The sequence below is a fragment of the Cryptomeria japonica genome, chromosome 4 (genome assembly GCF_030272615.1).
Source record: "Cryptomeria japonica chromosome 4, Sugi_1.0, whole genome shotgun sequence".
In the NCBI taxonomy this organism is placed as follows: domain Eukaryota; kingdom Viridiplantae; phylum Streptophyta; class Pinopsida; order Cupressales; family Cupressaceae; genus Cryptomeria; species Cryptomeria japonica.
Window position 1 is genome coordinate 219,385,746 of NC_081408.1, and position 72,089 is coordinate 219,457,834.

Here is a 72,089-nt window from a genome sequence, read left to right on the forward strand (position 1 = left end):
CTAAAGTATGGAAATCCCATCAGATGACTAAATAACCTACTGTAGGCCCAAAAAATAGTGCTGGAGTCCAAGATTTGTCATCTCAAACTTCTCCATCAAAGCTCACTGATTATCCTGAATCAAGGAGAATGAGCTACCTATTGTAAAGCAGAAAATTGAACCCTAGGCGTTCTCCCCCACTCCAAGGAGAAAGGGGTTCACTAGGGTTGACTGTTTTCACTTAGGGGAGACTTTACATTCAAAAGAGGGGTTGAAATCCATAAGATCCAATCCCACGCAATGCAAGATTAGATTCTAAATGAGTTTCAAGGGTTAAGATAGCAAGGCTACCCTCTTTTGTAAAGAATGTAGATAGAAGGATTGAGCTAGGAATGCATGTAAAGTGAGAAAGATTCACTTATAAATAGAGATAGGAATATAGGATGAAGCTGTGGACCTAGAATTAGCAGTAAAATGTCGATACGATGCTATCCTACAAATTTGAGCGAAAGTTGACGGGACGATGGCGCCCGGCGTGCACACGGTCCTCCGAAAAATCCGCGAAACGAAGGGGGATCTGTTCATCTCTACACAAGGATTCCAGATCTTCAATTTCAGCTGCGTACCTGCAACCTACACACAAAAAAGAGAGGATGATTGGGGGGTTAGGGATTAGGGGTTTTCCCTTAGGTCAAACCCCAGTTTTGGAATTAACCAAGAAATGAGAATGCTGTAAATGTAAATGTTTGTAATGTAAACAAGTACTGATATCTTGTTGTAAGAATGTTTGTATTCCTACATGCGAAGGTGTAAATGTTGTTGTATGTTGTATGTTGTATGTTGTAAGTGATCTCCTCTTCAATGGTTGAATCCTTGTCTTGAATGCAACACTTAGCCTTGAATGGAGACTTAGAATGTTCAATTGCTTGAAGGAATGCTTGAATGCTTGAATGTTTGAATGTTTGAATATTTGCTTAGTGCTTCCACCTCTTGTACACATATGTCCTTCCTCCTCAAAATGGGAGAGGAAATTTAGTTTATATACTTGTCAATTAGGGTTGATAGACTGATTTTTCTGACCTTAGGCTGACCAGGAAACATTATTTTCCGAATTGCAAACATAAAGACCCGATGCCCAAAAGAGACCAGGCCCAAAAATAGGGCCAGGGACCAGGGCGCTGGGTGCCATGGTTCTGGGGGACCAGGGCGTTGGGCACCATTGTCCCACCTCCCGGGACAGCAGGGTGCAAGGAGGGATCAGGCCAAGGTGCAAGAAAATGCAGTTTTTGGTGTCACAAGCAAGTTTCGGGGTCTCCATTCAGGTTTAGTGTTGCATCACCATCGTGAAGACCCAAATGCAGTCGAAATTGCAAGTGTCACAATTTTAGGACATTACATTTAGCCCCCACTTTAGCGGGAGTATAAGCGTACGCCCATACTTCCAGTAAAGTACAAGGAAACAACATTGAAAGACTTTCACCACATCAAGGAGGCAAGATACACGAAGCCCCCAGTGGACTAAGGATCTTATGGCTTTGATTGACAAAGTAAAAGGGAAGATCATGAGGGAGAACCATGACTATCAGTAGTAAGGTTCCCTCACTATGAGTCATGCAAGAAAAGTACCAAAAATTTTCAAGGCAAAGCTAAGTTCGCCAAGAAATCTTCAAGTATCCTGAAGGGATAGACGGGGTGTATGCCCCCCTATGTTAAAGCGATCGCACATGCCTCAATGGGGGTGATTGCTTTAAGGTAGTGATACACATAAGAAATGAGAAGAGAAAGGAGCACGTTATCACAAAGATTTAGCCCCCAAGTGTGAGATAAACCCAAGGATAATAGACACAAAACACAAAGCACGAGGTGACTTCGCTTTCCTCGGGGTCAGTATGCTATATGATAATTCATGTATATCATATGTATGTATGCATAATTGTTCTTCATTCCCCAATCAAGGAAGGTCACCTAGAAGAAGGGAACACATGTGTCTTTTGAGTCAACATGAGAGAGACCAAAAGAGATCTCAATGCTTTGCATCGTCCTCAAGTAGACAACACTAAGGACAACAAATAGAAGAATGAGAATAACACATAGAAGAAGTAACAAAAGATGGGAGGAGAGAGTCTGCTATGCTAATGAAACTAGTCTAGCACGTCATCTACCCCCCGATCTTGTTGATCAATATTTCGAGAAGGCAGGAAACATGCTAGAGGAGGAACATTCAACACAACAGATGGAGCTATCACAAGATCCAAACAAGGGCTATGTTCATGTTCCAAGCCATGTTGTTCTTGTCTAGGAGCTAGGATAAGTGCTTTAGAAAATTCATTAGATAAATGGTTATCAATATCAACAAATTCATATTCACTATCAGAAGCAAGAGAAGTAGTATTTTCATCATGAATAACATTTTCATGTATATCATCATCAAGATTTATAAAAATAGGATCTTTAACTCGCACAGGATCAAGACCATCATGCATCTTATGTTTAGGAGATTTTGGCTCAATTTTTGACTGAGGAGAAAATGGAATAATACTAGCTGAAGGTGTTTTTGGAGATTGCAAAGTTTGAGAAGCAGTTGCCTGAGCTCTAAGATGACGCTTTCATCGGCGTTCATGCATAGAATGATTTCATCTAGTCTTAGTAGGAAGTTGAGAAGATTGAGGAGGAGGAATTTTCTCATCCTTATCACTTGGGTGTTTAGGTTGTTGTCTCTTAGGTTGGATAATAGGAGAAGAGGAAGATCTCTTCTCTCTATAAAAGGAAGGAGGAGGAACTGCTCCATATAAAGGAGGAATATTTGGTTTAGGAAGGAGACCAAGTCCATCATGATGAGGAGGTATAGGTCTACTTTTAGAAAGTTTATCAGACATAGACATAGTCACATCCATAGGAATGGGTTGGGAATCTTCTTGAGGAAAGACATTAGTTTTATCTTTCAAAGGAAGAATTTCCTTCTCAAGAATGATAGGAATATTAAGTTTGGGTGTTCTAGGTTCACTTAGAGATAGGATCATATCTTTTTTCCACTTTTGATAAGATTTGAAAAGATGATCACTTCGCAGTGGAAGAGATTGGAATTGTTTAGGCCAAAAGTAATCAATAGGAACACTAGAAGTTCTTTCAGCTGGTTTAAAGAGACTATGATTAACAGTAACAACTTCACCATTATGGGGAAATTTCAAACATTTATGAATAGGAGAAGCAATAGCTTTCATCGAAGATAGCCAAGGATAGCCTAGCTTCACACGAAATTGTTCGGATGAAGGAATAATAGCAAAGTTCACATCAAGGGATTTGTTATGGACCTCAATAGGTAATGTAATAGAACCGATTGCAGGAGAAGAAAATGCATCAAATAATTTCACAACCACATTTGTTTTGTTATAGATCACTTGATTCAATTGCAAAGTAAAGAGAAATTCTTCAGTAATAACATTAACCATGCAAGAAGGATCAATAAGCACTCCACAACAAGGTGTATTCTTGACTTTTGCAACTATGTATAAAGGACCATCAGGTGCTCTGATAGTTTCAATAGAATCAAATGTGATGGAAGGTTCTTTAGGGAGTGTCTGTTGCTCTACAAAGTTAATCACATTCGGAGTCATAGACACAAGATCCTCAGGTGAGACAGAGGAATCATTAGTATCAATCGCATTAGAGGTATGAGAAGGTAATGGATTAGTAAAAATCTTAAGATTTTGGTTAGGAGGAGCTATAGATGTGTTGCCTTTATCATTCACACTAGAAACAGAGATAGTATTATTATCAATCAAATCTTGAATTTTACCCTTTAAAGCAAAACATTTTTCAGTATCATGCCCAGGTTGACGATGAAATTGACAAAAAGATTTGTTATCAAAATAGGGTGAATTAATCTTTGCAGGATCTATTTGCCTTATAGGAGGGAGAGTAAGCACATTTTGTTCCAATAACTTATTCATAATACTATGCAATGATTCATTCAAAGGAGTAAACTTTCTTTCTTTCTTGAAAAACTTAGAAATAGGAGGCACACCTGATGCTGCATTCACATTGTTGTTGATGATGTTTTCATTGAACTTAATGGACTCTTTGTTCGGTTTAAACTTTCCAAATGGTTGTTGACTACTATCACCCTTATCACTCGGAGCCATAGGATTTGCTTGTTCCATTTGACTCACAGTCAGTTGATAATTGTGAAGAGTTGCACACAACTGTTGGAAAGAAGTAAACTCAGAAAATAGAAGTTTATCTCTAATATCTTTTTGTAAATTAGAAATAAAGATTCTTTAAATATCATTGTCAGGTACTGGAAAAGAAATTTGAGCATACAAATGCTTATATCTACCAATGAAATCAGTCACTTTTTCTTTAACACCTTGTTTACAATGCATTAAATCAATCAAAGTAACTTTAGGACTTATATTGTTTTGAAATTGTTGAATAAAAGCATTCGCAAGTTGTTCGAAAGAAGTAATAGAATAAGAAGGCAATGAGCAATACCATTGTAGGGCTTTATCTCTTAATGTCCTAGTAAATAGTTTTGCAAGCAACCTTTGGTCATAAGCAAAATCGGTACATATTGTTTGAAAAGTCTTAACATGTGTTAGAGGATCACCTTTACCATTATAAAGCTCCAAATGCGGGATTTCAACATGCTTAGGAGGGATGGCTCAAACAATGTCAAGAGAAAGTGGGCTCACAACATCAAATGTGGGCACACTAAACTTAGATTGATTCATAGAAGCAATTTGTTGCTGTAAAGAAGAGACAGTTTGTGCAAGATTGTTAATGGTCGCTTCAGTCGAAGAGTTCATATTAGACGTGTTAGATTGTGATGGAGGTGTTATGTTATTGAAAGAAGATATTGATTGAGAGTAAGGTGGTGGGACACTATGATAGTTAGTCATAGGAGATGATTGGAAAAGAGTAGCACTACAAGGAGGAATGGAATGATTAAATGAATTGCCCCCTTGCGCCATGTTCATCTGTGAAGATGTAATAGGGACACTCATTGAAGGAATGAATGAAGAAGTCAGATTGAATGAAGGAAGAGGGTTAATTGAAGAGGAAGGATTGCCCCCATGACTGGTGATCATAGGCGGAATGTCTTGTATAGAAGTAGTCATTATGTTTGATGTAAAGGTAGGTATACTAGCAATAGAAGTTGTCAAAGGAATAGAATGATTGACTTGAGTAGGAGGTTGTGTATAACCTAAAATTTAAGCACAACTCTTCATAGGCATCACATTCAAATCCACAATGTGTGCAATACTACGCAAAATATCAATTCCATTCTTATCACTTTGAACCATACGTTTTAGACCCTCAATTAATGAAAGAGCTTGACTATCGGGGTATTCTTGAGACATCCATTTCTGAAAATCATCAAATTGGTTATCCAATTTCGAAAGTTGTTCTACAGAAACCTCATGGAGAGCTTCTTCATCATCAGGAGGATTAGAGGAATTACCTGTGTCCTCGTTAAAAAGGCTATTCAAATTAGGTTCCATCTCGTCGGTAATTAAACCTTGGAAAGACTTAATTCTAAGGCTTCGTCTAATGGGAATAGTGTAAGTAGGGCTTATTGTTGTAAAACTCATGCACTAGAGAGAGAGAGAAGATTTTGAATTTATTTTCGAATTTAGAGGTAGCAAATTTCAATAAAATCAGCCAATCTCCTAGATTTAAGCTGTTAAATGCAATCACGACAATCTCCCAAAAGTTTAGAAAAAATGTCAAGGACCATGGCGAACGGAGTGCACACGGTCCTCGCAACTTTTTTTGAAATTTTCAGGGATGAAAGTTATGATGATTTTAAAGCTAATCTGAAAAAATTGAGTGATTTTACGATCTGTAGATGGGCCAAATTAAAGTTGTAATCTCAAAATTGAACCCTACCAAGATTGTTGAAAAATGCAAAATTTGAATTTTGAAAAAGAGAAGGAAACTGAAATTTTGAATTTTATGATTTTAGAGGGAATAATTAGAGCAATGCAAGCTTTGAAATTTAAAATTTGACTCAATTTCATGCAAAATTCAATTTTGAAAACGGAAATCAAAGTTGGTGTAATTAAACACTTAATTTTAAAAGTCACAAATTGCAAGAATTTGAATAAAGCACTGAAATTTCGAATGAATGCCGACACACTTTTCAGATTTAGGACAGTAGGAATGCAATTTTGACACAAAATTTCAATTTCAACAATTTTTGAATGATTAGAAGCCTTAATCCAAGCAATCACTAGACCATCTTTGACTTTAATTTTGAAAGTGTTATAATTAATAAAATCAGCCAAAATTCTGGATTTTAGTAGAAAAATACAGTAAGATCTAGCTCTCGAAATTTCAGAAAAAATGTCGGGGACGATGGCACTTAGGGTGCACACAGTCCTTGCAACTTTTTTCCAAATTTTCAGGGATGGAAGATATTATGATTTTGTTGCGGAATCCAAAGTTACAGCCGATTTAGAGATGTTTTGATCAGTGAAATTGTCGGTCAAAGGTTGAATCAAGAGGGTTCTAAAAATTAGGGTTTTGACACTTAACCACTTAATTTTCAGAATTAAAGCACAAATATGAATTGATAATTTGCAATAGAAAGGTAGATCTGAAAAAGCATTAACATTTAGACATTTCGCAAGCTCAATTACTAAAAAGAAAATTTAGGGTTTTTATGCAATTAACCTCTAAAATTTGCAAAAGATCAAACATGGAAATGTAATTAAGGAGGCAAAATTTTCAGATCTAACCATGAATAATCAGAAAGGATGTTCACGTTGGGTTCACCAAAATGTAAAGTAGAAAATCAAACCCTAGGCGTTCTCCCCCACTCCAAGGAGAAAGGGGGTCACTAGGGTTGACGGTTTTCACTTAGGGGAGACTTTACATTCAAAAGAGGGGTTGAAACCCACAAGATCCAATCCCACGCAATGCAAGATTGGATTCTAAATGAGTTTCAAGGGTTAAGACAGCAAGGCTACCCTCTTTTGTAAAGAATGTAGATAGAAGGATTGAGCTAGGAATGCATGTAAAGTGAGAAAGATTCACTTATAAATAGAGATAGGAATATAGGATGAAGCTGCGGACCTGGAATTAGTAGTAAAAGGTCGATACAATGCTGTCCTGCAAATTTGAGTGAAATTTGACGGGACGATGGCGCCCGACGTGCACACGGTCCTCCGAAAAATCCGCGAAACGAAGGGGGATCTGTTCGTCTCTGCACAAAGATTCCAGATCTTCAATTTCAGCCACGTACTTGCAACCTACACACAGAAAAGAGAGGATGATTGGGGGGTTAGGGATTAGGGGTTTGCCCTTAGGTCAAACCCCAGTTTTGGAATTAACCAAGAAATGAGAATGCTATAAATGTAAATGTTTGTAATGTAAACAAGTACTGATACCTTGTTGTAAGAATGTTTGTATTCCTACATGTGAAGGTGTAAATGTTGTTGTATGTTGTATGTTGTAAGTGATCTCCTCTTCAATGGTTGAATCCTTGTCTTGAATGCAACACTTAGCCTTGAATGGAGACTTAGAATGCTCAATTGCTTGAAGGAATGCTTGAATGCTTGAATGTTTGAATGTTTGAATATTTTCTTAGCGCTTCCGCCTCTTGTACACATATGTCCTTCCTCCTCAAAATGGGAGAGGAAATGTAGTTTATATACTTGTCAATTAGGGCTGATAGACTGATTTTTCCGACCTTAGGCCGACTAGGAAACATTATTTCCCGAATTGCAAACATAAAGACCCGATGCCCAAAAGAGACCGGGCCCAAAAATAGGGCCAGGGACCAGGGACCAGGGCACTGGGCGCCATGGTCCTGGGGGACCAGGGTGCTGGGCGCCCTAGTCCTGAAGGACCAGAGCACTGGGCGCCATGGTCCCACCTCCCAGGACAGCAGGGTGCAAGGAGGGATCAGGCCAAGGTGCAAGAAAATGCAGTTTTTGGTGTCGCAAGCAAGTTTCGGGGTCTCCATTCAGGTTTAGTGTTGCGTCGCCATCGTGAAGACCCAAATGTAGTCAAAATTGCAAGTGTCGCAATTTTAGGACGTTACACCTATAATGATGAGATCATCAACATATATCACTACAATAACTGTATCATCCCCCTAATGTTGAATATAAACTATGAGATCGGAATGACAATGTGTGAAGAGTGTGGAGAGCAAGAAAGAGTCCATCTTCTCATACCAGGGCCGAGGGGCCTATTTGAGACTATATAATGAACGCCAAAGTCTACAAACCAAAGAAGAATCTTGTACAAATCCCTGAGGCTGCTCCATATAGATCTCCTCATGAAGGTCTCCATGCAAGAAGGCACTCTTCAAATCCATATGAAAAACTATCCATCCCTGTGAAGCTGCAAGCGAAAGTACAAAGGGAATAGAATCCATCTTGGCAACAAGAGAAAAGGTCTTGGAGTAATCAATACCCTCCAATTGAGAAAACCCCTTTGCAATAAGATGAGCCTTATACTTATGAATAGAACCATCTGCAACATACTTGGTATAGTACACCCACTTGCACCAAACCAAATTTCTTCCTTTTAGAAGAGTACAAAGATCCCAAGTATGATTCTTCATCAAAGAAGAATACTCCTCATCCATGGCCCTATCCCACTCTAGGTGATCAGTCACCTCTAAAAAAATATGAGGACCATCTAAAATGGCATGACCTAAAAGACTAGAACCAGATGTCTGTTCATGAGTACGATGAGAATCTAAAGGATTACCTACCATAGAACCAATGACATCAACTATAAACCAGGTCCACCTAGGCAAAGGCTAAGTTGCGGGTGGTGGCGGTAGTGGAGATGGCAGACCATCATCCGCATCACCCTCAAGGAATAAGAAATCCTCAAAAGATGAAGAGAGAGGAGGAGTTAGTGAGGGAGAAGCTTGTAATTGGGAATCCATTTGAGGAAGGCACTCATCAAACTGGACATCTCACCTAAATAGGACCTCTTAGGAATTAGAATCAAACAATTTGTATGCCTTAACATCCTCATAGTAGCCAACAAATATGAGTGGTTGGCTCTTCCTCTACATGGCTTTCCTCTAAGCATTTGGAATAAATGCCTAATCCTCACTACCAAAAAATCAAAATGATGAAACATTAGACATGAAATGGGGCCAACCCTCCTTAGGAGTCATCTAGCATAATGCCTTATGAGGCATCTAATTTTGAATATAAGTGGCACATTTAACTGCCTCAACCCAAAAGGCAGGTTGCATAGAATGTGACTGAAGCATATAATTGGCCATCTCTCATAGTGTTCTATTCTTTCTCTCAGCAATAACATTCTGTTGAGGAGCGTGAGGAACTAATAACTGATGCTACAAACCATGCTCTATGCAGAAATCTATAAAAGACTGATTCACATACACTCTCCCATTATCTGTGTGTATCCTTCAGAAAGAAAGACCATACTACTTCTCTAAAAATATCTTAAATACTCGAAATGAATCAAACACATCAGACTTGTACTTAAAAAAGTGCACCCAAGTACGTTTGGAGAAGTCATCAATGAATGTGAACACATACTTGGTCCTTGAAAAAGATGGAGTCGAAAATGACATAAGATCACTGTGTACCAAATCCAAGGGTGCCCTAGCACATGTGGCTCTACCTGTAGGAAAGGGATCTCGATGATGTTTTCCAAGTGCACAACCTCAAAATACACCATCAGTATAGGATATCTAAGGGAGCCCAACCACAAGTGCTTGTGTACTCATCTATTGTAACTATCTATAATTGGCATGGCCGAAATGCTCATGCCAAAGTCTTCTCACCAAATCTGCATGTGCTACAAGAGAAACACCTGAACCATCAGGACTCTCAAATCCATCAAACCTTTATAACTAAGAATCAAGATCAACACTGCTAGTAGCCACAACCGAATTAGGATCATGGAGCTCTCTAATAACCATACCATGTGGTGAGAACTCAACTGTTTTACCAGAGCTAGAATGACAAATCTGATAAACAGAGAGGAGGTTTGTCAAAATGTTAGGAACTAGAAGAATGTCCTGAATACAACCACATGTCAATGGAACAATACTTGAACCTGAAACTGAAATTTGTGTTGAGTCACAAACTGCAATTTGTAAAGTATCACTATGAGCAAGTGAGGTAACAAGTTGCTGAGAGTGTGTCATGTGGTGAGAAGACCCTGAATCAATAATCCAAGGGGATGCAAAAGTAATAGCTCATGCATAAAGAGCATTTCATTTCCCTGTAGAAGAAGAAGAAGGAGGTTGAGGAGAAGAAATATGATGTTGATGCATGGCTTCCTCCAAAGCCTCTAATGATTTCCAACACCGGGAAACTGGATGTCCTTCTTTTCCATAGAAACTGCAATGTTCTTCTGATTTCTTCTTAGTCTTGGAGGAAGACTCACCAGACTTAGAATATTTATCCTATTTGGGATAGAACTTCGGTTTAGAATCAGACTAAGGTGGTGGCTTGGAGGGACTCTCACTACCAACTGAATCCTTCTTAGGCCTCAGTTTCTAGTTCTTGTTCTCTTTAGATTTTTGTGCAACCAATGCTTTGTTCTTTGATCCCGTGAGAGTGTCCAATTGAGATAGGTAAGCCTACTCATGAGTCAAGCGATCACATAACACATTAAATGTAGGAATGGTGAAGCATGCACCCAATGCATCTATGGTAGAATAAAATGTAGAAGCAACTATCTAATAGGGACCTCGAAGCTTCAAGAGAATCAGATAGATACACTTTGTGTCTGTCTTATTTTTACCACAACTGTGTAGGATAGATCTGGTGGTTTTAAACTTGTTCAAAAAGTCCTCAATGTGAGGAAATGAATCAGGTAACAAAGATGAGAGTTCTACTTCTATCTCTAATGCTCTAAACTTATTGATGGTACCAAAAATATTAGGAAACTTGGACCACATAGCTCGGCGAGTGTGCAAACCATCAAGGTGAAAAAGCAAGTTGTCTAAAATATGTAAGGAGATGACACCCATAGCCTCATCCATCTTATTCATGTGTTGAAGAATCTCAAAAGGACCTTATAATGAGGCTGAACCTCATCCAAACATGATGAGAACCCTCTTGATATGAGAAGCTTCATCATACGAGCTTTCCAAAGGTGATAGTTTGTTAATGTAAGAAGCTCAACTGAACAATTTTCCATGTGTATCTGTACCTGCTCTTATGTTTTTTAATTAAGTGATCTTTCGGACTAAACAAAGGATGCAAAAGGGGGTTTTTTGTTCACTTTGAGGTGTTCTAATTTTCTGAAGTAAATTACAAAAAGTAGAAAAATAACACCCCCCACAAGATGAAAAGCCAAACCCCCATACAATCTGAGAGCTAGAAAGAAAAGCAAGAGGAATTTTTTTTTCTGACAATATCTTGTGTACTTGGTAAATATTTTGGAACAATGAACCCCAAATCTGAATAGGGCTCTCGAAGACCTTATTGATGCCTATTCATTTGCCAAAAAAGGAGTTTGTTAGCCCAAGTTATGGCTCCCAGACTGTAGAAAAGAGCTCCTACTTTGACAGAAGGGACAAAATGGAAAAATCTGCAAACCCCACCTCTAGATCTCAAAAGAGCTTGAAGAGAGCTTTCTAGCACTTATTCGTTTGTCAAAATTTGACTCTGTTTGCCCAAGTTATGTTAAAAAAATGACCCCCCTATCAAAAGACATTCAAAGAAGGGCTAGGCAATGACGGGGCGAAGGTGGCAGGTGGGCTTGGCGAAGGTGGTGCAAGGTGGCCGACTGCAGTTAGCAAACCGTCAGACTACAGGCCGTGACTACCAGCAGTGACAGACCACCAGAGAGAAATCTAGTTGTGGTGATTAGTAAACTGCTTGCAGTTTTTAGTGTTTGCAGTGGCCTAGGCATGCCATTAAACTACCCAAAAAATTTATTTTTATTTATTTGGAATTTCTCGAAATTCATGCCCAAAAGAGGGCAAAAACTCAAAAAATGTTTCAGAGGCAAATTGGACAAATTTTATATGAAAATGGGGGTTTTGGGGCGTCCTAAGATCAACGGTGAGGTCCGTTTGAGCCCAAAATGCTGAGAAATAAAGAAGCACCCCAAATTCAAAAATAAAAACTCTAAAAATCTTGAAACCTTGGCCTCCAAAAAATATTTTGAAAAATCAGGAGCAAGTAGCAATAGATGTAGGCTCTGATACCATGCAGAAGTTGAGAAATACAAATTCAAAGATCCCAAGAACACCTGCAAGAAAAATACCTTTCACAAGAGAAGAATGGAGGCAAAAAAGTAATAATGGCTATAAAGAAAAAGATTATCATTCAGAGAGGGAATAAAAAAGAAATACAATGCAATCCTTATAAAAGGAGATTATGCAACCCTAAAAAAAATCTAAAGGGATAATGTGTATTCAATAATTAGAATAATTATTAAATACCTACAATATTATTAAATGCCTAAGTTTAGCTTAAGTGTAGAGGATAATAGACTAATAATTAAATAACATGATAACTGTAACAAGTATAATATTCCTTCACAACCTCCTATTGATCTGGAAAGAAAAAGAGACTATGAAAACAATACAAAGGCAAATAATGTTATTCTATGTGGTTTGTCTAATACAAAATTTGTAAAAGTAATGACTTGTGCAACAACAAAAGATGTACAAGATAAATTAAATACTTTTTATGAGGGAGATAACAAGGTGAAACAAGTAAATGTATGTAAACCTATAGAGGAAAATTTGAAAATGAAAGAGGAAAAGATTGCAGATTATCTTCTTAGAATTGATGAGATTGTTAATACCACTGAAGGTTTTGGTGAGGAAATAAAAGGCAAGGAGGTTGTTAAAAAGGTAGTAAGGTCCTTACCAACAAGATATGATTCCAAGATTTTTGCAATAGCAGACACCAAAGATCTTTATAAACTTAAATTAGATGATTTATATGGCACACTTACAATATATGAGATGAGAACATGTAATAAATAAAATACACAAAGATAAGAAACATTCTAATAAGTCAAGAAAGGAAAAGAAAGGAAATAAGATTCAGAGGAGTTTGGACAAGAAGAAGTTATCTTTATAAAAACTAAAAAGAGGAAAAGAAATTTACAAAGGTAAACTTCCTTTCATGTGTTTTAAATATGGTAAGATAGGACACTTTGTTGCTAAATGTCCCTATCATTGTGTATATAGTGACTTGATGCAGATAATGATAGGAAGAAAGGTAAGAAACAATACATTTATATGGGGTGGCCAAGGGAAATCCTAGGTCGATAGTTTGTGGGGGAGTGGCGAGGAATCACTTTGGTTTGTTGGTCTCTACAATGGCACTCCCCTTGGGCACCCAGACTAACCTTTATGCAGAGGCCAATGCTACCTACATAGGGATACACATGGTGAGAAAGGAAGGATTTAGATGGGTCTGATTGGAAAGTGACTCGCTCAACATTGTGAAGTGCATTAGGGGTAGTATGGAACCAAGATGGACTATTTCGAACTTGATTAAGGATTGTCTTTAGATGATTGTCGGTCTAGATGAGTTCAACATTTCACACATTTTTCAGGAAGGAAATAAATTGGTGGATCATGAACATTGTCAACCTGGCCATTGAAAACATGGTGGTTAGATGGTGGAAAGGAAGGGAAACTTTCCCAAAAACTCTATGCGACCTTGAAATAAATTATACCAATACCTTCGACCTTACAAATGAATTTAATGATGAGAGATTATGATGGGATGGGTGTCATTTAGAAGGTCTTTCAAATTATGACCACTTGAGAAGCTCTAGAAACTGCAGAGTGTCTTGTTTCTGGTTTACCTTTTTTCTGGTTTTTCACCTAGCTTTCAATTGTCTGGATTGCCTATGCAACTGAATGGGTGGAGACAAGAATAGGCTTGAACCCACAACCTATGATAAGTGGCGAAATATTAAGGAGGTCTGGGAGGAAATCTCTGATGGTGGAATGGTGCCTTATTTGGAGAGATTACATGGTACCTCTCTCCTAGTTACTAAAAGCTTTGTTAAAGGATGGAATAAGGGCGTATTGGTTGTTTATGGGGTAGAATTCCATTTTGACGAAACTTTGGTTGTCACTATTACTAGACTTGCTACTGGGGGCAAGAAATTTTATAAAGAGAGGAAGTCATGTGAGGAGGCCATTGCTTCTTTTTTTGACAAGGAAAAGGAGCAACAGAGGGTGACTAAAATGGAAGATGGTGGTTACAATAGGAAAGAGATGAATTCCCTCTAGGCTAACGTGGCATAATTCATTACGTGGTATATCACTCTTGATGGCAGATTTTCTAGTATTTTCTCGTATCATTTTACAATTTTAAACCATTTTAGGCATGGTAAAACTATCTATGTCCCTTTCTACTTGGTTTTGTCTTTAGAATATAGTTTAGTCAAACATGTTGAGAACTAGGATAATTCGATGCTTCGTGAGGGGCTTATCATGTTAATAATGAAATTTGCTAAAGCTCATGAAGTGAAATCTTCCCCTACAGATAAAAACCACATTTCTTCCTCTAACCCTGAGGTGCAGATTGTTTTTGATACAAAGATGGATGAGGAGGAGAGAGGCACTGGCCATGATTGGTGTGATAAGGATACAAAGGACCCTAAGTATAGACCAGAGAAAGAAGGGAAGCCTATGGTGACCCCTATAACTAACAACAATGGGAAAAACAATCCTTTGAGGTGGGCAAAAAGCAATTTAAATCCAGCAACAACAAAATACAAGACCTGGAGTCACCTATCAGGAAGAAAATGAAATTAACCAAGTCAAGTGGGTCCAAAAACAAGGACCACAAGATTCACTTAGACATCCCCACTAATGTGGATAATGAGGATCAAGGGACCATGAATAAAGGAGATGAATGTGGTCCAAAGGGGAAGAAGGTGTTGGAAGACCTGATTTTGGAGGCTACTAGTGGCGAGGAGAGCTACTAGAAGTGGGTTCATGAGGAGATTGGTACCTTGAAAGATGGGATTAAGGACCTTATTGACACTTTCATGGATTCCCTTGGGCCTAGTAAAGCTGAGAAGATCATGAGTATGATTCAGAAGTTGCCTCATGACGTCAAAACTATGAAAATCAACCACAAGTGCAAAATTGATAAGTTAGAAGAGTATGTGGATGGCATCAAAGATAGCCTAAATAATATAGTGAAAATTAGCAGGGAGGCGATGAGTAACAACACTAAAGGTTTGGAAAAAATCAATGCCATGATTGTAGAATATAGAAACAGACACATAGGCACTCATCCTCCGTTGGGGGGAAAATAGAAAAAGAATTCTTCGAAGGGTGGCGAGATTTTTGTTGGAGGGAAGACTATCTTGGGTCCCTATACTAGGACCAGGAGATGAATCCAAGACCAGGATACCTCCAGATACATCATGGAGGATCTAGATAAAATCAACAAGAAGATTATTCAGAAGAATTATGAGCTGGTGCGCTTTGTCAGTTGAGTGTTTTTTCCTATATTTTTTGGACCTTTTCAGGTTGTTTTTTATTGCATCTGTGTGGGGTTTGTCCCCTATTTTTATTTTGTTTAATGTATTTTTGGATGTTGGCCTTAGTCTATAGAACTTTGTGTTTTGAGTTCCTACAAAACTTGTTTATCTTTATCAAAAATAATACATTTATGAAAGGAAATACTTCAACAAAAAGAAGAAGAGTTTTTTATACTAGGGACGATGAGGCTACTTCAGATGATGATGGCATTTCAGATAGTAGCTCAATTGATGTGGATAGAGATAATGTATTATTTATGATTGTTGAATCTTCTAGAGAAGATTATAAGAATAGGCATAATGATGATCTTGAATAAGATACAAAGGTTGGAGTTAATCTTGAAGGATAACTTATTTGTTCTCTAGAGCAGGTTGATAGAATAAAAAATCTAAATACTAAACAAAAGGAAACTTCTCAAAAGGAGAATGAAGATCTAAAGAAGAAACTAGTTGAATCAAAATAGATAATTATTCATCTGACATTAGAAGTAGAAGTAAAAATAATTATTGATGTGGCAAAGTCTGAGTTAGTTTGGCCAAAGAAGAAGAGTACCAAAATCTCAAAGTAGAGATAGTTTCTCTAAGGAAGGAAATTGAAAAGTCTAAAATTTAGTTTGCGAAATATCATAAATTTGAGAGTGGCACTACAAAATTGGAAGAGATGTTAAACAAGAAAAAATTCTCCAAGGATACCACTGGTATAGGATATGAGAAAGGGTAGAGCTCTTAGGTTAAATAAATACCAAGGAAAAAGAAAAGAAGAAAGAGTTAAATAATAAATCTTTATCGAATTTGAAGATAGATTCACTTAATCATAATGCTTCAAAGGTCACAAACAATTATCAAAACAAGGATATTAATAGAAAGAACAAGAAGAAGATGGATGTCGATGGATTCATCAAGATCAATAATTTGAAAAAGAAACCAAGGAGACCACCACCTACAAGATTTTATGCTCCTACCAAATTCACTTCCTACTTCTATGGTAATTATTTTAATGCAAATTGTAGAGTAGTGTCTATAGGAGAATCTATATTTCTTAGTACAAATTGTTTTTCTATTTTAAACAATCTAAATCTAGCTTTTTACAAATGTAATAATTTTGGGCATATAGAAAAAGAATGTAGAACTAATTTTGAAAGACTGGAAACGAAAGTTGATAATTTTGAAGGACTAGAAATGAAAGTTGATATTATTTTAAAAAGAAATGTAGAGTCTAATATTTCTAGTAACAAGAACAAGGAATCAAATAAAGTGTGGAAGAAGAAAGAAAGTTACAAGAATGCCATGTTTATACAAACTTCTCTACATGCTAAAAATAAAAAACCATGGGCTATAGATAGTGGACGCTCAAATCCATGATAAGTGATAAGAGAAAGTTCACTAAAATTGAAGATTGGAATTTAGGTTTAGTAAAATTTGGGGACAATACTTCCATTTATATCAGAGGAAAATGAACCTTATGTTTGAATAACAAGGTTCCTACACATGATGTTTCTTATGTGAAAGGACTGAAACACAACTTCTTGAGTGTCAGTTAAATGTGTGATAATGGAAATAATGTCACATTTAATACTCATGGTTGTGTAATTATGAAAACAATATCATGAAAGTTGATTGCTGAAGGAAAGAGGACTAAAGATAATGTATATAATCTCAAGGAGACTAAGACATAGAGATGCATGAAAGAACTTCTCTCATAGGACCAGGTTGATGAGAGATGATTGTGGAATAGAAGGTTAGGGCATATTAATTTTGATATTCTTGTCAAAATAAGTAATAGAAGAAATGTTAGGGATATTCCTACATTATAAAACCTACAAATACCACTTGCAAGGAATGCCAACTTTGCAAGTAGACTAGAATTAGTTTTAACACAAAAGAGTATTCAGCAACAAAAAGGCTATTAGAATTGCAATTTATATAGATTTGTGTGGTCCTACAAGGTCAAGGGAACTCAATGGAGAAAAATATTTTATGATACTAATTAATGACTACTCAAGAATGACTTGGGTGACTTTATTGAAACATAAGTCAAAGACTTATGAAAGGTTTAAAATATTTAGGAAAATGGTTGAAAAAGAAAGTGGTTGCAAGGTCAAATTTCTTTGGTCTAATAAAGGTGGAGAATTCATCTCAAATGAGTTTGATGAATATTGTGAAAGGAATGGCATCAAGAGACAATAATTTGTTGTTAGGATGCCTCAACAAAATGGTGTGGCAGAGAGGAAAAATGGAATAGTGATAGAGATGGAAAGGACAATGCTTAATGAAGCTAGGCTACCAAATATATATTGGAAATAGGCAATACATATTGCAGGATATATCATAGTGTAGCTAAGAGTGAATTCTAAACAAACTCCTTATGAACTATGGTTTCAAAAATCTGCTACTATCAAATGCTTTAAATTATTTGGTAGCAAATGTTACATAAAAAAGGAGGAAGAAAGGTTAGGCAATTTTGAATCTAGAAGTGATGATGAAATGTTTCTTGGATATTCCACTCATAGAAAAGCATATAGATGCTTCAATAAGAGACTAATAAAAATTATAGAAAATGAAAATGTGAGGGTAAATGAAGAGTTCCATGATGCCCCTTCTTCCATGGATTGTGGCTAGTGACTTTATGACTTTAATGTAGTTTCTACTTTGGAGGAGAAAAGGGGTGAGTTGGCCCATTTGGACCAGTCTGTTGGTCTTCTCTAGGATAATATTGCTTTGTTTTAACTTGATTTATGTGAAATCACACAATGATATCTTCAGCTAGAACAATAGGAGAAGTGGTGAGGAGGGTATTTCTGAGCCATTAAATAGTTTACTTGTCTCATACTATTAGATGGGAGACACGTGGTCTACCAATTTTAAATTTTTGGACTTGAGGGTCTCTGGTCATTAGCTAATTAAACTGTTAGCAATTTTCTTTATGGTCTCAAAAAATCCCTTTCAATTTCCAGCTTATGTAGTTGTGTGATTTATCTCTTTAGAACCTAATGGTTGTCTAGTGCCAAGAAGGGAAACCTGCTCATGGCAGGGCTATGTACTCCTTTGTTAAAAGATTGCAGTATGTGAAGTACAAGCTCAAAAAGTGGAAAACGTAATGTTTTGGAAATATTCATTACAATAGGATAGTAGTTCAATCCCAGTTAGATTCTATTACTAGGTTGATCTGAGAACAAGGTATGACCTAGGATTTGAGTAGAGCAGAGTCTAGGATAGTTAAGGAGCTGGAAGAATGGTATTTGCAAGAGGAGGTTTTTGGAAAGAAAAGTCTTGCATTGATTGGCTTCAAGAGGAAGATAGGAACACTTATTTTTTCACAAATTTTTCAAGGTTAGAAGGAATGGTAATTTAATTTCCTCTCTTTTTGTCTTTAGAGTGTATACTATTGTCTTTTTTGGGAGAGATTTTGAGGGACACTTCTTGATTATTTTTTGCTTTGTTCATTGAGGACTCTCCCAAAGCGAGGGATGAGGAAAGTGCCATTTTGGACTGCATTCACTCTTTGGTTTCAAATGAGACAAATTAGGCACTCTTTCAACCTATCTTGTTGCAAGAAATTGGAGGATGTTGTGTTTCACATGAAAAAAATGTAAATCCCTAGGTGTTGACGGATTTCTTATTGAATTTTATCAATAATTCTAGTAGATCATTAAACCTGACCTTCTAGAGATGGTTTAGGAATCACATAAAAATAAAAAAAATGTTGAAAGCACTAAATTCCACTTTTTCTGGCCCTTATCCCCAGGAAAAATGATGTTGTGAGTTTGGTCCAATTTAGACCTATTCCTTTGTGTGATGTGGCTTACAAGATCATCACTAAACTAATTGTTGAAAGACTCTAAGTGTTGGAATCCAAGAAAGCTGAGAGGGGGGTGAATCAGTGTTTTCTACCGGTAAGATTAATTTTAACCTTATTAATAGAACAACTTAGTAACCGATATGCATAAAATCAAATAACAACAAGTGATAATAATGCAACCACAAATATGAACACCATAACACATAGATTTATATGTGGAAAATCTCAAAGAGGAAAAACCATGGTGGGATTGATGACCCAAAATATCTATCCACTAGCCAAATTAATAAATATTACAAGAGGGGCTTACACATGCAGGAAAGCACACTACCTATAGCACATTGATCATCACAAAGGAGCCTCATTGACTACAAATTCAAAACACTAAACTCAGAGTGTGCATCTGATATGTTGGATGTGTTTTGTTTTAAGCACTGTCTATACTGGTTGACACTGTCTCCTTCCTTACCAGTAACCTAATTCGCTTTCCAATCCTCTTCACAAACTACCAAGACCAACTACAGATCATTACATTCCCATTTTGTCTATCAAGATCTCGCAAATATAATTGCATAGATCCTATCACACCTATATGTCGAAAATGACCTAATCGAGCTAACTTATATACCCTTACATACATAAACATGAATGCCATATGTCGGCTTACAATCATATTACAAAATAATTAATTGTCAACCTAGAAAAAAATATAAACATTAATCTTTGTGATCGTTGTCACTTTAACCTTTGCCAGATCAATCTCATAAGTTAGCCTCCAGATATTGATTCCTAGTTTGTTGGTTTCCCTTGCTTGTCATTTTCCTTGAATGTCGGAGAGTAATAGATAAGTATCCAACCCAAAATGATGTGTTGCCATCAATGACAATACCATGAACCCAGATGAGTATCAATTGCCAACATCAAGATGTGTCTCAAGACTCTTATTTCTGAGGAGCGGGGGGGCTTTGTTGGTGGTAAGTAGATTTTGGATGGGATTTTGATTGCTACTAAGGCTATTCATTTGATGAAAAATTAAAAGGAGAAGGAAATGTTCATGAATTTGGACATGGCTAATGCTTATGAGAGGATCAAGTGGGTTTTTTTGTAGGTCTTGTTGGGTTTTGGTTTTCAAGGTGAGTAGATTAACTAAGTCTTGAGTTGTGTTACCTCTTCATCCTTTTCTATTCTTATTAAAGGAGAACCATTAGAGTTATTTTGTGCTTCTTGAGGTCTTCATGGGAAGGGGACCCTCTTTCTCCATATTTGTTTATTATTATGGCTAAAGGACTAGGTAGATTTATTAAGTCTTATATGAGTCCAAAGGGTTGATTCAAGGGTGGAATTAGAATAATTCAATGCCTCCTTATTCACATATTCATTCTGTTGTGAAAATGCCTTGATGAGAATGGCTAAGATTGATGAAGCTATGAATTTTTGAAAGGTCTTGGACACTTAACTTGCTACTTCAGGGTAAAGAATTAATGAGAATAAATCCTTTATCTTTTTCTTTAATACCACTCTTATTCAGGATAGGATGTCTCAAATTCTCATATTTGAAATCAGATCTCTTCTCTTTGTGTATCTTGAGATCCCCATTGTTGTTGAAGTACAAAGAAGAAAATTTTGGCAGGAGATCATATAGACAAGTTTCATAGGAAAGTCATTCATTAGAGTTGTTGATGGCTTTCTTGTATAGGGAGGGTGACTCTTTCAAATTCTTTTGTTTAGGATTTGCCTATAGATATATATTATTTGTGTAGGTTTCTCCTTCTATATTTGTCTAGGAGTTTGATGCACTTTCTCACCAATTTTTTTGGCTTGGTAATTTTCTATCCTCAAAGTGGAGTCTAGTTAAGTGTAATCTAGTTTGCAGGCCAAAGGAGGAGGGTGGCTTCAGTCTCAAGGTAGCTGGTATGATTGGTCAAATGTTAGCTACAAAGCTATATTAGTGGTGGTTTGCTTCTTAGGAGAAATATTGGGCTAGGATTCTTACTCATTAGTATCTTTATAAGGTAGCTTGCTCGGAAGTGTCTCGATATTGCCTAACTAGAAATGTTTCTATGATTTGGAACACTCTTAACTGAGGACCACAACTTATAATGGATGGATTATTTTGGATTTGTAAAAGGGATCTAAAGATATTTTCTTGCTTGATTCTTGAGATGGTCATCCTCCTATTGTGCATGAGTTTCCTCATCTTCTACCTCTTTGTAATATTTTTTCTGCAATCAGATGGAAAAAGGTTGAAGATTATAAGACTATCAAGATTGTGGGTTGGTTGTAGGTGGCTTGTTGGAAGGATCCTTAGGAGTGGCCTAGTGTGGCTCATGTGGAAGAGAGACAAGAACTTTATAAAATTCTAGCAAGTAGGTTATGCATCCCTCCTAAAGGGAAGGATACTCTAGCCTGGGGTCCTGATCCTAAAGGAAAATTTTGGTTGCCTTGGGATTTTGGGAGTTGGATAAAAAGCTTCATGGTCAAGTTGGTATACCTTGGTGTAAATAGGTTTGGAATAAATTTTCGTGGCCAAAGTGCAACTTATTTTTATGGTTATTATCTAAGGATGAGTGTCTCACTGGGAAGAATTTGCAAAAGAGGGGATTTCATGGACCTTCTATCTATGTTCTTTGTTATAATAATGAAGAATACACTTCTCATATTTTCTTTTAGTGTCACTATTCTAGAGTGATTTGGCACTGGTGGTGGGAGGTGTGGTGCCACACTTGTATTCACGCTACCTCTTTCATGTAGTTTTGGGAAATTCTAGGGAGACCCACTACTGAAACCTCCTTTCTTCAGGTTACTTGGATTATTGGTCCTCTCATTATTTGAAATGTTTGGCTGGAAAGGAATTGAAATTTTTTTAGGATAACAAACTGGGAGAGGCTCAAGTGTGGAGGAAAATTATTAGTAGACTTCATGAGACTATCTATGCAAAATGTGACCTTTATGTGGTTATTAATCCTAGAGGTTGTGATTTTTTTAAGAATATGAATATGGGGGAAAGTAGTGGGGCCTTCATGACTGACCAAAGGACTCATCATGCTAAACAAAAGATTCATAGGGAAGAAAGATAGCTTCCTCCTCTTTGAGGTGTATTAAAAGTTAATATTGATGGATCTTCACATGGGAATCCTGGTCATGTAGGGATTGCAGGTATTGGGAGGGGTGGTGATAGTAGTGTGTGTTCTTTTACTCTATTTACAAAGGGACGCACTCTAATAACTTGATGGAGGATCTTTCTATTTTACATGTTGTTGAGAAAGGGTGTTCCCTTGGTAGGAGGAAAATTATCTATGAGTAAGACTCTCACATTATCATGGATTTGCTGAATGAGAGAAGGATGGATAGAGTTGATTGGAAACTTGTATTGGTGACTAATTAGATTTAGTATCTTTGTAGCTTACTGGATCATGTTATACCTTCTATCATATTCCTATGGAATGCAACAAAGTGATGGATTGTCTGGCTAAATGGGATTTTGAGCATGTTGATGGTTGAATCTAGGGGATTGGGGGTTATTACCTCCAAATTACTTGAAGACTTTGGAAAAGTTAATTATGGAGGATATAAATGTGTAATGTTCTTCTTTTTGATGTATTTATTTCTTTATATTGAATCAATTTTTACGCCTTCTTTCAAAAAATGAAAGAATGATAGAAAATAATCATAAAATAAATTTTAATATACACTCACACTAGGAGTACTAAATTTTCTTATTTCAATAAGTTAAATTTGTTTCCAACTACATTTGGTTACAACAAATAAGAATATTTTAAATACATTAATGTTAATGGGATTAAAATTTATGTTTAAGTGGTAAAAGGTGGATTTCTATCTAAAACTGACTACCCAAAGTTGGCAAAAAAGAATATTATAGTGTAAAATATGCATCAGTGAAGTGATTTAGAAGGAATAATTAATGTTAATGCATACAATAGGAAGTATTCATTGAACACTAGCCATATAGAGTGAAAAATTGGAGGCATAAGAAGAACCAAATAGAAATTATTCAGATATGTGCCTTGATTAATAAATTAAACAAATGAATACATATCATCTCCCAAGAAAAAATAAATGTAAGAGAGGTTTATTGCATGCGCAAAGTGTCATTATGAGAAGTAGAATACTAGTGCTTTTAATATTCTAATAATAAGAACTTACAAGTATTTAGACTGGTGTAATTTATGTAACCTATATGCATTCGTAATTGCGCTATAGGAAATAAATTTCATGATAGACTAGCTTACCTAATATTATAAAAAGTAAAGTGTTTCTCTTTCATTTACTAGTTTGAGGTTTATGAAAACACCAGACACAACATAAAAAATATAGGGTAATGCAATATCTAAATCAATATCAAGGATAATCAATCTTAAACACCATTATCTAATAATATTTGTAGCTCAAATAGACTATCATTAAATATTAAGCAAATGGTGGATTATTGTGGATGAGGATGAGGGTACAAAGGAAGATACAAATATGGGATCTGCTATTGTATATTTTTTAATGTAGAGTATAAATTGCATAGATATTCTAAAATCTCCATGTTGGACAACATTATGATGGTGTCTTTGAACATGTAATGACGTGGTTAAAATACTTCACTGGTGAAGGGGCCACTAAGGTTCAAACCCCTACTGGGTGATTGTGCTCTCAAGTCCTTGTGTCTTCATTGGGCTGTTTTGCTCATGAGTTTGAACAAGTGAAGTGTGGGGATGAGGTAACCTGGTTGTGGCCTCACTGATTCATAGCTCCGGGTCAAAAGCATTTTATGTGGAGCCAGAGGGTGTGTCATGCCAACGTCGTCGGTCACATTAAAAAGTTTACCAGGCATTATTTAAAAAAAAAAACATTATGATGATGATCACAAAATAATTAATGTATAAGCCTAATAAATTAATGAGAGGTGAACAAGAAAGATACATATAGATCTAAAAAGGGAAGAAACAATTTGTGTTTTGGAATTTTTATCTTCCAAACTTTTATATATATTCTAACAATAAGTGGTGCTAAGGTGAAATATAGTATCCACCTAGATCCATTTAAAATTAAACATCTTGAAGGAATACATGCTAGCAGTAAAGCCTAAAGTGAAGGTCATGAAATTTTAGGATTGCACACAATCTACTAGCAAAGACTCTACTATGATGTTATGTAGATGTTAATGAAAGCACAATCATATGATATAGAAGCACATGATTGTCACAACAAGAACCTAAGGTGGTATATATGCTATATTGTAGCTATTATGTCTACCATGACTCTTGCTAAGACTCAAGATACTATTGAAGATGTATTTCAAATAAGCCACACACAAACCAATGATAGACTAGTCAAAAGGGGTTAGTAATTGATCACAAAGTGGAAGGGGTCTACTTTTAACCCCCTTATCAGGAATCTATGAAGAAAAATTCCACCCCATCTAGGATGGAGCATTTAAAAAGAAAGGAACAATAGGATCTTTCGTGACTCGATGTGGTTTTCGGGTTCTTCCTCAAGCTATTGTTGGAGAATATCTATCACACATGTCAAGCACCCACCTAATCCCCGCACCCATTTGGATGTTGAAGTAGCCATGTATTGCGACCTTCTATGCTCCTATGAAACCTTTGGCAATAGCAAGCAAATGGTGAGGATGAACAACAAATGATAGTCACATAGATAGGGTTGCTACAAATTGAACTTTGATGGTGCTACTAGACAATCTAGGGGTTTGGTTATTGCTAGGGGAGTCCTATGACCATACCTTGTTGAATTGGTAGCTACTTACACTGGAAATCTAATGGCTATACTAGCAATCAAGTTGAGGGTATGGCCTTAGCTTGGGGTCTTAGGATAGCTCTATCTATTGGAGTGAGAACCATCACCATTGAAGGTCAATCCAAACTCATTATTGATGTTGTGAAAGGGACAAACAAATCAATTAGGCTAATGATGGAAAAATTGGCAACATCCACAAGTTAACTTTGGGTTTTGAATCCTTTGAGATTGGTCACATTTACAGGGAGAGAAATAAGGTGATAGATGCTTTGGCATAACTTGATCTTCAAATTGATGACTGGAAATGTTGGAGGAGGATTGAATCCCTCCCAAATAATGTCTGACTACTCTTGGATGGAGAGTGTCTGAATAAGAGTTCCCATGGGTAATATTATCCTTATCCTTCTTCAATATATTCATTTTATTAGGAGAAGGTGGGACCTCTTAAATTTGAATTGGCTCAACTAGATGTTGATATACACTGATACAAATATGATGTGGGTTACTAGGTGGAATGATTCTTTCGGTGGCCACTTCATCACCATGATATGACAATGCTTTTGGTTTCTCTTCTTGATGAGGCACTTTTGTTGTATCGGGAATCACACGACTTCCTTGGAAGTTCGTGCTATGATGAATTAGACTGGGCATTACTAGACATGTGATTACATGGGAAATGATGATATTTTAATCCCTAAAAAATGAAAGACAACAAATCTAAATTTAGATGTCCTATCTCAAGGTAAGATTTACCCTTTTACATACACCACATAATATAGATGTAAGGAAAAGTAATTGCACCTTTGATGGTTGGCACGATTTTGGGACTCAAAAAAACAATGAAAATGTAACACCTATTTTAGAAAGCCAGTGTTCTTTTTTGGCTATCTTTGTTAAAGAAAGGTTCATTTCTCTAGTTTTTCATGGTGCCCATGCTAATTCTCCTCTCTATGAGTCCATTATGGGTGGTGATAGAGTGTGTTATGAGCCAAACAAGCTAGATAAATTCAAGAATGAGCCCCTTGTCTAGAATTACTATATGGAGGTAGAGGTGGCTAATTATTTGGAGAATATGAGAGAGTTTTATGAGCAACTTTCAGTCCAACTTGCCACTTCCTGGTGTTGGCATATTGGTATAATTGTTGATGATATTGATGAACTGGTATAAGGACTATTGGTGATGATATGGTTGAGATATTGTTTGATGACTTGATGATGAGTTTGTGTTGTCATTGATGGAAACTATGGTTACATTATTCTATCATGTTATCTAATTCATTTTTCATTGATCGGAAAGCTATGAAATGGACTTGACAGTTAACTGGCAAATAGAACTTTAACTGGTAAATGTGCAACTGTATTATCCATAAGTAATTGGATCTAGATATTAATGAGGAATTTGGTGTTGTGGTTTGGAATATGTGTTTGTAATATTATAATGAGGCTATGACTGGAACCACATCATGATTTGGTTACCAGAAGTCATGCTTGTGATTGATTGGTGTATTTTTTGTAGGGTTTTAGTAGGTTTTTCAGAACTGGTATTCAAATCTTATAACAAGTAATTATTTTGAGTTAGGTGGTGTATTACATTATGTTTGTAAGATGGTTATGAAGTGGTTGAATCTGCATGAAGTGTTTAAATGATGTTTTGGTGCGATCAAAGAGAAAAATTCTTAGGAATGAGCGAAGTGCTTAGTAGAATGAGCTAAGGGTTTCAAAGTGTATCAGATCAAAGTGCGGTGATCATTCAACAACTGTAATTGTCTTGTAATTTTTTGTAATGATCCATATGATGATTTGTAATGAGTTGTAAAGATCTATGATGATGTATGATGTAAATCCTAGGGTTTTGTAACCAACTCAAGTAGGTTGTAAAGTCTATTGAGGGTAAGCTTGTGATGATTTATTATGTCGGTGATCAAAACAAGAGTGTGTGGCCAACCCAGTGTGTGTGTCTACAAGAGAGAATCATATTGGAGTATAAAAGGATCTATACAAGCAAGAATTTTATTTTCATATCATACATCTTTTTCTCCCTAACAGTTGCAGAAGACTCAAAATCCCTTAACTGGGTAGGTCCTGATAGGCCTGATTTTATAAATCCCTTCACCAGGTGACTCATTAGCTTGGGTTGTAAATCCTTTCACAAGGTTTCTCCTGACAAAGTAAATCTCCTAACAAGGTTGAGGTAAATCCCTTAACCGAGGGACTCCTAACAGGTTTTGCTCCTAATTGGGCATATTTGTAAACTCGTAACCAGGCTAGGCTCCTAATAGGGCACATTTCAAAAGAGTGCAAAAATCTGATGGATACCAATTCCCACTGTGGTTTTTCCCATTTGGGTTTCCACGTGAAAAACTTGGTATTCATGTGTTGATTTATTTCTTATGTTTTGAGTTGATATCTTTCTATTCCATGCATGTTGATGAATACTTAAATGGGCAGTTTGATAAATATGATTAGCAATATGATTTTAGTTATTATAGGTACTATTTATGAGTTATTTTGAAAGAAGTTTATGGTGATTGTTAAAGTTTTAACATTTATTATAATTACTAATTCACCCCCCCCCCTCATAGTAATTACTGGATCCTCACAAATAACAATTGGTATCAGAGTTGTGGTACTCTTTGTGTAGAAGCTTAACCGCTTGAGGAAAAGATCTAGACAAAGATGATGAAGAAGGAGGGTCCAAAGTTTACTAAGGATAATTATACAATATGGAAAGATAGAATGAAGATTTATATCAAAGGCATGGGTTCTTAGTTTTGGCAACCTGTTACTACTAAATATGTACCTCCTACGAGTCCTCTTACTCCATATCAGCTTAAGGAGCAACAGGAAAAGAATAAAGCACTGGAAGCTATTGTAAGTGCACTGTCTGATACTGAATACATTGATGTACATGGATTAGAAACCGCATTTGAAGTTTGGGAAAAATTAGAACTAAAACATTTTCAAAGAGCTAAGGAAGAGATTCTTAGAGGTAAATTTGATGACATGAGAATGGTAGAAGGAGAGAATATTTCTCAGTATAGAAAAAGGATCAAAGAGTTTATTGGTGGTATTAAAAGTGTTGGAGGAAAGATTGAAGATGACACTGTTGTAAGTAAGATATTAAGAACTCTTTTACTTGTCTATGCTATAAGAGTTTCTTCTATTCAAGAGTTAAGGTCAATAAGTAGTGATAAGGTCACTGTTGATTCACTTATGGGTAAACTGACTGCATTGGAATTGAAGGTTTGATAATAGTGTTTCTAAGTCATCTGAATCATCTTTTAAGGCATCTATAACTGGTACACCTATCAGAAAAGGGAAAGATATATGTCATAGTAATGATTGCAGATCTATTCATGGTGGTAGCAAAGGAGATAATGATGATGAAGACAACTTGATGGAGTTTGAAGCTCTTCTAGATAAGAGAGTTCCAAGAGGCACTGGTAAATATAAAGGTAAGATACTTCTTAAGTGTTTCTCTTACAATAATATTGGACATATTGCTGCAAATGGCCCTAACAGTGATAGAAAGGAGAAGTTTAGGAAATATAAAGGACAAGTGAAGAAACAATGATATCTTGTTGTTGATGAAGGAGTGACAGATGAGGTATCTGAAGAAGATGACAATGAGGAAATTGTCTTTGTTGGTGTGAAGGAAGATCCGACTGATGAAAAGGCTTTGGTATCTCAGTTTGACTCTAGCAATGGATGGATAATAGATAGTGATTGTTCACATCACATGATCAGTGATAAGAATAAATTCATATCCCTTGAAGAGTTTGATGGCAATGTGGTAATATTTGCTAATAACTCACCCTGTATGGTAAAAGGTAAAGGATCTATTTCACTGAATGGTAAGAGTAATGCAAATGATGTTTATTTGGTCAAAGGCTTAAAACATAACATGCTAAGTGTTGGACAACTAAATGATAAAGGATATCACCTTGAGTTTAAAAAGGAGTGTGCAGGATCATGGGATGCAATAGAGATTTGATTTCTACTAGTAAACATAGTAGAGGTAATCTTTTTCATATGAATGCTAATGTGAATAGTTATTTGGTGGCTAAAATTAAAGATACCTGGTTTTGGAACAAAAGGTTATGTCATGTCAACTTTGATAATTTGATAAAGGTCAACAAATCATGTATGGTGAGAGGTATGCCCCAACTTGTTAAACTGGATAATGTTATGGAAATATTGTCTAATGGGTAAGATGACTTCGACATCTTTTAAGAGTAAATATTTTTCTTCAGAGTGTATTCTTGATTTAATGCATACTGATCTATGTTGTCCTAAGAGGACTAGAAATTTTTATGGTGATAAGTATTTTATGATTTTCACTGATGATTTTTCAAGGATGACGTGGGTAACTTTCTTGAAGGAGAAATATGAGGTGTTCAACAAATTCAAGATCTTTAAATCCCTATTTGAAAAGGAAACTAACAAGAATATGAACTTCTTAAGATCTGACCGGGGTGGAGAATTTACTTTTGATGAGTTTACTAGGTATTGTGAAGAACATGGAATAAAGAGACAAATGTCAACACTTAGGACTCCACAACAGAATGGCATCGCAGAGAGGAGAAACAAAACAATAGTGGAAGCTTCTAGAACAATGTTGATACAAGGAGATGTTCCAAAAATTTTTTGGAGAGAAGTAGTTAGCACTGATGTTTACACTTTGAATCGGGTTCTTGTGAGGAAAGGCAATGATAAAACACCTTATGAACTTTGGCATGGTAAGAATCCTAATGTCAGCTACTTTAAATTTTTTGGTAGTAGATGTTGTATTAAGAGATATGATCTTATTGGAAAGTTTGATGTGAAGAGTGATGAAGGAATATTTCTTGGATATTCTCCCAAGAGTAAAGCATTCAAATGTTATAATAAAAGGACAAAGAAAATAGTTGAGAGTGTGAATTCTAAAATTGATGAATTTTATGACATACTTGATGAGTCCAATAGATATGGGCCTATTGATGATAAAGAAAAACTTATGTATATTGAACCAAAAGTGCAGAAGGAAGATGAGCAGAACAATGCAGAAATTGGAGCTCAATCGATAAGCGATGAAGAAGATGATGAACATGAGGCTGAAAGCATTGCACCAGAACTGGTAATCCTAAGATGTGTAAGGCTAAATCATTCAGAAGACCAGATTATAGGTGAAAAGAATGCTAGTGTGCAAACAAGAAGAAAAATTAGAGAGAATTCCTGTCTGATTTCAACTATTGAGCTGAAGACTGTTAGAGAAGACTTGAAAGATAAAGACTAGTTGAATGCAATGAATGAAGAACTTGAATAGATTGAGAAGAACAATAAATGGTCTCTTGTTCCTAGACCATAAGACACAAATGTTATTGGGACAATATGGGTATGCAGAAACAATCTTAATGAGAATGGTGAAGTTGTTAGAAACAAGGGGAGGTTGGTTTGCAAAGGGTATGCACAAGAAGAAGGTGAAGACTATACTGAAACCTTTGCACCGGTGGAAAGACTTGAAGGTGTTATAATTTTTCTTTCCTTTTCTTATTTTAATGGATTTAAGGTATATCAAATCGACATTAAATCAAATTTTATGAATGGTATCCTGGAAGAAGAAGTATATATAGAACAACCAGATGATTTTGCATTGAGTGAAGATGAAAATATGGTTTTGAAAAATACACAAGGCACTATATAGATTGAAGAAATCTCCCAGAAGCAATTTCTCAGAGCATGGTTTGGAAGATTGCATGTGCATCTGATCAATATAGGATTCCAGAGAACTAGTGAAGACAGTAATATATATTTAAAGGTTGATGGAGACAAAATGTTAATTGCTGAAGTTTTTGTTGATGATATAATATTTGGTGGAGATAACGACATGTGTATGTCTTTTGCAGATGAAATGAAGAAAGAATTTTAGATGTCTCTTATCAGTGAGATAAATTCTCTATTGGTTTATAGATTCAACAATTGGAGAATGTAATATTTATCTATCAAACTAAGTATGTAAAAGAAGTCTTGAAGACTTTTGGCATGGAAGATTGTAAACTGGTTTGTACTTTGATGGTGGCAATTTGTAAATTGTCAAAACAAGATTATTCATCATCTACAGATGAGAAAGAATACAGGTCTATGATTGGAAAGTTGCATTATGTTGTTCATAGTAGACCAGATATTGCACATGTTGTTGGATTGGTTGCAATATTTCAAGAAAGATCTTAAGGAGACACACATGGTAGCAGTAAAAAGGATATTTAGGTATTTGAAAGGAACAATTGATTATGGTTTGTGATATCCTTACAATAATATTTTTTCTTTAAAAGTTTTCACAGATGCAGACTAGGCTAGAAATGTTGATGACCGGAAAAGAACAATCGATGGAGATTTATTTTTAGGAGAAAGATTGGTGTCCTGGATAAGCAAGAAACAAAATTTTATTTCACAATCTACAGTTGAAGCAAAATATGTGGTAGCATCAATGAATTATACTCAAGCTATATGGATGAGACATATTTTGGAAGGTTTTAAGGAAGACATATCTGAACCAGTGACTATTCATTGTGATAACACTAGTGCTATTAATGTTTCAAAAAAAATTGTGTTACATGAAAGAAAAAAGTACATTGAGTTGAAGTATCACTTTTGGAGGGAAATAGTAGAGGGGAAGAAAGTAAGAATAGAGTATATGTTTAGAAAAGAGTAGTTAGCAGATATATTCACTAAACCTTTGCCTAAGACAACCTTTTGTTGGAATCCAATAACACTGAGAAGGGGGGTGAATCAGTGTTCTATCAGAAAGATTAATTTTAACCTTATTAAAACATGCATACACCATTCGATATACTGGTACATATAGAATTCAAAGAAGTAAAGAAACCAATAATCCAATCACATAAATGAATACCATAACATAGAGATTTATACATGGAAAACCTCAAAGAGGAAAAAACATGGTGGGATTTGTGACCCACAATATAAATCCATTGGCCATATAAAAAGATATTACAAAATATAAGAGCCTGCACTTGCAGGAACACTTGTAGCCTAGAGCGCACTACTCAATCACAAAAGGAGCCTCACTGACTACATACAAATCCAGATTACAATCCAGAGAAATGACTAAACTGCCAAGATAACATCCTCTATTCCTGAATACAGTCTTGGTTAAGCTCTGACTATTCCAGTCTGAAACCCCAAACCCTTACCAGACTACCCCTTTAAATAAATATCCTCACATACATGATCTCTCTCATATATTTTGCATTTCATAACATTATCATGTTTATATATTTATCTATATTACAAAATGATCTAACCAATTGACCTATATACCCTTACAAATTATCATACCTTATGTCGGCTTACAAAGATAATTATAATATAAATAAACATGTCAACTCAATAACATATATACATAAATATCAAAAAAATTGCTGATGTCGGAACTCCAAATGATGTCGGCCTCCAATACTGATAACCTGATGAATTCATGTCGGCCTGGAATGCTGATAACCAAATATTTCCCTTCCAATCGGTGAAGATACATATTGGTGTTGGTGCCAATGCTGGTGAAGTGTCTGTCAGTAATCAAACAGACCAAAATGTGAAAGCCGAAACAAGTTGCCATGTTTCCATCAATGACAACATATTGAAACCAACCAATTGAGTGTTGATTGCCAACAATCTCCCCCTTTGGCATTGATGGCAACACTCATGTGAAAAATGAAAATGGTTTCCATCTGTCGGTTTCACCCTAAGACCACTCCCCCTGAGCTGAATATCCACCACTATAAAATTATCCATACTTCCATAGTTTTCCATCTATACTCCCCTAATGTATAAAAATCCCTTTTCTTTTTCACATCTATATCACTCCCCCTTTGACATCAATGCCATCAAAAATTCCAAAAATAATACCAAAAGTCGAGACGAAGAATGAAAAATAATGTATAATGAATATCTCAAGAATACCTTACCGGAGCTAGATGTAATTGAAAATATCTGGATAGGCCTTCTCCAATAGCTCAAGATAGGTATCCCAACCAGATTTCAAAGTACCAAAAATAGATAGAAGTCCATTTAGCATATGGGCAAGTGACTCTTTCTCATTGAGTTGTGTCAGTGTGGGCTTACCAACCAGATCTATAAACTCCTTATGTAGACTAAGTGAATTAAACCGAGGACTCACCAAACCTCTAAGACTTCTAGCTCTCCTTATGATTTTATCTTTTTCCTTCTCAAGAGAAGAAACTTGGGCTTCCAAAACCAAAATTTGACCATCTATAGATGTATTTAATGAATTTAGTCCATCAAAAGAATTTCCTATACCTGCAATCTCCTCTTGAATATCCTTAATATTTTTATCCAAATCAATTATAAGTAGACCCATGTTACAACATACTTTATAGATATTTGTCACTTCCTTAAAGAATTATCTATCAATTTCAACTTATCATTGATTTCCTTCCTTTCCAACTCAATCATTTGATCGAATGTAGCTCTCTTTGCCTATGTGAACCTCTCCTATTCTTGTCGGTTTGATATTTTTTGTAAGGATTGAAAATTCTTTAAAATGTACCTAGTGATTGCCTTAAGATTACTAGATGGGCTCGCTTCTCTATCTAGTTTGCAATTTGGTACTAGTCTATGCAAAATAGTGATAGACTGATCAATAACCCCTTTATCCATAGATCCCTCCTTCAACATTTTTTGTGCAACCGTCATCATGAGTTCAGTAGAACTCATCTTAGTTTTCTTTTCTTTTCAACCTGCGAGGTGTCAATTGACAACAATGATGGACTCACTATTGGTTCTCTGTCAAATTCCTCTTTCTTCTCCTTTGATGATTTAACCTTTATTGCTTCCTCACTTGCACTAATGGCTTCACCACTTGGTGCAGTATTGGTTACTGTCGGTTCCTCCCTAAGAACTTTATCCTCATCCTATAAAATCTGATCCAAAGGACTATTGTCCTCAACATTAGTAATATTTATAATATCAACCTTTACACTCTGTATTTGTCGGTATCTCAACATTTGTTTGTACATTTCTATCTACCAGGGGCTCAATTTACACTATAATACCTTTACCCTTCCCTTCAACTAGGATGTATCTAGTATCTATCTTAGATTTGGGTATAAAAACTATGGTTCTCTTCAAAGAACTTAACCCATGCATTGTGGGTCTCCTTGATTATCTCATTTACTCTACCTAACATATGACTGATTATTCTATGCTTGTTGTTAAAGATTTTCCTATCTGCAACCTCAAGTGTCTTATCCATCTCCTCTGGAGAAAAAGAAACACAGACAAATAACAACTCTCAAATCTTTATATGTTTGTCCCTTGCATTGTTGATAGTCTTCTAGCATCTAACATATCATACAACTGTGTCGCTATTTGGTCCTCAATTTCTAATAGGGTTTTCTTATAAATATCAAAATACAATAAAACTGATTCCTTAATTTTTCTCTATTCTAAATCATCCAAATGCTCATAATACAATTGTAAATTATTTAACATACCATCTCTAGTTATTTTATCTACTAATTCTGAACAAGTCTTAGGTGGAATAGCAGTTACATTATCGATGACAAGTGCCAGATCAATGTCATCCATCTTCTTCCTTTTTGCAGTACTAGATGGAGAAGAAGGTGTTTCCTTTGGAGCTCTTCTTTGTGTCAGTATTTTGAATGTAACTTTCTTAACTGGTTGCTTCTTAGCCTCTACCTTAGTTTCTTCAGTTTTCTTCCTTGATACCCTTCTAAATGCCAAGGGTGTGTGTTAGAAACAATACACCACTAAGAGGGGGAGGGGGTGAATCAGTTGTTCTCAAATTTATTTGCCTTTTACAATCCTATGTGAGCAAACTGGTTGATAGATTTAACTCAATGCAGACTTACCAGTTATGAAGGAGACTAACTTAAATGCAAAAATAGTCATAAGGGGACATCACTTAACACCAACATATATGAGGAAAACCCAAGATGGGAAAAACCTTGGCAAGCAATGTTGCTAGAGTCTACTGCTCCAATCCAACCTCACAATACAACATAGTTACAAAGTTTAGGGCACCAACCTAAGGAGCACCAACCCCTACCTGATTTATGGGCTACAACCCAAAGGAGCACCAACCCCTTCACTGAGCTATAACTCAGTGTACATAATGCAAGCATCAAATACATAAGTAGTTATCTTGTTACAAGTGAATCTTGCAACCATTATACATATCTTACTTTGTTGGTGAGATTGTTTTTGTGCTTTATCAACTCACTTCTCTGCTGCTCTTCTCTTCACCGATTCAACTCTTTGTTGGTTGTCTATTTATCTTCTCTGTAGCCTCCTTCACTCCTACTCTACCGGTATGAACACTACCGGTTCTTCTCTCCAACCGGTTAAAAGCTTCAACTAGACTCTCTCTCTCACTCCCACTCTCTTCTCAGATGCTCATTGAGCACTTGGCTGATTTTGATCTTACTTGCAAAAGTCTTCCACTTCACAATAGCACCATATTCTTCTATTTAGCAGCAACAACAATCTCTTTGGCCTTCATACTTATAGCCCAAACTTCTCACCAAAACCAATTCAAAATCTGGGCGGTTAGGGTTTCCTCACAACCCTCAAGGTTGATCAAATCAAATCACATCTTGCTCAATCTGATCTTCTTGACATTCACCTACATAAGTCCGCCATCAACGTGCTTTCCAAAACATGCCTTCCATCTTCACCAGCCTGTAAACAATCTGTCGGCATACATCTTGGTTAGTCACCATTAATGCCTCTGTTGTTTCCTTCTCGAGCTCTTCTATCAGCCTGATCTTCTTGCTTTGATTTAGGCACCAACATCTTCCTGATTCTTCTCTGCATGTTCATTCTTCCTTGAGCCACATGCTTCTGACCTGATCCACAAATCATCAGATCCACTTTCAATGCATACCTGCCAAGATACCTAACCCCACACGACACTTCACCAAGATCTATGAGCTTGCCACCTTGATCCCATGTGGCATCCACGTCGATCAACTTCCATCTTTCCACTCTAATTTGGTCCAGGTAGAATCATCGACCAATCACCATACCAGTTCCTTACTTCTACCGGTTTTCTAACCCTTCCGATCTCAACTATTTTACTGGTTATCTTATCATCTCTACCCTCATCTTGGACTATTGATGGAACTCTCAAGCTGGTCTCCAGACAGGTAAATCTAGAGTATGCTCATTCCAACAACTGGGAAGTCTTCTCCATCTACACCTTGCTTATATAACTGGTGGACTTACATACCAGTTATAACTCTTGATGACACCATGTCATCAACCTTCACCAGACTATAATGCACACAATTCATAATAGGAGATAAGATCCACTTAATTGGTGGAGTAACACCATCGTCTTCCTGCCATATACTCATGTGACTTCCTTGTTTGTACCACACTTCTTCGAATAGGCAAATGTGATCTTAAGTGAGCACATTCATTGTCAATCATTGCTTCTCATGATGACCGCATCTTCATCCGATGAGAGTCCTGTTATTCTACGACCTCAAAACATGCCGGTTCATTCTTCTCTTCTAGTGTTGATGTGATTCAAGTAACATTATACCTCTTCATCATAAACACCCACTCAAAAACCTTCACATTTGTCAACACACCACTTGCCAGTTGACATAGTTCCGTTACCTTACCGGTGTCCTACAACACAAGGTGATATCCAAGATATCACTTCCTGTACTCATCCATAGAAGTGTTGCACATACATCTCTACTACCAGTGGTCATCCCATACTAATTGACATCAATGACAACACAATGCCAACAATCTCCCCCTTTGGAATTGATGTCAACATATGTAGTATCTGACATACTACAGAATCCTTCTTTCCCTTTGACAACAATGGAAAAGGGCACTATCAACATATTATTTCCCTTTATATGTACCGGTCACTAACAGAACACTTTTTCCCCCTTTGTCATCATTGGATGTAACACCTGCTTTGATACCACTTGTTATCTTGTCACTGGTTGTTACATCTTCTCAAGTCATAGCGCTTGAGATGGGGACCTTAACCATTAACTGACACCTAATTGATTATGCAAGTCCGAAGCCATTTGAACTCAATTTGTAGAAAGACTGATACCAATTGTTGATGTCTCAGTGAATACTACTCTCTAGCTTGTTAAACTGCAACATCTTTGCAATTTCCATCTCCTGCAGTTTGGGAAGTCAATATCCTTGCAAGTTCAAGAAAGTTGGCTCTTCATTATGAGACTCTTCATGATGAGCACTCAAACTCCCCCCAAGTCATACATCTTAGGTTCTTATCTCTGGTTAGGTACAGTACCAGATCTCCCATGTTCTCCATATACTAGTTTAGCTATGCATATGTGATCATATGATAATCCTTCAACTCCATTGTATCCACCATAGCCTATGACATGATCCTAGATCTACACAATGCTAGTCAATGATATCATCAGGCCAAGAATCAAAACCAGTTAGCCCAAAACCATGCATGCCTGCATGAACAACCACAAGGCCAACATATGTCAATCAAGCCTTTTCCAATACCACCTGAGACATGAAATCCACATTTCATGCTACCGTCGTTATTGCAATGATTTACAACTTCATTGTCTTACATAACCTATTTTGCATTCATGTCGGTAACATCCTACAAATACTGGTTAACATCTAATGCCAATTGTTAACCTCCACTTCTTGACATATGCAGTAGTGATCCATCACTGATTTGTAGGTGTGTAGTCAAGGCAACTTCTACACACACTTATCTTTACAGTTTCATCCTTCATACTGGCAACAACATGTTCTTCCATGTTGCCTTCTTTACTAAGGGGGTGAATGATAATTACAATATGCTACTCCCCCCTAAGATCCTACATCTCCTTTAGGCCATAGGACATATCACTTGTGCAATGGGTGCACGGTGCCGGTCCATGGTCTTCTTCCTTGATACCTGCCTGGTCTCATACATCTTCTTGTTTTTAGGCTTGGGAGTAGGTCTTACCTTCTTCTACTGATGGGTCCTTCCATTTCCTGATTCTCCATCACAGCTAGAAGTAATGTTATAGTAGCACACAACATTCATCCCAACTTCATGCTCAGGGAATCTCTTTACATACCGGTTTGACCATCTTCTCATGGTCATGTTTGTCATGCCCAAACTTTTGGGCAAAAATGGAACAAGAATTTTATTTATTTATTTTTAAACATCCCAATAAAACTAATTACGCTAAAATAAAGATGCGACAATTAAATTTTGTCTTAACTATAATTTAACTCTAGACATAAAAGAGTGGTTTACTAAAGTTATTTTAATTAACTTAACCATGCATGCGATAATAATTAAATGCAGAAATAATTCTCCAAAAGTGTCATTACCATTTTATTAACTAATAACTTAATTTAAACAAATAATCCTTCACTTATTAGCCAAGAGATATTAATTATCTCAAATAATGTATAATTTCTCCTAGGAATAATTAAAATAATGTTAACACTAAGATTAATAAATTTGAATAATCATTTGAGACAATGTAAATAATGCAACTAGATTTGACTATAGGGTTAACTAAAACAATAATAACATTTGCCTAAGATAATTCATTTCCCAAAATGCCTAATTTGATCCCTTACAATTAAAAATTATCAAATATTTAATGTTGACTAAAATAATCCCCTATGGGCTAAATGTTTACAATAGTCTTTTATTAATTCTCATTAATAAACACTCCAAAAGAATTTAACCTATATATATATATGTGTGTGTGTGTGTGTGTGTTTATATATATATATATATATATATATAGCATAGAAATAGTTGATTAAAAATAAAAGATACAATAAATCTATAAACCCCTTTAAAATAAACATTTATCCACATAACTAAAATACTTGTGGGGTTACCCTTTCCAAATTTGAAAAGGGTTTCCCCCCATATTTTTTATTTTAATATTTAAAACTTCATTTGAACCTACCCATGCTTTTCTAACTTAACAAAGCTAACCCTAACCCAAAATTGGGTTAGGGTTGCTTTGTTTTCTTAGCAACATGAAACCTTATGGAGGTGTGTGCAAGTGTGTGTGTTATGCATGTAGGAAATGCCAGATATCAAAAGGGGCAACAACATGTTAATGGTGGTGATGGTGGTTAAGGTCACTCACACTGGTGCCAATGCCACCACTGTGGGTCATGGCCCGTAGCGGTGCTGCAACATCCTTGCGGGACATGGCCCGCAGCGGTGGCCAAGGCCTCCCCTACGGGTCGTAGCCCGCAGTGGTGCTTCGGCACCTCTGTCGGTTGCGACCCACAAAGGGCCCTGAGCCGCCCCGCGGCAGCCCCATATGGAGCTTCGACTCTGGGGCTCAGGGAAGGGGTTTCCCCTGTTAAGATTCCCAAAGATATTGAGAGGGGGGTCAATCAGTATCTAACCAGTTAATGGATTTTCTAAACTTATTAAGTAAATTACATTCCAAAACTGTGTACCGATAAAAGAGAATTAATGGAGTAAATAAGAACAATAATCACAAAATAGAAAGCACACCACAATACAAGATTTTTGGTGAGGAAACCTGATGTGGGAAAAATCTCGGTGGGATTTGTTACCCACAATATTCACTCACTGACCAATAAATGAATATTACTTACAATAGGTGGTGCCTGCACATGCAGGAAGGCTCACTACCTAGAGCTCACTGCTCAATTACAAAATAAGTCTCACTGACTTACAAAAGTGGATTATAGAAATCCAAAGTGATGTCCTGCTACAAAAAGCATTTGCTATGCCAGGTTCAGTACTAGTTTAACCTCATACAACAACCATAAACCTTACTCCAAAATCTACCTTATTATTCACTCATCATAACCATCTATCATATCTTATTCCATACTACATACAAAATGATCTTCAAGATCTCATACTTATATATGAGTCTTATTACAATATGCCATGTCGACTTACAAAAAGATATGATAATTAAATACAATATGGAATAAACAAAATCCTATCGGCTAGGGTGTCGATAATCAACTTTGTTGCTGTCGGTGAACTATCTGTCGGTGTAGGGTCTGTCAGTGCCAGTGTCTGCCGGTGTCATAGGATTGCAAGTTTTCCATCAATGACAATACCTTCAGTCACCTACAATTTCTCATTAGAGTGTGCATTTACCAACAATCTCCCCCTTTGGCATTGATGGAAACACTCATGAGAAAAAGTCAAAATGGTATCCAAAATTTGTTGTCCAGAACTCTTACCAAAAACTATGTGCTCTCCCTGAGTAGATGATCTCTTTTGTCATCATTTTTCTCATCTCTACTACTCCCCCTTTGAAATAAATGGAAAAGGTTGTCAAGAATGTCAACTGAGTGTACTTCTCAGCTGGATCCCTGTAATCGGTTGGTTACAATGTGAAATAGATTGGCTAGTACAAAATTTAAGCTGTTAGTGAACCTTTTAGTGTCCTTCAATGCTGCTTCTATCCTTTGTATTGTACTGGTGATTATGTGTATTATTTCTTCCAGTATCTTTAGTACTGGAAGAAGTGCCTCTAAAATATCTTTTCTCAAAGAGATGAGGATGTCAAGTTTCAGACCAAGTCTGCATTTCAGTTCCTTAGCCTTGAATTTTATTCTCTCCTTATCTTTTTCAAATTTTTCAATTTTCTCTTCAAAGCCTACTATTTCCTGCTCTGTTACCGATATGGGTTTTGATAAACTGATGAGATTATCAGCAATATCATTTATTTATTTATGTGCTCTATTGATCTCCTTATGTATGTCTACTATCAAAATATTAGTTTTACATGAATCCCTGTACAACTCCTTAAATTCCATTATTGGTTTTCCTAGTGCCAGTAATAGGGTATCAATGTGTTCCTTGCATCTCTTTATTGTTTCATCAAAGAATCTTTCTTTTTCCTTATTCATTTTCTCACTGAATAATTCCTCATTAATCTTCTTAAATGTCAAAAGGTTACCAGTGATATACTTAGACAATGTGTCTAATTGGCTTAAAGAATCTTTATTATCCACATTACACTTGGGTGCAATCAATTTCAATAAAGGAATTGTGTCATCAATAGCTTTGTATGCGTTACCCCTATATTTTTGCTCATGCCTAAAGTCTCATAATCAGCTAAAAATCAGATATTGTTAATATTTTAATGCTGAATTTTTTATGGCCAAACTCCATGTCAGCTGAAAGATTTTAATTATTTTATTTTTGACTTACCCATATACCCAAACAATTAAATCTCAAGTCTTATGTCTCCTATGCAAAAATGATTTATGGGTTATGCTCTACTCAGCTTATTTATTCTATAGTTAAAATTTCTAAGAAACGGAGCTCCCAGTAAAATATTATGCAAGTTTTTCTATGGCAACCAAAAAGAACAATTGTCATTGAACTTGAACCTTGAACCTTTTCAAGTTCAAAGTTTGGGTTCAAGTTCAAAGTTTGAATTCAACTGGAGTGGGATTTGTAATTTTTGGTCATTGAACTTGAACCATTGAACCTTTTTCGTTCAAATTCAAGGTTCAATGCACAGGAAAATGGGAAGAAAAAAAATCAATGCATTATACTGTGGGTTTAGTTTGTGTTTTTGAACCATTTGCTTGAACCTCACAGGTTCAAGGTTCAAGGTTCAAAGTTCGAAGTTCGATTTTAGAAGTTCAAATTCAGAATTTAGAGATTCATCAGATGCAAGTTCAGAGTGTGTGAGTTCAAAATTTCAGCAATTTCAATAATCCATTGACATTGACATGTCTAATGTTTGTAATTTTTAATGTAATCTAGAACCACAAATTTTCTGAGATAGAAAAATCAGTCTCGGTGGAGGGGGAATAGCGTTTAATTGCACCGTTGGATCATGCTGAAATTTTGACATCTTTTAGAAAACCTAGTTTTCTAAATCCTCACTGGAGCGATTGGACAAGTATTATTTTGTTAGAAAGTTACTAATCTCTGAGTATGGGTCTATACAAATATCTGAGAAAACTATTATTATGAGAAGCTCACGGTGGAGACTTTGCTTTGAAATGGAGATATAAAAGAAATGACCACCTGTCAATACATAATTAGATGTGTTTAATTTACATCCTCTTCAAATATTTTTCAAAAAGGAATGAAGGATAAAAGATTTGACGAAAAATTAAAAAGAGTTATCAGAAGAAGATAGAAGATAAAGGAAACGATTAATTAATAATCTTTTCAAGAATCAGTTATTGATAACTGAAATTCTCAGCTATATATATGCAATGAAAGAAATGAGAAAGGGTTCTTCTTTTCTTTTCTTTCTCTTTCTGCTGTAATAAAAGGAAGAGGTAGCATTGTTTTCTAGACTACACAGTTTTATTTTCAGAAAAATTGAGTCTGTGAGCTCACATTTTGGCATTGATGGAATGAAGAAGATTTTGTTGATCTGTGGATTTGTCAATATTTTCTTTTGATTATAATGAACTTTGTTTCTCCTGTAATTACCTTTCATTGTCCTTTTCTATTACATTAAACTATGTATGCATTTAATTCTGAAACTTTGATTTCAGAAATAATTTGTATTTGGAAAGAAATCTGTTGTTAACTCTATGTCTGGGTATTCTGATCCCCCTTGTCCTTTGAGACATGAGAGAGACTCGATCAGCATCCAGAGCATTTTGATCTATTAGAAAGGGTATTTTCATGGGTGTGGATAATTAAACTATGTTTTACTTACCTTCATTCATTGCATTATAAATCTGTTATTCGCATCTACTTTCATGGTTATGGGTAGATGTTAGTCTTCCTTTATTGCTTTCTGGTTAAAAGCATATTCAGAAAATATATTTTTTTATCCAATGAAGGGAGCTGTACCTTCATATCAGAATTCAGAGAGCACTTGCACTCACCATTGCAAGTGACTCAATTGTTGGTTCTTGTTTTGTCTTTCAATTTGGGCATTTGGGAGTCATTTTTAAAAGGTATTTAAGAAGGACAAATCTGTTTACCAATAGATTTTTGGCGACTCTGCTAGGGATTCGAAATCAAAAGATCAGTCATTTTTGTTTTTTCCCCAAGTTTTAAAGACATCTCTGTGTGAAAGCAGATTGGCGACTCTGTTTATGTTTGGTTGAAGAATTCTAGTCTGAAATTATGGCTTTAGTTGCAGCTGAGCCATGGGGGACTCATTTTGGTCCATTTGCTTTGCCTCAATATTCAGCTCTTCCTAAAGGATCAAGAGAATGCTTTCAAAAGTTTGCTGGAGATAAGAATCAAGATCCTGATGATCACATTAAAGAAGTCATGGTTACTTGTGGGATTCTTGGAGTGCAAGAAGAGAATGTATTTTTGAGACTGTTTGTTGACAACCTTGTTGGAAATACCATTGAATGGTTTCAGAATTTGCAAGATGGATGCATTACTAGCTGGGATGACTTAAAGGTAAAATTCCTTGGAAGATTTTAGCCTGTGGTTGATACTTATAAGTTACTGATGAATTTCTTTCAAATTCAGATGAAAAATGATGAATCTATAAGAGATTTTATTGATAGATTTAATAGATGTGTTGGTAAAATTCCTCAAGCTTGCCAACCAACTGAAAGTAATCAGCTATGTGTTTTTATTGCTGCATTGCAAACTGAAATTAAATTTCCGCTGAAGCATAAGAAAATACAAAATTTGAAAGATGCACAAAAAGAGGCTATTGAGGTAGATGATGATATGTTATTAAGTGGAATGAAATGCATGGATGAATGTGTTGTGAGGGAGCCACAATCTAAAATTTGTCTTTATAATTAAAAGTTTTATCTGAAGAAAGAGCTTCTACAAAAGAAACTTGTTATGAAAGCAGCAAAATCAGCACTACCTATCTCTTATTCTCAAAATTTAACAGTCTTCAATGATGGACATTTCCAAGAACCTCATGTGATTGAAAATAGCTCTCCTAGCATTGTAGGGATTTGTCATTTGTATATTGAAAATGATAATTCATTTAAAGATGAGGGTGATCAAATTGCACAATTAGAAATTTTAATGACTTGCTCAGATGCTTCTTCTATGGAGCAAGGATTTGATGATGAACAATTAGATGGAAGTTTGTTGGAAAATGTCACTTTTTCAGAGTTTGAATCTTTTTCATTTGATACTTCTAATACAATTTCATCTAATAATTTTAATCAGGGAAGCATAACAGATCAGTATAAACAAGAGACACCTTATGGTGAAAAAGTAGGGGGTATCTCTCATATTGATATGCAAATAAGGTATGAGTCTTTTCAATTTGATTGCATGCAAGATATTGAAGAATTGTTGCAGCCCAAAACATTGAAATTTTTTGAGAATACTAAAATACAAACCAATGGAAACTCATTCACCTCTATTATGATATCACATAGGTGATCTGAATTAGAGATATTCAAATTTGATTGTGAAGATGAGTTGTTTGATAGTCATCCCATGCTAGAATCATTTTGTTTTGAAGCGAATGTTTATAATGGATTCTTGGAAAATGAATGTTTAGAGAGTCAAATTTCATATTTAGATAGAGACTTTCTCACAGATCATTCTTGCACTTTTGAAGAAGGTTGTCCTATTAAAAGCATGACTTATTTTTCTAACATTCGTATGGAAGAATGTGGTATTTCTAGTATGAATCAGCTCACTCAAGATGGTATTGACATGTTGCAACCAGAAGTCTATGATGCAGAGTGGCTCTTTGGACTTGATATGTTTTTGAGGAAGTTTTTACAATGGGTTGTTGTTGGATCCTTCTTTACAATGGTTGCAGGTTATTTATTGGGAATGATTCTACTTACATATCAACCACTTTTCCACACTGGCACATACTTCTCACAACCAGTTGATGGCTTTACATGAACAACCAGTTACATTCTTGGAGGCATGGGTTGTTTGCCCGATCTTTTGTAAATAAATTTTTGGTGTGATTTGGGTGTAGCTTGTCTTAGTTTTCAGCCTTGTTTTAGTGTGGGTTTTCGCTTGTTAGTTTTGTTTTGTTGCCTCTTCCCTCATCTGCAAGAAGATCCCTGTGCTTTGTTTGTCTTGACTCTGTTACCCAATGGCTAGGCACTATTCTTCTTCTCTACCAGAGACATTCTAGATTCTCCTAGTCCTTTACAGTCTTGGTCTCCAATCAGAGCCAATGTTACCCCTATATTTTTGCTCGTGCCTAAAGTCTCCTAATCAGGTAAAAATCAGATATTGTTAATATTTTAATGCTGAAGATTTTATGGCCAAACTCCATGTCAGCAGGGAGATTTTGATTGTTTTATTTTTGGCTTACCCATATACCCAAACAATTAAATCTCAATTCTTTTGTCTCCTATGCAAAAATGATTTTTGGGTTATGCTCTACTCAGCTTATTTATTATACAGTTAAAATTTCATAAGAAACAGAGCTCCCAGTAAAATATTATGCAAGTTTTTCTATGATAGCCAAAAAGAACAATTGTCATTGAACTTGAACCTTGAACATTTTCAAGTTCAAAGTTCGGGTTCAAGTTCAAAGTTCGAATTCAACTGGAATAGGCTTTGTAATTTTTGTTCATTGAACTTGAACTATTTTTGGTTCAAGCCCACAGGTTCAAGCACGGAGGTTCAAAAAGTTCAAAGTTCAAATTTTGGGTTTTGTAATTTTTGGTCAGAACTTGAACCATTGAATCTTTTGGGTTCAGGTTTAAGGATCAACATGCAGGAAAATGGAAAGAAAAAAAATCAATGCATTATATTGTGGGTGCAGTTTGTGTTTTTGAACCATTTGCTTGAACCTGGCAGGTTCAAGGTTCAAAGTTCGAGGTTTGATTTCAGAGGTACGAATTTGGAATTCAAAGATTCATCAGATGCAAGTTCAAAGTGTGTGAGTTCAAAATTTTAGCAATTTCAATAATCCATTAACATTGGCATGTCTAATGTTTGTAATTTTTAATGTAATCTAGAACCACGAATTTTCTGAGACAGAAAAATTAGTCTCGGTGCGAGGGGCATAACTTTTAATTGCACCGTTGGATCGGGCTGCAATTTTGATAGGATTTATAAAACCTAGTTTTCTAAATCCTTACAAGAGAGATTGGACAAAGTTTATCACATTAGAAAGTTACTAATCTTTGAGTATGGGTCTATACAAATTAATGAGAAAACTATTATTATGAGAAGCTCACGGCAGAGACTTTGCTTTGAAATGGAGATATAAAAGAAATGACCACCTGTCAATACATAATTAGATGTGTTTAATTTACATCCTCTTCAAATATTTTTCAGAAAGGAATGAAGGACAAAAGATTTGAAGCAAAATTAAAAAGAGTTATCGGAAGAAGATAGAAGATAAATGAAAAGATTAATTAATAATCTTTTCAAGAATCAGTTATTGATAACTGAAATTCTCAGCTATATATATGCAATGAAAGAAATGAGAAAGGGTTCTTCTTTTCTTTTCTTTCTCTTTCTGCTACAAAAAAAGGAAGAGGCAACATTGTTTTCTGGACTGCATAGTTTTATTTTCAGAAAAATTGAGTCTGTGAGCTCACATTTTGGCATTGATGGAATGAAGAAGATTTTGTTGATCTATGGATTTGTCAATATTTTCTTTTGATTATAATGAACTTTTTTTCTCCTATGATTACCTTTCATTGCCCTTTTCTGTTACATTAAACTGTGTATGCATTTAATTCTGAAACTTTGATTTTAGAAATAATTTTTATTTGGAAAGAAATCTGTTGTTAACTCTTTGTCTGGGTATTCTGATCCCCCTTGTCCTTTGAGACATGAGAGAGACTCGATCATCATCTAGAGCATTTTGATCTATTAGAAAGGGTATTTTCGTGGGTGTGGATAATTAAACTATGTTTTACTTACCTTCATTCACTGCATTATAAATCTGTTATTCACATCTACTTTCATTGTTATGGGTAGATGTTAGTCTTCCTTTATTGCTTTCTGGTTAAAAGCATATTAAGAAAATATATATTTTTATCCAACGAAGGGAGCTATACCTTCATATCAAAATTCAGAGAGCAATTGTACTCACCATTGCAAGTGACTCAACTATTGGTTCTTGTTTTGTCTTTCAATTTGGGCATTTGAGAGTCATTTTTAAAAGGTGTTTAAGAAGGACAAATCTATTTACTAACAGTTTGCAAGTGCATTGCAATCTATTATTTTCTTAATGGAGTCCAACAATACCTCTGTCACATTTGTCGGTCTGAATTCTGTTAAGGAGGAACAAGATGATTTTCCAACTACCTTAACAATCTGCAATCTGTCAGTGTGAGTAACCTCTTTGCTTATCTTGACCTCTAGTAGGTTAGTCTGAGTCTACATCTCGACTAGCAAAGGCTTGGGTTTCTTAGCTATTCTCGATGGCACTGTCTTAGTTTGAATCTTTACCTCAACCTTTTTCACTTCTGGTTTCTCAGTGTATACCTATGTTGGTTTCTTTGTGCTTTCCACTGCCGGTTTCTCTAATGTAGTCTCAGTGTTCACTGTCGGTTTCTCACTATGCACCTATGAATTGTCCAATACTAGTATCTCAACTACTTTTTCAACATTATCAGTACCCTACTTCTCTAACTCAGTGGGTTTTTCAATGTGTGCACTAGTGGTATCTGTCACCATTCCAGTACCAAGGGGATCAACTGATTTTTCAGTTTGTTTCTTAGCCCCAATTTCAACATTTCCAACTGTATCCTCAACATGTGTTTCTACTACAATGTTCTCAGTCGGTGGCTCAGTTGCCATATCTTTCTTCTCAGCGCTTTCCTTATCAACCACAATGTTTACCTCTTATGTATCAATGTTCATTGTATATAACACCTTTGAATCAGGATTGGTGTCTTCATGTGTTCTCTCCATAGTCTCAACATTATCAGTTACCGGTGGTGTATCAACAGTATCAACCAGTGGAGTGTAAGAAGGAGGTGGGGGCAACTTATCTTTACTTTTATGCTTGGAGGTCCTCCTACCTTGCCTTTACCTTTATCCTTATCCTTTTGGTAGACTCCGAAAGTTTTGGGTCATTTGAGTTCTTTTTTCTTTTCTTTCTCCACAAAGAAGATATCCCATTTGTCTGTTGTTTCTTCGAAGATCTCATTTACTCTGCCAGCCATTAAAGCTACATGTTGGTGACTAGTAGAGAATACTATCCTATTTGTCTCACTTATCAGTTCATCAATTTCTTCTACTGATTTCACTGGGTGAACTGCAAGTAATTTTTCTACCTTTATTTTCTTATCCAATTCGACAATGGCTAATCTTTTTGCATCTAGTCTTCTATACAAGTCACTTGGTAAATCATCTACAACTTCTATCAAAAATTTCATCTAAATGTCTAAGTGTAGAATGACACTATTTTCTATGTGCAGTCACACAAATCTGTCCAGCTTAATTAAATGAATATTTGCTATTTATTTGATTAAAAATACACTAGCTATGAGTTAATTAATTAATATTTAATTAATTCATCTTCAAAACAGTCTCCTATTAATTAAATAAATTATTTAATTTATTTTAATTAATTCATTAAACCAAATTCACAAATCAATTAAATAAATAAAATCTATTTATTTAATTAAATCCCCCTATTCCTCTTTTATATAAACATTTATTTAAATCATTAAACATCCCCCCCCCCCACTTGCATTCTCCTAAAAATGCAACTTGCACACATTTATTGAAATAAATGAATTTTTATTTTAATAAAATCTTATTTTCCCTCATCCACCAAACCCACTTGCATTCCTAAACCTCCTTCTAGATTCTTCTAACCCCTTCCTAATTAGCCTAATCCATCCCCTAATTATTGTCACATTCCTAAGCAACATGGAGTCATTTCTCAAAGACTTGAAAGTCTTTGAAAAGCATTTAATGCTTTGTGTGTTCAACAATTTAACCTCCAAAGTCTTCCAAAACCAGTAGTGGCTCTTACATGACTATTAATGGCTCTTACATAACCATTTATAGTTATTTCAACTTGTCTCCCCAAGCATTTATTACTTTGACCATGTTTATCCCTTTTGCCTTTGCACAAGAGTTTATCCATTGGATTAAAGCTTTTATTCTTTGAATAAAGAGTTTATTCATTCAACTAACCTTGACCTCAACTCCCAAGGTCATGTCAAGCATTTAATGCTTATTCCCTCTCCTCTCAACCTATCTCACATTGACACTTGTCATTCAGGGATTGGGTTGAAAGACCTCACATGGATCTCAAATCATTTAATCCTGACCCTTGTTGAGATTACTCAATCTCAGCCATCCATTGCTCCATTTTACTTATAAATAGAGCCCATTTCTTCATAATCCAGATCCTAAAAACTTGTATGCATTTAGCCTATAGGCATTTTAGAGAGCATTTAGCATAGCAATCTAATATCTTGTTATTTTGGTTAAAATCAATCATTTTTAATAGCATTTAGTATTTTAGCTTTTCATTTTACATTTGGAGCAAATACTCAAATCTCAATCCTCCATAAGCATCCATAGTGCAAAAAGCTACTGAGAGCTACACTATTTTGGAACTTTTAGAGGAGAGGAACAAAAAAGAAGGAGCCAAGAGCATGTTAGGAGGCATTTGGAGATGCCTCATCATATTTGCTTCTTTGGTTAAATATTCTTTCATGTTCTTAGTATCTCTTTTGATATGCTTGTTTAGATTAGCTTTTGGTTAACTAACACTAACAATTTCTTGTGTCTTGTGTTGTTTGTCATTTGCTAACCTTTTCCATTTTGTAGAGCATCATTTGGTGAACCTGACGTGAATCCAAACACCCAAAAAATTATTTATTTTTGACCAATAACATGTTTGAATGTTGAAATTGCCACACAGGTTGCGCTTTAGTCCTTTTGATCATGTTATAGCGCTATTGAAACTTGTTGTTCTAGCGCTATTATTCTTACAATAGCGCTATTATATCAAGTTTAGCGCTATTGACATTGTTTGAGCGCTTTTGACCCTGTTTTGGTGCTATTGATCCTATTTGAGCGCTTTTGCCTTCCCTGTCATTTTTCTTCTTTTAGCGCGTTTGTGTTAAATAGCACTTTTGTTTAAACACAGACTAGCGCTGTTGTAACAGAATGTTGTGAAAAAGACCTTGTAACCGAAAAAGTGAAAAAATTTAGGCTTGTGGAAGCCCCCCTTAGATATGGATTTTACTAACTGGTTATTGTTTGTCCAGGTTTAAAAAAACTCACCTCTTTAAAATCAAAAACTTTATTTTGGTGTTTTAAGAATTGAATAAACAAACTTTCCCTTGCTTTCCAGTTAGGATCACTTGTTTTTGGTTCATTAAAACTGGACAAAACAAAATTTGTTTTCTTGCAAGTTAGGAAACACACTTTATTTGGTGCTTATAATCAACACTTCAATTTTCTTGCATCAAAACTAAAGAATTTACAATCCACACTTCAATTTTTGGTGAACCTAAAATACACAATCAACTTGTTTAAAACTTTGGCAAAATGATTTTCCTTCATGCATACATGCTTCAATTTCAGTTGACCAGGATTTTCAAAATTCTAGTTTACTCAAACCTTTGCATTTGAAGTTAAAAAGAACACCATGAATGTTGGAGCAACATCTCCAAATAGTTAGATCACATTGCAATGGCAAGTTAAAAAGAATAAGTTTTTTCGTGCTTGGCACACTTGTGCAAAAAGTTGGTCGAGTGGTCCTACTTCTAACACACACTATCCTCTCCCTTGGCTTTTGTGGTCCTAGGTGCAAGAGAAAAGTGTTAGTAACACTCAAATTTTTTATCTTTTTAAGAGAGGCCTGCCAAGAGACACATCACTCTTGGGAACGACCCCGCACGGTAAATCCTTCGAGCCGCTATAGAAATCAGGTGAGAGTGAAAGCTATAGCCTTGGGTATAGCTGTTCCTACAGTGTAACTGGCCGAAAGGACAAATGGGCCCCACCACTAGTTACAAGGCTCTTAAGTGAGTCACTGCAGAATGAACTTATGTCCAAAAACATCGAACATGACTAAACACCTTTAAGTAGTAGCCCACCCATTCTATTGATTGAGGATATTTGCGATATAATTTAGTGGAAGAGCATAGATGGTTTTGCTCCCAAGATACTCACCATACATATTTCCTTGAGTAGAAACATAGCTTTTTGAAAAGTCACTTGTGGCTTGATAAAAGTGGTGACTCCCCCATCATAGGGATCATCTATTTGTTATGCTCATGCAAGACTTAGTATATCACATCCTTACCTGCCACGGTGGGATTCATAAGGTATGTAGTACCAAAGTTGAAGAAATATCAAGATGTGGGCTAAATTTATCACAATTGGCCATTTGACCTTAGGGATAAAAAGTGTTTGAAGTGTTTTCATTTTAGTCAAGACCAAGTGCGAATTGAGTTGACTTCAAGTTTTGGAAATACACCTTAAAATACATCTAAAAGGGAGGGTCATATAAAAGTCCAAGGATTGGGTTGATCTAGACCCATACTCATTTGTGCCTTTAAGGCAACATTCTTGTGTTTGTGTGCTTGCTTTGTTTTCTTGTCAAAGAAACATCAAAAAATCAATTCCAAAACAAAGTATTCATCCAACCAAACATCTTTCAAAGTAACCACAAAAATATCAAAAGCAAAGTGCAAACAACAAAGAATCAAACTTTATGACCATTCTTCACATCTTGCAAAAGAAGAAACATCATCAGAATATCAACTTGAAAAGAAGACCATTGAGCTCAAAGGCTTTGATCAAAAGGAGGAAATTCTTCTATCTAAATAGACAAATCTTTGTCTCCCATAAAGTTTTTCTACGTCACATGCGTCTCTACCTTCAAGGCAGAACAAATGAATTTGATTTAGAGTCATTAAACCGTAGAGCTTTTATGCAATATAGAGATTTGAGTTATCACAAAAAACTGAGGTAAGATTAATCCCAGCTTTTTCCCAAACATCTGTATCACATACAACATAGCTCGAGAAATACCACCAACACCTGAAAGGGAAGAGGTAGAGTTTGTTCCATTTGTGACACAAAGCTTTTATTAAAGTTAAAAATATTTTCATCCATTATCTCACTCATACATCATCACTTCATCATCAATCCGTTCCAACTCTCAAAACATTAAGAGGTTCTTGTCCCAAGTTCTCTTTTTAGATATTGCTTGAATTAAACGCATCACATCACTTTTTAGATTGTTTCTACATCTAGGATAAGCTCATCCTAAGAGACACATCTACACAGGTTAAAACTAGTTCATGAGTGAATCCTCTCATTATTGTTAGTGTAGGTTTTTTATATTCATTTTTCCTACACATTATTAAGCATACTTAGGTTATATTAGGATGGTTTATGTGAGGACACGTGGCATAGTCCTACATTTACATGTGTCATTCACACCCACATTTGGGTGGTTGAATGTCACACCCTCTTTTGGACTCATTTGCCACCTCCCCATAACCATTTGTTTGTCCCTACCTGAGTTGGTTTGCCACATGTTTGGCATTTTCCAAGTAGGCACAACTTCCACCTAATTTGGTTATTTGGGAGTTATTATTCCTCTTGGAATTGTGTGCCCATATTTTGCTATATAATCAACACTCACCTCTCCCTTATGAGTGAATTTTAGAGCTAACTCAGATGAGTTCATATCAGCTCTGTCAGTACAAGGGAGTGCTGATCATTATTGTATCATTTTGAGTGTGATAATATCATTATTCAATTATTGCACCATATTCCAGCATTCATACTCTTTGTTGCTCTTGTGTGGAAGGTTGATCTTGGTTTTGCAGGTGATCCTAGGAGATTGAGTCCATCAATGAATCTAACATGGTATCAGAGCTTCAAGATCTGCAAGCCCCTTCTCGAATTTGGGAGACATTCAGCAGTGAGTTTTTGCTGGGTGCATTTTCAATCAAAAATGGCATCATGATCAAGTCCAGAAGGCTGAACAAACGAATTTTGATATAAAATACTCCATATTTTGCTGAAAATTAGATTCAAGGCAAAAATTGTCTCCCTTGCATTTAATACGGTACGAATTTATTTTTTTCCAAAAATTATATTATCAAATAAATTACAATTTTTTTTAATAAAAGTTTATAGTTTTTTATAAACTTTTGAAAAAAAAAAGATGTTCTTTTGAGAATTGAAAAAAATTTTAAAATTGAAAAAAAGAAAAAAAGAGGTTTACCCTTGCACAGGCGTAGCTGCACAAGGTACCTCGTGTAATCCGTACACTTCTCCCATTTGTTGTTGCACCCATTAATTTGGGACTGCAATTTAATGTTTTCAAATACTACGTGGGGTGGTTTGTGGGTCTTCCCACTTTATTAAAGTTTCAATATTATTAAAAGATTTTAAATTAAAACAAAATAAAAAGCCATTATCAATGCATTTGGCATTTTGGCTTTGAAATCTGGTTCTGCGATTACCAATGTTCATGCTGTTCGTACCTTGGCCTATGTGCCCTTCTCGGGACCTCCACAACATTTAGCATTATTTGGCATTTTTCTTTAAATTTGGCTACAACTAAAATTGGTTGGAGTTTTCTTAATTTGGCGAGTCTTCAAATTAATTGGTGGTTTCTCCAAATTTGGCGAGATTCTAAATTTAGAGAGATTTTGCTAAATTTGGCAGAGGTTGTTTTTTTCAATTTTGACAACCCCTCTCCATTGGAGTTTTGGTTTTTGCACCTCAACTTCGAAGTGCCATATCTTGAGCATACGGTGGAGTTTTGCAGAGCAATTTTTTTTTGATTTGGGACAAAATTTTACGGGCTTCGCAGTGGTGGAATCAGATTTTGCTTATGTGATCCGCATTTTCTAGAAAATCAAGTTTTTCATTATATCTGAAGGACAATCCTCATTTTTCCAACTTCAAACAGCTATAACTTTCACATATGACCTTAGATCGAGGTGATTCTTTTTTTGAAAGTTAATACTTTTCTGAGCACTATCCATTGGTGCTATTTTGAGGTTGTAATTCTGAAATTTTATTGTATCTTCAGTATTTGGGTCCACATTTGCACATTGTAAAACTCTGGAAAACACTCCAAAATTGTAAATGCACTAATTTATAAAGTGCCATAATCATATTTTTCTGGGGGGGATCATTGATTTAGTGAATTTGGGGGGATGATCTTGTGGTGATTTGGTTTCTCATGTTTTGTGTTAGTAGAATGGGGAAAACTCAAATTGAACTCCTAACTCCATATAATTATGAAACATGGAAAAAATCAGTATGGAATTATCTAAGGGAAAAAGGTTGCACTAGCTATGTCAAAGAATCTATTCCTGCACCTACTGATGCTAATGCTCTTCAAGCATGGGAGATCAATCGTGAGAGAGCTCTTGGTTATATTTGTTCACTAGTCTCTTTTGATTTATAATTTCATCTTGAATCATGCAAGACACCAAAGGAGGCTTGGGATACACTTGAAAATTTGTATGGTAAAACTGACAAGATTAGGGGTTATCAGATTGATAATGATTTGATGAATCTTGATCCAAAAAGTTTCAACAACATCTAAGACTATATCTCCAAGATAAAGCAACTAAGAACACAGTTAACAGATTGCAAGATTACTAAGGAGGATTTACAATTGATTCTCAATGTGCTATCCAAGCTTGGTCTAGAGTATTCTATGTTTGGTTTTGGCTTTCATACCAACAGGGTTTCTATGGGAACTGCATATGTACAACCCACTTTTGATGCATTTTCAGATCTTCTAATCCAAGAAGAAGTGAAGCTAATTCAAATGGGAATCATCAAAACTTCCAAGTCACAAGCTTTGATTGCTAGTGAACCAAAGGTACAGAAAGAATCAGGGAATCCTAATCAGAAACAAAATAAGAAAAAGAACAAGCCACAAAAAGAATCTGAGTCCTCTTCCTCGAAAAATGAATCTTCTAAAAAGGAGAAGCCCACTTGTGCATATTGCAAGAAATCTGGGCATCATGAACATCAATGTTATTTAAAACAAATTGATGAGTTGAAGAATATTTTGGCAAAGAATAAAATCAATTTACCTTCAAGTATGTCAAAGGATTCTTCATCTTCATCTAATTCTAAGTCAGAGAAACAAAAAGGGAAAGCACTTGTTGCAATCACAGATTCTAAGTCAGGGAGATGGATCCTTGATTCTGGAGCTTCACATCATATGGCTTCATCACAGGATATGTTCTCTTCATTTGAAACCTGTTCATCACCAAACATTCTGATGGCTAACAACACATATATGTGTGTTTGTGGGAAAGGATCTATTGACATAGATGAAGGATCATTCAATGATGTCCTTTGTGTGCCCTCATTGTCATCAAATATCCTTTCTATCTATCAGATCACACATGGTGGGGAAGGGAAAAGTGTTGAGTTCACTCCAGATTCTATAATTATTCAAGATTTGTATAGCAGAGATATTGTTGCAGTTGGGGAGGTAGATCATCAATCTTGAGTATACACCTTCTCACATTTTTCCTCTGTTGTTCCTTTAGCTGATGTACACACTCAGGCATCTAGTGTGGACACTTTTGAGGAGATTCAATATGGTCGAGTGAATCTTGGTATTCTTGCAACTGAGGTTCAAGAGACATGTGTTGATACTTCATCTCCTACATCGACTATTGTTTCTGATGATACTAGTACTGCTACATCCATGGGTTCCATTAATTCAGTGCAACAAGACATTCATCGTCTTCCAAACATAGCTACTTGGGATGATTACTTGACAAACATTATAGGTTTGTTTTGTGAGTCCTATCTTGCAGACTTGGAGGACACTATTGAGTGCATACATCTTCTCTTTGATGAAGTCACTTCATCTTCTTCAGATGTTGAGGGAGAAGCTTCTTTCTCTCTTGTTCATTACCCACATGATCATTCTTCATAGTTTGACATGACTGTGGCCACTATTGGGCAACATTTGGAGGAGGCACCTTTGTCTTCAGAGAAGACACCTTTGTCTCTGAATTTTATTCTACATACATCTCTACTAGGTTCTGGATTGTCATCTTCATCAGTGTGGCCTAGAACACCTGAATTGGATGTGACAACCTTCGGCATCAACATGGAGACACATGAGTAGTATTCAGAGAATTCATATACTTTACACTTTCTTCCTTCATCTTCCTTTCAGGAATGCGAAGACAGTCTTCATGCACCTTTAGTTTTGTTTCTTCCTAAGGGGAGGAATGTTGTTCGACGATCATGGTCCATCTTCTACATCCAGTTTTGGGCATCAACCTTTGGTACAATTTACTACTTCAAGGAAGGCTACATTGTCTTTCTTATCCTTTCTATTTCAAAGGGGATTTCTTCCTTGCATGGGATTCTTTCTTGTGTTGGGAAATTTGTTTTCTTTTCTCTCTTAGGGAGGAGTTTTGTCCCACTAGGTTTTCTCCTTTACTCTGTTTATGAGAGATTGTTTTGTACATGGGTACCTAACATGGCCTTGTAGTCGGGACCCATATTAGCATCTTTGCATTGTTGCATCTTTTCACCCACCTAAGCTATGCTTAAGGGGGGGTGTTAGTGTAGGTTTTTTATATTTATTTTTCCTACACATTATTAAGCATACTTAGGTTATATTAGGATGGTTTATGTGAGGACACGTGGCATAGTCCTACATTTACATGTGTCGTTCACACCCACATTTGGGTGGTTGAATGTCACACCCTCTTTTAGACTCATTTGCCACCTCCCCATAACCATTTGTTTGTCCCTACCTGAGTTGGTTTGCCACATGTTTGGCATTTTCCAAGTAGGCACAACTTCCACCTAATTTGGTTATTTGGGAGTTATTATTCCTCTTGGAATTGTGTGCCCACATTTTGCTATATAATCAGCACTCACTTCTCCCTTATGAGTGAATTTTAGAGCTAACTCAGATGAGTTCATATCAGCTCTGTCAGTACAAGGGAGTGCTGATCATTATTGTATTATTTTGAGTGTGATAATATCATTATTCAATTATTGCACCATATTCCAGCATTCATACTCTCTGTTGCTCTTGTGTGGAAGGTTGATCTTGGTTTTGTAGGTGATCTTGGGAGATTGAGTCCATCAGTGACTCTAACAATTACTAGGTAGTTAAATTTGTAACACATCTCAGATTTCTCTACACCTTATCACATCCAACCTTATCAAAAACAAACAAGCAATTCAAAGAAGGAATTTCAGTTACATCTACCTTAAAAGTGCTAGAGATCCACATGCAACACAATTTACCAACCATCAATCTTTCATTTCATCAACAACTCATCATCATTTTCACACAACTTCAACGAAAGCTTGTAAACAAAATGGCCCAAACCCGATCACAGTCAAGGCAATGAGAAATAGAAATGGAAGAAGAAGAAGAGGAAAAACTCAATGAATTTCAAGAAGCACTTGGAGGAAATGTAAATGATGAAAACCCAAGTACTCCCACTCCTGCAACAATAGAAAGGGCCTAGCATAACCCTCTCTTTAATAGACTTTTTGATGAAATACTCAAGAGCAATGCGGATGCTCACTTTTTAAAGCTCGCTCAAGAAGGAGCAAAACTCCCCTCTGACTTTGATCTTGCCCAATTAAGACAAGAATCAGAATGACAAAGTTGCCATGAAGAGGAAAGAGGTAGAGATCCCATCAGATATAACATTCCTTGAGGTAACCCACCACCTCCTCCTCCAAATGAAATGGAGATGTTGTGGCAACAAGTCGAGAATTTCACCCAACAACTTCATAGTGGTGTCAAAAATAACCAACTCTCACTCAATGACATCTGTCCCTATCCTTTTGATAGGAATCTTTATATGCCACCCTTTCCACAAGGATTTGAAACACCCAAATTTGAAAAATATAGAGGAAAGGGAGATCCTCGTGATCATGTCAGAGAATTTCATTCCACTTGCCTCAAAGTGACATATGAAGACAAATACCTAATGCGCCTTTTTCCCCAAATCTTGGGCGGAACAACCACATCATGGTTTTCTCGACTACTAGGTGGCATTAGAACATTTGAGGAACTCATCCAGAAGTTCCTAGCTCATTACTCTCATAACATTGAACGTGACAACACCATGGCTGATCTTTGCAACACTAAAAAAAAACTAGGTGAACTATTCTCAATATTCCTGCAACGATGGCGTCAAATGTCTAGTAGACATTCTCTTCAATTACTTGAACGAGAACTAGTAGAAATATTCATTTCCAACTTAAACGAAGAAATGGAATTTCACCTGGATGTCAAAGACACAGACTCTTTTAATGACATGATCACCAAGGGTTTGAAATGTGAACAGGCCTTCATCAAGAAAGGACTTATCAAAATGTATAATGAACCAAAGGATAGTCCTCGCCCATGCTTCAATAGTGATAAACCAAGCTTCTAGAACAAAAATAAGAATATCGTCAATGATGGGGTTGTAGATGCCAGGACTATAAAAAGTACACAACTTGTCATTCGGTTTGCAAGATAGAATCCTCCACCTCAGAATAACACAAATATTCCTTCCAATCAACATCACATCACATCTCACGATGAACCTAGACCTCGTCAGCAAAAGCAAAAATAAACATACACTCCCTTAGGGGAACCCATTGAAACAGTATTGCGACAACTCATTTCTCAAAATTTGGTCACTCTACCTAAAACATCAAACTATGAGCCTCAGGTCAAACCCGCATGGTGGAGAGATACTAAACACTATGATTTCCACCAAGGGAGAGGACATAAGACAAGTAATTGTCAGTGATTGAAAGATCTTATTCAGGATCTTATTGATCGAGGTGAAATTGAAATCGAAGGACATAACCCAAAAACAACAAACAATGATCATCTAATGTTCAAAAATCCACTTCCATCACAAGATCAAAGGGGTCCTTCCACTTCTAGGTGAGGCATTGATACCATGGATTATATGCAGGCTGCATATAATTACACTGTAAATCCCCTGTATGATGCCAGTGAACAAGTTGCAACTATAACCATCAAAAATCCCAACTCTAATTGCAATGTCGTTACACGTTGTAGCAAGGTTACCATAAAGGCAGCTCCACAAGGCACCACCTCCATACCAAAGTAGTACAATCTTGTGGAACAATTAGACAAAATGTCCGTGCTTATATCTATTTTAGAGCTATTGCACCTATCACCATCTCATAAAACATTCTTGGATCAAGCGCTCCAAGAGGTGTCAGTCCCTGCAAACCTGAATACAGACCAATTTCAAGCCATGGTTGGAAGTCTAAAGTCATCACCTTGTCTCACTTTTTCCAAAAGTGACAACTCTTCCTTCCAGCAACCTCATAATGCTTCGCTACACATTGAAGGCTTTATCAACCAGCATAGGATCAAGCGAGTCTTGATCGATAATGGAGTAGGCCTGAATATTTGTACACTATAGTTGGTCATAGCATTGGGATATGCAATAGAAACAGTGGATCCTCGTAAGAAGATCACAATCAAAGCCTATGACAATGCAGAGCATTCATCCAAAGGAGCTGTGGTACTACCAATCCGAGTGGGCCCTGTGATAAAGCACATCATTTGTCAGGTTCTGGACCTTCCTCTACCATACAATCTATTGTCAGGAAGACCTTGGATACATGCCATGCAAGCCGTTCCATCTAAATACCATCAATGTATCAAGTTCCCACATAACGGTGTAGAGATCACAATCTTGGGTGATGCAAACCCCTTTGCATATTGCCATAATATTAGCCATCAACCAGAGATTACCGTTCCTAATAATAGAGAAGCCATTTCCTCCACATCATATATAAGTCCCGCCTCTCTTGCTAGTTCAAACACCACTATACCAAAGCAAGAAAAGCTTAAAATGAAAATAGTAGAGGAAGGTCCTGGGGAATACAACTTGAGTCAACTCTTTTGTGTGAGACAAATGCCCACTTCTCCTAGAACACATGGTAAACCACAACAGTTACTCCAGCAACCACTAATCATGCCAGCATGTGCTTTGATGCCTTTCATCCTTGGAAAGAGTCAAGAAGAAGAAACCCAAGATGAGGACTTAGCGGAATGGATCTATAAAGATCCCATCACCATTGATATACCGCAAGTTAAGCTTCCTACGGATCAATATGGCAAAGGTCTCCTCATTATGCAAAGAATGGGGTATGATGGTCAGAGTGCTTTGGGATATTGCAAACAAGGACGACATGAACCTCTGCTACCGGAATTAAAGCCCAAAGGTAATACAGGCCTAGGCTTTGAAAAAGAGATCTTTCCTAAACTCAAATTCAAAGGAAAACCCCGCAAACCATTATATTAGCCTGTTGCAAAGAGGACACCTTTCATTATCAAAGCAACATCAAACACCATCACAACTGCCCCACCAAGGCTCAAAATCCCAACACCACCATCTACAATGCCAATCATCCCACCAAGTGAACCAGTAATCCCATTAGCAGCAGCATTAACATCAATAGCACCATTAGTAGCAGCAACTGTATCAGAACCCGCAGCAGCATCTACGATACCAGCAGTTCTAGCAGAAGCAACTGAGTCAACACTACCGATACTCCCCATATTGGATTCCTTAATCCCCATCAACCTTCCTACAACACCGATCATTTCATCTACAAAGGTACATCAACCAATCACACCTACAGTATTTAACTCAGAGGACATCCCAGTATGGTATAGTAATCGGATGCTGGAAAGTGACTCAAAGACTGACTCACATGAGTGGCAATTTGATTCTATCCATCTTAATACTTCAGATGAGGATGACACATCACTACCTCCACCACGCAAAGACATCCCCATTTATGGAGAAGCATAGATAAAGACCTCTTGGGTTCTTGAGCTGGAAACATCTTCCACAGACCCTATGTGTCATCCTACGCTTGATTATGACAGGGAGAGTACCATCAACGACCTTCACCACAATGTCTTAACCCTCTTCGATACATCTAACACACTTAACCTAATCGATGAAGTAATGCCCATTATCCACCCTAAACTCATCAAATGGAACCAACCAAATCCCCATGTCTTGACTTCTTCCAAAACGATGAGGCCATCATTGACTTTTTGGAATTAAGGGATAACCTACCAAGCGGGGATCACAAAGCTGGATTCGCCATAGAACTAAATAGTGCATCATACTTCGGGGTGGATGCCAGACCTTTCAACTGCAAAAATATAACAATAAAACATGGATCTTCTAGTGAAAACCACACCGTGGCACTATTTGTTCCAACAAAAGTAAAAAGAAAGAGCATATCCAACAGTGAAAACCTCTTTGAGGCGCCTGAGGATGAAGGGGTTGACATTCTTCCTGCTAGTACACAATAGGAACAATCAATGATTCTCATTGAGGAAACCAAAGAATACAATGTGGGGACTCCTGAAAATCCTCACCTCATACATCTAGCATCTCTTCTCACTCTAGAAGAACAATCTAAATTCATAGAGTTATTTCAAAAGCGTCAGATCAACTTTGCATGGTCATATGCAGACATGCCTGGGCTTGATCCTGATTTAGTCATGCATCACCTCATTGTAGCAGAAGGAGCCAAACTTGTCAAGCAGAAGCTTCATAAGATGCATCCTCAAATTGCAGTGCTAGTCAAAACATAACTCAAGAAACTCCTAGATGTTGGTTTCATTAGACCAATTGATTATGCAGAATGGATCTCCAACATTGTGCCTGTCGGCAAACCAAAAGGGGGTATCTACATTTGTACTGACTTCAGAGATCTGGTAAAGGCATGTCCTAAGGATGACTTCTCCCTACCAAATATCAACATCATAGTAGATCTGACAGCAGGACATGCCATGCTTTCACTAATGGATGGCTTTTTAGGATACAATCAGATAAAGATCGCACCAGAGGATAAACATATGACAGCCTTCACATGTCCATGGGGCACATATTGTTGGAATGTAATGCCTTTTGGTCTAAAGAATGTAGGAGCGACCTATCAATGAGCAATGACCACCATCTTCCATGATATGATGCATACTATGATGGAAGATTATGTTGATGACTTACTAGCAAAATCACTCACCAAAGAAGGACATCTCAACATATTAGATAAAATCTTTGATAGATTGGAACAATACCATGTTCGACTCAACCCAAAGAAATGTGTCTTTGGAGTAACCTCCGGGAAGCTTCTAGGATACATTGTCTCAAGAAAAGGTATTAAGGTCGACCCAGCAAAGGTAAAAGCAATCATGGACATGCCACCACCAAAGAATATCAGTCAGCTAAGGACATTACAAGGACAACTTCAATCCATCCGAAGATTCATTGCACAATTGGCTGATAAGTGTCACCCATTTACACACCTGCTACACAAGAACATCTGCTTTTAGTGGGATGCCAGATGCCAGCAAGCATTCCAGATGCTCAAAGACTATCTCATGAATACACCGTTGCTGATCCCACCAGATCCAAGTAGGCCTCTACTACTCTATATATCAGCAACAAGTACAACATTGGGTGTACTATTAGCACAACACGATGCAGAAGGGAAAGAGTGTGTTGTTTACTACATTTCTCGAACACTGGTTGGCTATGAACTCAATTACACACCTATTGAGTGAGCTTGCCTAGTAGTAATCTTAGCAGCCACTAAACTAAGGCACTATCTGTTAACACACAAGGTACAACTCATTGCAAAGATTGATCCACTTAAGTATTTACTCAGCAAAGCAGCATTGATAGGCCGCTTGGCCAAATGGGTGATGATTCCAAGTGAATTTGACATCGAGTATGTGGACTGTAAGGCTATCAAAGGTCAAGTCATTGCAGATCAGTTGGCCGATGCACCACTCATAGGCGATCATCCTCTCATTTCCAATTTTCCAGATGAAGAGATATTCATGATCACAATAGCACAACCATGGAAACTATACTTTGATGGTTCATACACTAGGCATGGCTCGGGTGCAGGCATTCTGTTTATCACACCTCAAGGTGACAGCATCCTGAAGTCTTACAAGCTCACATTTCCATGCACCAACAACATAGCAGAGTATGAGGCCTTGATCACAGGACTTAGGCTAGTCGTACAATGGAAATTACAAGAACTACAAGTATATGGCAACTCACAACTGGTCATTCGACAAGCAATAGATGAATATCAGACCAAAGATGATAAACTCATGCCATACAAGCAAATGGTGGACACTTTAAAGGCATCATTTACTACAATTACCTTTGAGCAGATACCAAGAGATCAGAATTGAGCTGCTGATGCTATGGCTACCATCGCATCTCTCCTAGATCTTCCACATAATTCAACACGCTATGAGTTCTTGTTAGAACAGCTTTGGATCCCTGCTTATGATATCCCCAAATCCGAGATAATATGTCACCTTGTCGGTTTCGAATCCCGATGGTATGGTGAGTTCTACACCTATCTCTGTGATCACACCCTTCCTCCCAACCAATTGAATAACCAACATAAAACCTTCATTCACGAAACTGCTTGATATACCATTATTGCTGAAACCCTATACCGACGCAGTCTTGATGGTACTCTTTTTTGATGTCTGGAACAAGATGAGATAACAAAGGCCTTGGAAGAGGTACATAAAGGAATTTGTGGGACTCACTCAAGTGGTCCGTCACTAGCCAAGAAACTCCTGCGCAATGTATACTATTGGCCATCTATGGAAAAGACTCCTACTACTTTGTCAAGAAGTGCAAAAAATGCCAATTCATGGAGACTTAATACATGTTCCATCACAAGAATTGCAACCCATCACAACACCATGGCCTTTTTGTCAATGGGGTCTTGACCTTGTGGGTAAAATCCATCCATCTTCATCCAATGGCCACAAATTCATTATTACCGCCACTGAATATTTCACAAATTGGATCGAAGTTGTTCCACTTACCCAAGTCACTGACAAGCAGATTGACTCATTCATCCTCAATTACATCATTTGCCGGTATGGTGTACCCATGTCCATCATCATAGATAACGAACTTCCTTTCAAAAATCAAGATGTCTATGAGCTCTGTGAGAAGTTTCACATCCAACACCACTTTTCCACCCCCTATTACCCATAAGGCAATGGTCAGGCCGAAGCATCAAACAAAAACATATTGAGAATCCTTAAGAAGACAGTCAATGATGCTGGTCGTGATTGGCATGTTCAACTGAATCCAGCACTATGGGTATATCAAACTAGCATTCGAACCCCTATAGGTGCAACTCCTTACTCACTGGTCTATGGTGCGGAAGCTATCTTACCTATTGAGGTCGAAATACCATCCCTACGAGTTTCCTTGCATAACCTCATTGATGACGAAGCCTATAGAGTATCTCATCTTCAGGACTTAGAGTTACTTGATGAGAAGCGACAAGCTGCATACAACCATCTCAAAGCCTATCAGTAGCACATGAGCAAAAGCTATAATCATCGAGTTAGACCTCATACATTTGAGGTAGGTGATATTGTTCTCCATGAGAATCCTCGCAACCAACCAAATAGAGAACATCAGGGAAAGTTTGAATCAAACTGGCTGGGTCCATATGTTATCACTGCTGTATTTGGGTCTAGGGCATATCAGTTGGCTACTTCAGAAGGAGAACCACTAGCAGATCCGATCAACAACATGCACCTTAAATAATTTTATACCTAAGCTGTACAGAGCATCAGGCTCCCTTGCATACTAGAAAAAAAATCCAAAAACATTCAGATAAATGTCTTGAAGAAAATACAAAAACGTCAAAATAGTAAAGAAAAATCATGCATCCAAATGGTGAACAAACACTCCGGTGGCACCTTGGGTAAGTATGATGGTGAAAACCTGGCAAATAGGTGCCACTCGTAAAGGCTATGGCTCCATTATCTTTCAAGCTTGTTGCGATCACATTCATTACCTACACACATCCATCCATCCAAACCATGACTTGTTATTTGATCTGCAATCAAAGAAAGTACTTCATGCATCTTGCATCCCGCTTTTTCATAGTCATGTCTAACTTGGAGGCAATGCCCTTAATCTAGTTGATGGAAGTGGATTCTACATTACTTGTGATTCATTGGGTCCAAAAACATTCAAAAATGTCTCACAAAATCCAAAAACATTCAAAAATGTCTCACAAAATAAAAAAATAAAAAATAAAAATAAATAAAAAAATAAAAATAAAAATTCAAAAATGTCTCACAAAATCCAAAAACATTCAAAAATGGCTCATAAAATCCAAAAACATTCAAAATTGTCTCACAAAATCCAAAAACATTGGAAAACAATCACAAAATCCAAAAACAAAGGGAAACATCGAAAATCACACAAAAACATGGCAACACATTGTACATACTCATCCAAGCAGATACTAAAAAAACATTGAACAAAATCCTCGCACAATGATCACTTCTCAAAATTGACCAAAACAATCGACATGAACAATCAAACTGTCTTCAAACAAGGATGCATCCTTCCTTATCCAAAACAAAGACAAAATTACATTTTCTTTGACAAGAAAATTATGTGTTAAGCTATCAAATACTTGGTTGATTTGTGAGTAATTCATTTGTTTCTATGTATCAGGCTCCTACAACATTGTTTATGTATCTTCAGCGCATTATTCTGATGAAGTATTGGGGCATGTACTAATGGTGTCTATGTGGGAAGTTCACTAAGCTACGTGATCTTATGAAAAATGCAGTCATAGATCATTACGGCTTGCTGACTACAGCGTATACATCGACCATATGAGCATGAACCATTACCAAGGATCCATATTCTTTATTCTTTATGTATATACTATTTGTTTGCAGGTACAATGTTCTTCCTTTGGTTCCTCCTACCTCATCCAAATTAGATAAAGGTTTTATCTCTTATTATGGTATGAACTTGTCTCAGGATATGATCAGCCTAAGATCAAGGAGGACGGTCCAAGTCATGCATGAACAGAGATGATCCTTGTCTGTTCTGCAAGCAATACTCTGGTCGACTTGACCCTTATATCAAGTCATTTGTATTAACTTGCTATATAAAATCCATGTAAGAAATACTCAGGTCATCTTGAATCATTATGTCAAGATGCTTGTATTCTCTTCCAACATTTTAAAAGCTCAATGATGAAAATAGAGCACTATGGATCGTCATTTCATCTCATCTATTTATATATTACATTCTGTTGCATATCACCCATCCATTCACTCATTCATATGTAGGATTTATATGCAAATGTGAACATTAAGCTAGTCTTCGATACAATCACGACCGAGTACTCTGATACAACATCAATGCATCATGCAAAGTCTCAAAAACCTTGCCTTCCTCAAGATCATATCATCATAACATTTAGTTGCATTTTCCATTAAGTAAATTCATGAAATTTTTATTAAATTGCATATAGTTCATTTAGTTTATTGACATTAGTCTTCATTAAACATTTGCATCATTGCATAATCATAAATAATTAGATTCATTCATGGGATCAAATTGTCCTTGATTGTATTAAGCCATTTACTATGCATTCGTTTAGTGTCAATTATTCATCATCATTTCATTATCCTTTATCATTTATCATTGCATACATTCATTTATCTATTCATTAGTTAAAAGGTGCATTCATTCATCCATTATTAAGTATCTTATTATGCTCATGTTAGGATACATCTACATTGCATTCATTATCCTTTTTTAAATTGCATTAAGGTGCAGTTATTAAACCATAAATTGTAGTACCATCACATTATCATTTTTACTTAATCATATTTAAGCATTTAAAATCATAAAACCATTTGTTTCCAAAAAACATTGGTTCATATTATTTTATATGTCTATTATACATATGCATTCATCTAGATATTATCATATAAACATTTGTACTTTACATTTTTGTTTATCCATTTTACATTCATTTAAAAACATCTCGAGGCATAACCATACCTAACATCATTTTCAAACATTGCATTAACATCATTGCATAAATATCTCATCATTATATCAAAATAGGAAACACCAAAATCCTATTCATCAATCATCATTATGCATACATCCTCATCATGACATTACATACATACAGAACAGTACAACAAACAAATCATACATATATAAATCTGCATTCATATGTCAGTATCCAACATCATAAATCATCATACAAACATGCATATAAGAATTATCTCATCAATGCATACATATCCATCTAAGCAATAAACTCATAAACTCATCATCCTGCATAAACATCCATACATATCAAATGCATATCATCAAAATATGGGATCTCCTCATATATATCATCTCATCTATCAGAGTACAATGAAGTCTACAAAATCGGCTACCAAGAGCCATCCAAGATACACTCCAAAAATAAACAATGATACAATACATTTATGTAAAAATGCTCTCTTAGATGCCACTCTGACCAAATGCTATACCACCATCACCACCTGCTCCCCCACTGGTCCCTACACCATCCGATCTATCTCTCCATGGAGGCCCCATCAAACCCCTACTCACTCCTGCATCCCCTAATCTATCCCTCTGTAGAGGACCCATCACACCCCCACTGCTCTTCATCCTCTGTGATCGCTCTGATCTGGCCGGCCGTATCTGTGAATAGCTAAGTGCTCGCTGACTAGCTGGCACCACCTACTCATATAACCCCCACAAGTAATCTATCTTAGCCTGTGCTCGTCGGATCTCCCTCATCACCTCCCCCATAGGCCCCTGTGCTCCTACTCCAACCCAGACTCTCTCCTGAAGATCTGCTAATCTGTCCACCGCACTATCCCTCTCCTCCAGCACTACAGCCATCTCTGACTCCCATGCAAATAGCTACACATCTCTAGCTGCCACCTCCGCCTCCAAGTCCTCTACACGGGTCTGCAAATGTACTATCATATGATCCCTAAGATCTCCAGTGGCTCCCTCCCCAGTATCCATAGCAGCCTCACCTGTATCACCCTCTCTAGTAGCTCTCTTCCCTTTGTCCATCGGGATCTCCCTCTCCATACCTCTACCACCTAGTCTAGCTCCCCCCTACATTAGCGGTCCCTGTGATATCCACAGTGGTAGTCCACCTCTCCCTCTCTGCTGAATTCAACTCCCCAACCCACCCCCTCCACCACCTCCTCCTCCATCTCCACCATCTCCTCTCCCTCCTCCACCTACTATCGGTCCTCGACCTCCTGCCCTCCTCCATCTCTATCCCCTCTCATCCTCAAAATTGGGCACGAGCTCTGCTAGATCGGATATCTGTAGAATCGGATGCGCCACTCGGTATTGCGTGTACTCATCTGATACCCCTGCATCCATGACCCTCGGTCGTATGTCCCAAGGTCTCACCTACAGTGTCTGAAACTCCACCAGTGCCTGGTCATATGGCAACACTGGCCCCCATCGATATCTCTCCCGTATCACCTAAGCATACTCCCCTAATCCACTAGGCAGTCCTTGCTGCTGTCCAAACTACCTCATCACTCTCCTTGGCACCTGTCTCTTTACATGGTATGAGGTCCTCCCAATGAGGAATCGGGTCATGAACACATATGGTAGTGCCTCCACATCATCATCCTAGGGCTCGCACTCTAGGTACGGTCTCCATATAACTGCATCCAAATCATCTAATGCCCACCACCACCACTCTAACTTCCCCAGGTGAGGCTGACTCATCATGCCGCTATACATAAACATATACGGTTGATCCACTGCGTGAAACCTAAGACTCACTGGTCGAGTCACTGGTAGGTGCTCCTATGCTCAAATATGTAGCAGCATCACTCCCACTACTAAGGAACCCCTCCCACAGTAAGCCACCTCATGAAGCTCCTGATAAAGGTGTGCCAGCATGCACGACCCCCAAGAAAATTGAGTCCCCTCAGTAATCATCATCTCGATCACCTGCCCCCAACCAACAACCAGACCATGTGATCGCCTGTTTGGGCACAACAGTCCTCCCATAATGCCTGATAGAACTGCTAGTAAAGGCTCGTATAATGCAGTGATCTCCTCCTAAGCAATGGAGCCATCATCAATGAACACATCCTCATCGAAGAACCTCTGAACCGCTAGAGTCCCCCATGATCTTTCATATGTGACCAGCTCCCCCCGAATTAGAATACGCAGGATGTGCCACACATCCTCCAAGGTCACTGTCATCTCCCCCTATGCTAGATGAAAGGTGCACGTCTCACTGTGCCACCACTCTGCTAATGTTGTCATCAATCTGTGATTCGTCCGAATCATGGGCATGTGCATCACATCATATAATTCAGTCATGACAATACAATCAATCTTTGCTTCTGTCAACCGATCCCGCAACCCCTGTGTCGTCAGATGTCTCTCGCATAATTGCAACATGCATAGATCCTCTTGCACATGGGCATCCATTAATCATCATCAGTTGTTTTGTTTCAAACTTTCTTAAGTTTAAACCTAGACTATCAACAGATACTTTGATCAAGTATCTTTGGGTCTCAACAGTAAACAATCATGGCAACCTAGACATCAACAGGCATTTATCCTAAAAATGACCTAAGTCTCATCAGGTGCTATGGTTCAAAACAACTCCCACTTCGCCTCCCTATCCATCCATCTTTGGCATCAAGAGATTATCACACAAACAGGGGCATCCCTTATCTTGCAAACAAAAGCATTATTTTGCACACAAAAGCATTAATAACCTACAATAGCGCTGAACTCCTAACAAAAGCACTCAATCAGCTATCCAAAAGCGCTAGAACAACAACACAATAGTGCTAATTCATAACCAAAACACTCAATCAAGCACTCAATAGCGCTCATCCATCAAACATGCCTAAAATAGCCTACAATAGCACTACAATTTTCAAAAGCGCTCAAACAACACCTCAATAGTGCCATTGCGACACAATAGCACTAGTTAATTGGACAACAGTGGCACAATAGCGCAAGTGCATTGCAATCTATTATTTTCTTAATGGAGTCCAACAATACCTCTGTCACATTTGTCGGTCTGAATTCTGTTAAGGAGGAACAAGATGATTTTCCAACTACCTTAACAATCTGCAATCTGTCAGTGTGAGTAACCTCTTTGCTTATCTTGACCTCTAGTAGGTTAGTCTGAGTCTACATCTCGACTAGCAAAGGCTTGGGTTTCTTAGCTATTCTCGATGGCACTGTCTTAGTTTGAATCTTTACCTCAACCTTTTTCACTTCTGGTTTCTCAGTGTATACCTATGTTGGTTTCTTTGTGCTTTCCACTGCCGGTTTCTCTAATGTAGTCTCAGTGTTCACTGTCGGTTTCTCACTATGCACCTATGAATTGTCCAATACTAGTATCTCAACTACTTTTTCAACATTATCAGTACCCTACTTCTCTAACTCAGTGGGTTTTTCAATGTGTGCACTAGTGGTATCTGTCACCATTCCAGTACCAAGGGGATCAACTGATTTTTCAGTTTGTTTCTTAGCCCCAATTTCAACATTTCCAACTGTATCCTCAAAATGTGTTTCTATTGCAATATTCTCAGCCGGTGGCTCAGTTGCCATATCTTTCTTCTCAGCGGTTTCCTTATCAACCACAATGTGAACCTCTTATGTATCAATGTTCATTGTACATAACACCTTTGAATTAGGATTGGTGTCTTCATGTGTTTTCTCCATAGTCTCAACATTATCAGCTACCGGTGGTGTATCAACAGTATCAACTGGTAGAGTGTAAGAAGGAGGTGGGGGCAAATTATCTGTTACTTTTATGCTTGGAGGTCCTCTTACCTTGCCTTTACCTTTATCCTTATCCTTTTGGTAGACTTTGAAAGTTTTGGGTCATTTGAGTTCTTTTTTCTTTTCTTTCTCCACAAAGAAGATATCCCATTTGTCTATTTTTTCTTCGGAGATCTCATTTACTCTGCCAACCATTAAAGCTACATGTTGGTGACTAGTAGAGAATACTATCCTATTTGTCTCACTTATCAGTTCATCAATTTCTTCTACTGATTTCACTTGGTGAACTACAAGTAATTTTTCTACCTTTATTTTCTTATCCAATTCCACAATGGCTAATCTTTTTACATCTAGGCTTCTATACAAGTCACTTGGTAAATCATCTACAACTTCTATCAAAAATTTCATCTAAATGTCTAAGTGTAGAATCACACTGTTTTCTATGTATAGTCACACAAATCTGTCTAGCTTAATTAAATGAATATTTGCTATTTATTTGATTAAAAATACACTAGCCATGAGTTAATTAATTAATATTTAATTAATTCATCTTCAAAATATTCTCCTATTAATTAAATAAATTATTCAATTTATTTTAATTCATTTATTAAACCAAGTTCACAAATCAATTAAATAAATAAAATCTATTTATTTAATTAAATCCCCCTATTCCTCTTTTAAATAAACATTTTTTTAAATCATTAAACCCCCCCCCCCCCCCACTTGCATTCTCCTAAAAATGCAACTTGCACACATTTATTGAAATAAATGAATTTTTATTTTAATAAAATCCTATTTTCGCTCACCCACCAAACCCACTTGCATTCCTAAACCCCCTTCTAGATTCTTCTAACCTCTTCCTAATTAGCCTAATCCATCCCCTAATTATTGTCACATTCCTAAGCAACATGGAGTCACTTCTCAAAGACTTGAAAGTCTTTGAAAAGCATTTAATGCTTTGTGTGTTCAACAATTTAACCTTCAAAGTTTTCCAAAACCACTAATGGCTCTTACATGACCATTAATGGCTCTTACATAACCATTTATGGTTATTTCAACTTGTCTCCCCAAGCATTTATTGCTTTGACCATGTTTATCCCTTTTGCCTTTGCACAAGAGTTTATCCATTGGATAAAATCTTTTATTCTTTGAATAAAGAGTTTATTCATTCAACTAACCTTGACCTTAACTCCCAAGGTCATGTCAAGCATTTAATGTTTATTCCCTCTCCTCTCAACCTATCTCACATTGACACTTGTCATCCAAGGATTGGGTTGAAAGCCCTCACATGTATCTCAAATCATTTAATCCTGACCCTTGTTGAGATTACTCAATCTCAGCCATCCATTGCTCCATTTTACCTATAAATAGAGCCCATTTCTTCATAATCCAAATCCTGAAAAACTTGTATGCATTTAACCTATAGGCATTTTAGAGAGTATTTAGCATATCAATCTAATATCTTGTTATTTTGGTTAAAATC